At 39.5% G+C, this 72089-nt stretch overlaps 2 protein-coding genes, 1 long non-coding RNA gene and 3 other non-coding genes across 8 annotated transcripts in view; 2 read left to right on the top strand and 4 right to left on the bottom strand.

Moving 5' to 3' along the window:
* Positions 1-25808: 25808 nt before the first annotated feature.
* LOC128604931 (uncharacterized) lies at positions 25809-32682 on the bottom strand. 3 transcript variants are annotated; one of them, XR_008385380.1, is made up of 4 exons: positions 29686-32682; positions 28399-29412; positions 28148-28296; positions 25809-27986 (listed from the first exon to the last, which is right to left on the bottom strand). It is a non-coding gene; the product is annotated as an uncharacterized LOC128604931 (long non-coding RNA). The 3 variants fall into 3 exon arrangements; XR_008385379.1 differs by having other exon boundaries at positions 28399-28517; XR_008385378.1 differs by having other exon boundaries at positions 28399-32682.
* On the top strand, positions 31991-32061 carry trnag-gcc (transfer RNA glycine (anticodon GCC)). Its single transcript has one exon. It is a non-coding gene; the product is annotated as a tRNA-Gly (tRNA).
* A 2223-nt stretch (positions 32683-34905) lies between the features above and the next one.
* Positions 34906-34987, bottom strand: trnal-uag (transfer RNA leucine (anticodon UAG)). Its single transcript has one exon. It is a non-coding gene; the product is annotated as a tRNA-Leu (tRNA).
* Positions 34988-37145: 2158 nt separating this feature from the next.
* Positions 37146-37227, bottom strand: trnas-gcu (transfer RNA serine (anticodon GCU)). Its single transcript has one exon. It is a non-coding gene; the product is annotated as a tRNA-Ser (tRNA).
* A 6978-nt stretch (positions 37228-44205) lies between these two features.
* Positions 44206-60004, top strand: LOC128604904 (ATP-dependent RNA helicase TDRD9-like). The gene is made up of 11 exons (XM_053620016.1): positions 44206-44987; positions 45866-46318; positions 47153-48746; positions 48842-48976; positions 49909-49952; positions 50042-50155; positions 51990-52097; positions 52379-52522; positions 53005-53223; positions 53384-53472; positions 56820-60004. Exons 6-11 carry the CDS (start codon positions 50090-50092, stop codon positions 56926-56928), a joined length of 735 nt encoding a protein of 244 aa, XP_053475991.1. The 5' UTR covers positions 44206-44987; positions 45866-46318; positions 47153-48746; positions 48842-48976; positions 49909-49952; positions 50042-50089; the 3' UTR covers positions 56929-60004.
* Positions 60005-67317: 7313 nt separating this feature from the next.
* LOC128604903 (uncharacterized) overlaps positions 67318-72089 on the bottom strand; it is a 7355-nt gene continuing 2583 nt past the window's right edge. Inside the window, exon 3 of the mRNA XM_053620015.1 lies at positions 67318-72089. This exon is cut by the window's right edge and continues 516 nt beyond it. Within this exon, the coding sequence (XP_053475990.1) occupies positions 71785-72089 (305 nt within the window). The 3' untranslated portion in view covers positions 67318-71784.

Raw genomic sequence — 72089 nt, 5'->3', positions numbered from 1 at the left:
ATTACAGAAAGATGGTTAATACAGGATAGAATAAAGCAGAATAGAATAGAGCGCTCTTAATGAGAGCGCTCTGAAGCGCTTGTACTAAACCACTACTATATATATGAAACTCAGAGCATGACATCATTCTGTGTACCGATAAGAAGCAGTTTGAGGCAGTTCAAACAGGCTTTGTTTCAGGATCTTAGAAGATGTTTAGATGAGCCTAGAACAGAAGAACATGTTTGTGTCTCTGTAAGCAGATAAACATTCTGTACTGATCTCAGTGACATCACATGGCCTTCTGAGTCGTTATCCTCACATGAGAATGAAACAGAACAAGAACAAACTTATTACAAAGTAGAAATGAATAATTTCCCTCACATTCCCCCTTTTATCATTATAAAATATGATAACTAAAATTAACAGAGAAATTACAATGCTGTAAATACATCAGAACTTCAGAATCCTTTCACGGTTCAACTGAATTCATCATGAAACAGACATAATGAAGGCGCTAAGGCTGTTTTTGCTGATATAAAGTATCCTGTCGTCAAGCAAGCTCATTTCAGGGTGAAATGAGAATCGTCCTGGTCAAAGGAAAATTTACAATAGGTGTGAAGTGGAGGTCAATGGGTCGTCATAGTTAGTGTCACTGGCAGAATCTGATTCCCAGTCAGGTTTAAAATACAAGTCAGGTTGGTCATCATAGGGATCGTAATCAGTCTTTGTCAACATCAGCGTTTGGTCATTAGTAGGGATGCACCGAAATGAAAATTCTTGGCCGAAGCCAAAACCGAATATGATGAAAAACTTGGCCGAAGGCCAAACCGATCACGTTTTTTCCATTTATTTTGCCATTTTTTTCACCATTGCATAAATTAAAGTCAAAATGTGCTTTTTACTATTTTGTCTTGCTTTTCAAAGAAAAAAAATCAATTACAAGAACTACAATTTCAAAATATTTATTTAACACTGAACATTTTTTTCATTCCAGCAGGCATAGGCTACCAACAAGGCACAATATAACTTTAAATAAATAAATGAGTAAAATAAAAATAGCCTATGTTAGTCCTATAACTGACTGCTGAAAGAATGGAACACTCTGTAGCCTACAACTAAAAAGTTCTATTGGGTTCTCTAGGGTTGATGATATTGGGGATATATACCGCTCGCGTCCCTGTACACCTCGTGGAGTATTACAGTAGATATAGTATAGTTGGATATGTTGTTAATGTTATGTTCCTTGATAGATTTAGTTAGTTTAAACTATAGATTAGTTCATTTAGTCCCCGCTGGTTTTTCCACTCCCAGTCCATAGTACTAGTTCATGTTTCTTGTTGTGACCCTGTTTTCTGTGACCGTGACTTTGATTCCCTTTGCCTGTCTTGACTACGTTTTTTGGAATACGATTTGGATTTATCTGCCTGCCCTTAAATAAATACGTCTTTACCTGCTTCCGTACTCTACTCCCTTCTGTCTCGCGACGTGACAGAATACTATGGAAAAGAAACAAAAAAGTAAACACCCGAAGAGCACGTAGTTCGTGCATGTGCGCGCCCCCTTATCGAGGTCGTGACATTCGCGCGTCTCACTCTGGTTGCTAGGCTATTTGGTCGCGTATTCAAACATGTCATTATTTGGTCAAATTTATTCGGCATTTTCACCAAAAATGTTTTTTTTTTGCTATTTTCGGCCGAATGATTTCGGTTGCCGAACATTCGGTGCATCCCTAGTCATTAGTGATTTCAACGAGTGTGAGAGACTGCTCCGAATGAGAGAAACAATACAAAGCAAAATGAGCAAGACAAGAAGAATCATTGCACCTATTGATAGTACTCGGGGGATGGGCTCATGGATATTAACTGTCTGTCTGAGTTCAGCCAATCAAACCCCGTCTCGCTAGAATGTGGAGGGTTGCATATCGCAGACCGCATGTGTTCAATGATAGAATAATCATTATGTGTCTGCGTGACGAGGGGACGTGTGACGTTGTGTGGGTAGCACTGTTGGTAATGATTCTTCTGACGAAAGGCGATACAGAACGGTTTACAGAGGCGGCCAATATCCTGCCATACGGGCTTTTAACTACTAATTGTCGTCCAATCTGCAGCAATAGTCTACTAGAGAACTTCATGGGCTCATGTGGGATCTAAAGAAATCGTGTCGCCTTAGGCACTTAGTCCCGTCACCACGATCAGCTAAATACCAAATTTGGGTGAAAGTGTGTGCGTCATGCACTCTTTCTGCTGCAACGATGTGATTGGCGTAATTCATCATTAGGTCTTCCACACAATAATCTTTCCAGCTTAAGGGTCTACCCCCGGACCCGCAGTGTTGTTGGGAACGGTCCCAGTGATGAGTTTATTTCTATGACAGGACTTACTAACAGATAAACATTGGCCCCCAGAGCAAGGTCATCTTTGTATGGCTAGTATCTGAATTGTATAAACATATAAAGTAGGGCTGCAACTAACAATTATTTTTTATAATCGATTAGTTGGCCGATTATTTTTTCGGATTAATCGGATGCGGGGCCAAACTTTCAGTACACCTTTTGTTGTTTATTTAAAATAATATCCACAAACTGAGTGTTACTGTCACGTATCGTGACGGAGCGGAGATAGGACGGATGCAAGTGCAGGATGAACAGTTGTTTATTTGAAAGAGAGACAGGCAGACAAATCCAAAACGTGATCCAAAACGTAATCCACAAACATGCAAGAGGTCAGGCGATTGGCAAACAGGCATACACTGGGCAAGGCTGGAATCTAGGTCGTGGTCACGGAAAACAGGGTCGGTAAACAAAACGAGAAACGAACTATGATGAGGAACTGGAACCGGATAATCCAGCACGAACTAACTCTAAACATGGACCGTGACTATGACTACGATACGAACTAAACTAACTCTATGATAATCTTCCGTGTTGTGTGCTGGGAGGCGCGCGGTATATATGCGGACATGATCAGCGTCTAAACCGCTAGCAGCTGAGAGCAATACAGACCCACGTGAAATCCCAGCCAATGACAGAACAGGGAGGAGACATAACAGAAACATAAACAAAACACACGTGTCCAGATGTCATTACGGTCATCAACGGAAAAGCAGGTGCTCGCGCATTCGCGCTTAGAGCACGCTGCTTCAAGGGGGAATCATGACAGTAACAAATTTAAACTTCAGACTAAAACTAAACTGTTAGTCCAGTTATATAAGACTGAAAAGAATTTCATTATAAATATGTATTATAAATAAAACATACATAATATAAACTACAATAAATAAATAAATAAAATATATAATACATTTAAATATTTAATAAAATAAACAACATATATAATATAAATTAAAGTAAATAAATAATTATATATATATATATATATATATATATATATATATATATAATTACACATTCATACATTTAAATATTTAATAAAATAAATAAAACATAATAAACAAATTATTTAAGTATTTATGAATAATTTTTTATGGATGCACAAAAAGCACTGAATTAAACCACAGTCCTAAATGAATAATAAAAACTCACTTTCACTGCACCTTGTGGTTTCTGTTCCTCACTGCCTTTAGACATTATTTTACTTGTGTTTACTTTTATTCATAATGTTTTAATTAAACATTACAGATCTTACTGTATGGAGCAACGCGGCCTCGTTACTAACACGTCACTTCCATTATAATAAATGACAGAAGTTACACTGTAAGCGCGCTGATACAACATATAATGACAATAAACTTAATTTAAACTAAACCTTTTAAGCAGCGTGCACCAGTTTCCCCTGCCCCTTACACACAGTGGAGTATTCTGGATATAAACATAGTTTGTGCTCGTGCAGCACTGTTTGATCTCCGCGGTGTTTAATATAAAATGCCCCCCTGCCTTAGAGGACTTTCTTCCTCAGTCTCGTGACGATTTCGGCTCTGTCTGATGGAGACTGAGGTCATGTTGGGAATAAAAGGTAACGTTGATAAACAGTAAGCTGAAGAAAGTCAGTGTCGGTGACTCTGGGTATTAGGCTAAAGCTAGCGGCGTCGCATTATGTCCGTATGACATCATGCGCCGTCGACTAAGAAGCGGCTTATACTTTCCGGTTAGTAAAAACCGCTAGTGTTCCATTTGAGATGATATTACCTTTCTAAAATCCACACACTAGAACAGGGGTGCACACACTTTTTCAGCAGGCGAGCTACTTATCTAATGACTAAGTCAATTTGATCTACCTACTATAAAAATGCAAGACATATATTTATTTATAAATACATTGACAATTCTTTATGTGTACAATGTATGCTGGTGTACCTTGAATAACTGCATGAACCCCGTATTGCACAATACAACTGTGTACATTTTTGTCATTAGCCTACCTTACTCTGATGACTTGCACTGAATGGAATCAGTCAGGGATGCATGGTCCAGACAGTAGCTGCTGATAGCCAGCCTCAAGCAAACTTCCAAATGATCATCAGTCATGGTGGAACGGTATTCAGACTTAATGATCTTCACGTGTGAAAAAGCTGACACACATAAATAAGTGGAGCCGAATAATGCAGTCAAATTGCACATTTCCTCATGTTGGGGTACTTTTCCTCTGTGAGTAAGTTCCAGAACTGTCCATGAGCTCTGGACTTCAGCTCAATGTCGGCTTGTGGTGTCAAAATCTCATCCTCCACTCCAGAAGAGTTCAGGTGAAACGGTGTTGCAATTTTTGATGCGAGTGAAACAACTTCAGCATCTTCCCGAAATGGATCGCACATGAATGTAGCGATTGGCTCGATTAAAGCAAAGTCTTGAAAGCGTTTGTGAAACTCTGACAGACAAATGTCAATCTGCTCTATGTAGGTGCACTGTCAAGCTGCACACATGACTTCCCTTGCATCTCCAGCTCTGACACGAGCTTCTGGAAGTTGGCCAAATTATGGCCCTGCAGCTTTGAGGAGAGATGTTGCATTTTTCGTTTGGATGCATTAATTGAGCTGATCATATTGATCACGGTATTTTCTTTTCCTTGCAGCTCTAGATTAAGGTCATTCAACATGTTGGTCAGATCGGTTAAAAATGCCAAATCTAGCAGCCACTGATCGTCATTTAGTTGGTTGTACTCTGCATGTTTAGCTACACGGAAAAACTCCTTTATCTCCGGACAGAGCTCTCGAAATCGTTGCAGGAATTTACCTCAACTAAGCCACCTCACGTCAGTGTGTAATCACAAGTCAGAGTGGTCGCAGTCAGCCTTCTCCAGATGCGCGCGGAATAGCCGTCTTTGAAGAGATCTGGCGCGAATAGAACAGGCGATCTTCGTTGCCGCATCCATTATCTCTTCATGTTTAGCATTTTTGAGCATAACGCTTGTTGGTGTATTATAGAACATAGTTTGATTAACAGCACACGTCATTACATTCCACACCGTCCGACGTCCCTCCAGAATTTCACGTATCGACATACAGTTCGTCTTCATTATGGTACCGTATACAGTTTTGTGTGTTTTTATTTAAAATTTTTATGAACGCTTCAAAAAATTTTTTGGATTGCACGGTGGCTTAGTGGTTATCACGTTCGCCTCACACCTCCAGGGTCGGGGTACGATTCCCACCGTGGCCCTGTGTGTGCAGAGTTTGCATGTTCTCCCCGTGCTGCGGGGGTTTCCTCCGGGTACTCCGGTTTCCTCCCCCAGTCCAAAGACATGCATGGTAGGCTGATTGGCATGTCCAAAGTATCTGTAGTGTATGAATGGGTGTGAGAGTGTGTGTGTGATTGTGCCCTGTAATGGACTGGCACCCTGTCCAGGGTGTACCCTGCCTTGTGCCCGATGCTCCCTGGGATAGGCTCCAGGTTCCCCGTGACCCTGAAGAGGATAAGCAGTATAGAAGATGGATGGATGGACGAACGCTTCAAGGTTAATTATTTGTCATGCTATACGTGCAAATAAACGATGTACTGAGTGATTACGATTACAATAATTTACGGCTGCAACAACTAATCGATAATAATCAATTATGAAAATCGTCATTATCGATTAGTTGGTCTGCTGACGTCACGGGTGGCGTTTACGTATGATGTCGCTTTCATGAAAACACAGGTGCAAAACAGATAACCCGGCGGCAAAAAAAAAGTGTGCGTCCCAAGTCATCTAAGGCATGGGAGCATTTTACATTAAATGCAGCAAAGAAGATGGTAACGTGCATGTTCTTCAAAGTGGAGTTTGTGTGACACGGTAGTACCACAGTGATGCACGAGCACATGAAACGAAAACACGTTGGTGTCATGGACGAAGGTGGAACATCAGCACGGTAAGCAAAAACCTGAGTATATCAACATTATATGAAGATGTGAAATGGTATAGTCTAGTTTAATTCCATGCTATTGTGTAAAAAGCTTTGTTTACTAACTTCGGGACAGTCACACTAGATGTATTTTGTCTCGAGCATCAGGTTGTGCAGCATACTGATGGATTAAAATAGCGTTACCACAGAAACAGGTTAAATTAAACACGGTGTGAACAAAGTCAAGCAGTAAATCTAAAGGCAGGTGATAACAGCAGCAGTAAAAGATTTTTTAGTCACTGTAGTGGTTTTCATCGAATGCTTATGCGTTAGTGTATAATTGTTCCTGTCCTTTTAAACAAGCCTGTTAGCTTGCTGCGTTTCTCTGTGTGTCTGCTACAGTTAACTTTGATCTGTTTTTCAAATGCCGTCTACTGCGGCTCTACTATGTTATATACATTAACAGAATGAATTATATATTTGAGATATTTTTGGTTTATATTGTCACATCTGAAGTACAGCATGTCTGTGTAAAAGAAATTTAACAAAAATGGTTAAAACATGTATTAATTATATATTATTTAGATTTCTTATATTAATCATGGTTGTCATCAGCAATTATCATAAACAATGAAAATATTAATTTACATATAAATTGCTTCTTGCATACTCAATTGCTGTTTTGTTTTATTTATTTATTTCAGAAAGAAACAGCTCTCCATGAGTGAATTTGTTCGGAGGAGAAATCCCCCATGCACTAAAACTAAATTTTTAGCTTTGTTTTTGATTATTTATATTTTGGGTATTATTTAAAGTTTTGCTGCTTAAAACTGGACAAACTGTAGACAAATGACCAACGTTTGAAAGGTTTAAATGTAAAAATTAAAGATTATATTAGTAAAACTGTATGTGCCTTTTGCATTTTTTTTTTTTAAAGTCCACACACAAATACCCTGAGGATATTGGGGGTTTATTTTATTATAATAAACAAAATCTAATTGAAAAAAAGTTTAGTTTAAAAAAAAAAAAAATCAGATTAATCAGAAAAAAATAATCGTCCGATTAATCAATTATCAAAATAATCGTTAGTTGCAGCCCTACAATAATTAAAGAACAATACATCATACTTTTTATGAGCCTGTGAATATAAACCTGCAATTCCCTTCAAGTCATCATTACTGTATGAGTTGATCTTATAGAAAATTAAAGCGCACCCATTATGGCTTTGAAACGTGCCTAATTTTGTTTTAAAGCTCTCGTACAATAGATTTATATGCATCCAAGGTAAAAAAAAAAAAGTAAAAAAAAAAAAAAAAAAAAATTGGGTGAGGGTTTAATGTGCTCATGATTTAAATTGCAACATTACCTTTTTTCCACCCAGTGTCAAAAACGACTCGTTAAATGATCCATTCTAAAAGATTCACTCTAAACTCCTCCTTTCAGAGAGCAGTCTGTTGTGATTGGTCTACCGCTGTCAGCGTGTCGAAAAGGAAACGCCCACTACCATAACGAGTTTCAGCTCAGTCTGTTCCCGAGCAGCCGATGAAGACCAGATCCAGGGATTTTTATTACAAACCTACGTAGGTTAGTACAGGAAGTAAGTCTGGAATTACTAACGACTCGTTTCAGCTCTTGAGAATCGGTTCCTTCTTTTGTGGGTTAATAACTCCGTTTGTCGTTCGCTTTGATTTTTTAAACTTTTAAACATAATAGGTGCACTTTAAAATAAAAAAAGAATCAAGACTTATAAAAAGGTACATCTTACATACTGTACAAACCATATATTCAGCAGAACCTTTTTGTTTCAAAGTAACTGACAGGTGATGAACATTTAGCACATAGCTGGAGGGATATTAGTGATTATGGATCTTCAGGAAACAAACAGGATTTGAACTCGCAGCCGTTCAGGCCACATGCTTGGTCAAACTGCAGATTTGCAGTGTCAGTGTTGCAAAGACTATTGTTACTTGTTACTGGTACTCAGCTGTTGTCAGAAACACTAGACTGGCTCATGCTGGAGTCAAAATTGAAAGAGTAAAGGCTCACAGGGACAAAACCGTTTAACGTCCTTTTAACTGCATGGATATTTAATCTACAAGTTACCAGGCAACTTGACAACATTCTGCAAGGCAACCCAGTTTGAGGAAGGGCATTACTGTTTGCTCAAACCTTTTGTAGCGTTGAACTACATCATAATGACTAAACTGTAAGAAGTGCAGAGAAGCAGAGCTCTAGCACATTTAATTGATGTCACGTCATGCAGAGCTGATGGAATAGTAACTTTGACATTTGAATGTTTCCCGCTCATGTTCACAAAGCTCCAGCCCAGGATCTATGGTTGCCCATAGAGTGTCTCTAAAATGATTGACAGGAGGCACATCCAAACACAAACAAGCTTTACAGACCAGAAGTCCGTTTTTTTTAAGCAGGTTTTCTAAGTGACTTGATGCACTTTTGCTAAGGCCACAACTTAATCCATTATTTTTATCATGTTTTACATATCTCCCAGGTTATTTGTACAAGTGAAAAATAAAAAACTAGATAAAGAGAACCCAATTAAACAAATGCATTATAGTTTTCACATTTATTCACTGAGCACAATTACCCAACATTAAACACCTTTGCTGAAAAAAGTATGTAAACTTTTGATTTCAGTAACCGGTGTGAGACCTTCGAGCAGCAATAACTTGAAGCAAACATTTCCGATGACTCAATCAATCCTGCACAATGGGTTTGAGGAATTTTGGCTCACTCCTCCTGCTTCAACTCAATGATGCTGGCAGGCTTCTTTGCATGAACTGCTCTTTTTAGGTCCTTCCACAACATTTCTATTGGGTTAAGGTCTGACTTGGCCATTCCAAAATGTTCCATTTCTTCTGCTTTAACCATTTCTCTGTAGACGTACTTGTGTGCTTAAGGTCGTTGTCTCTGCTGCAAGGCCCACTTACAGTTAAGCTTGAGTTCACAGACAGATACCCTGACATTCTCCTGGTACAATCTAGGATTCATAGGTCCATCAATAATGGCAAGCTGGTTCGGACCCAAAGCAGCCCCAAACCATAATGCTGCCACCCCCATGCTTCACGGTTGGGATGAAGTTCTAATGTTGGGATGCTATTTTCGGTTTGCATCGAACAATGATTTTCAATTAAAGCAAAAAGTTCTATTCTGGACTCCTCTGTCCACAGAACATTCTTCCAATAGGCTCCTGGCATATCCACATGGATTTGAGCAAACTTCAGACAGGCAGCAGTGTTCTTTTATGGAAAGTAGTGGCCTGTAGGTTCTCAGATGTTACCCTGGGGCTCTTTATGACTTACTGTGATATTATTCACCACACCCTTGGAGTGATCTTTTTTGCTGGAAGCCCACTCCTTGGGAGAGTAACAGTGGTGCTTAATTTCCTCCATCTGTACGTCATTTACCTCACAGTGGATTGGTGGAAGCCAAACTCTTTAGAAATGGCTCTGTAACCCTTTCCAAGCCGGTGAGCATTGACAACTCTCTTTTTCTGAGGTCCTCAGGAATGTCCTTTGATCGAGGCAGGGCACACTTCCATAAACCTGTGTGGTGAAGACCAGACTTTGATGGTGAAGACCCAAGTTAATGTTCTTGAAACATGGGCGGGCCTAATTGCCATTCCCTTGATTGAAACGTCTGACTTCAATCAGCCCCATTTAAATGAACTCGTACTCCTAGACTTCACATACCTTTTCCTACAAAGATATTTAACGCTGGATCATTTTTGCTTAATAAATAACTGTAAAAACGAATGTTTTTTTTTGCATCTGCTGTTAACCGGGTTCTCTTTTACCTAGTTTAAGGACTTGGATGAAGATCTGATCAGGTTTCAAGTCAAATGTATGGAGAAATACAGAAAACTGTAAACGTTAAACTTTCTAGCTGCACAGTAGCTGTAGATCAAATGAGTCATATTTGCTTGCAGTATAAGTAGGTTGCTTATTTGCTTGCAGTCGCTCACGTTTTTGTGGTAGGAAATCGTGTTATTGACACGGGGCTGTTGATGCATGTATGTTTAGACAGGCATGGGCAAACTACGGCCTGAGGGCCATATACGGCCCGTTGGGCTTTTTAATCCGGCTTTAATCCGAACTTGTCCAAATTATATTATTAAACTTCAGTGTGGTGTATTACTCTCTACTTCACTTTTTCGCTTTGCCCTTTGAGCGCTTCTGTAAAAATGAGTGGACCAAAGAAAAGAAAAGTGGACAGTGAGTGCCGAGTGTTTAATAAGGAGTGGACAACAAAATATTTTTTCACTGAAGTCCGATCAACGGTTGTATGCCTGATATGCCAAGAAACTGTTGCGGTTTTCAAAGAATACAATATCAGCCGTCACTTTTCCACGAAGCATGCCAACTACGCTAGCAAGCAGTCAACGCAAGAACGGGCGGCTACGGCTCAGAGGTTGACGGATAATTTACAGACTCAGCAAAAAAAATTTTCAGCGACAAACTGCGATTCAAGAGTCAAGTACCAAGGCAAGTTTTTTGCTGGCATTCAAATTAGCAAAGGCTAGCAAGCCTTTCTCCGAAGGCGAGTTTTTGAAAGAATGCATGGTAGAGACAGCAGGTCTCCTGTGTCCGGAGAGAGCAAAGGCAATTTTGAAAAAATCAGTTCATCACACAGGACTGTGACTCGCCGTGTGGAACTAATTGACGAAGATATCGCCAGCGAATTAAACAAAAAGACGGAGTCCTTTAAGTTATATTCACTAGCACTGGATGAAAGTAACGACATAAAAGACACTGCTCAGCTCCTAATTTTATCCGAGGGATTAACGACAGTTTTGAGATAACGGAGGAGTTTTTGACCATGGAGTCCCTGAAAGGAAAAAGGCGGGGAGAGGACTTGTATAACCAGGTGTCTGCTGTCATCGAGAGAATGAAGATACCTTGGAGTAAACTTGCCAATGTCACCACGGATTTATCGCCAAATTTAACTGGAAAAAACATTGGACTGTTGAAAAGAATCCAGGACAAAGTGAAGGAGGAAAACCCTGAGCAGGATGTTATTTTCCTTCACTGCATCATTCATCAGGAATCTCTGTGTAAGTCTATACTGCAGCTTAATCATGTCGTGAATCCAGTCGTAAAACTTGTTAACTTATACGAGCAAAGGGACTTCAGCATCGTCAGTTTCTTACGTTCCTGGAGGAAACTGATGCGGATCACCAGGACTCCTCTACCACTCTCGGGTCCGCTGGTTAAGTTTGGGCAAAGTGTTTCAACGAGTGTGGGAGCTCAAAGAGGAAATTATCGCATTTTTGGAGTTAATGGGGAAATCCTACGAATTTTCTGAGCTAAGCGACAACAACTGGCTTTGTGACTTTGCGTTTGCTGTGGACATATTTTCACACATGAACGAGCTGAACATCAAGCTACAGGGGAAAGATCAGTTTGTGCACGACATGTACACAAATGTTAGAGCCTTCAAATCCAAGCTGACTTTGTTCTCCAGTTAAATTTCAAACAAATCTCTCTCTCATTTCCCCACACTAGCCATGCAGAAAGAGGCGTCCCGAAACGTGAAGAAATACAGCAAATCACTGGGCGACCTGCACAGAGAATTCTGCCGTCGGTTCAGCTGGTGTCCTGTCCCCTGTCACGAGACCCTGAAACAGCACCACAGGAGCTACAATTGGAACTGATCGATCTTCAGTCTGACTCCGTCTTAAAGGAGAAGTTCAACTCTCTTAAACTGAATGACTATTATGCTTCACTTAATGAAGAGACGTTTCCAAACCTCCGGAGGATGGCACAGAAAATGCTGACGTGGTTTGGCTCGACCTACGTATGTGAGCAGACATTCAGCGTCATGAACATCAACAAAGCCCCTCACAGATCCAGGTTAACTGACCAACACCTCAGATCTATCCTGAGAATTGCCACAACAAAACTAACTACAGAGTTTGATGCACTGGCAAAAAAGGGAGATCAACAACACTGTTCCCACTGAAACTGGACGTGAGTTTCTCTACTGTGTTATCAAATTAATGCATTTGGAAAACAATTGGTACAATGAGCCTTGCATATTCATGCTTTGCTACCTGTTAAAGGCCAAATCCTTTCATGTAATGGCTTTTACATGTCATTTATATTAGTTCACACAAACACTCCAGCCGTCTGTTCCTGGCCCGGCCCCTCTGTCAAATTTTAGAACCCATTGTAGCCTGCGAGTGTCGTGAATAAAATTAGCCTTTTAGCCTAGGTCAAAAACTTCAGAGACAGAGAGTTTAGTAGATGTCAGAAAGTGAATAAACTTTATTGAAAATCAATAAAGTGTGACAGTCTGCAGAGTGTCTGAATTATGCATACACAAACATGTCTTTATATACCTATCTCCACAGCATAGTCTCTGTAGGTGGGGTTTTGCTTTTCCTCGTTGAAAATAGACCAATCTTCTTTTGCCACAATTAAATATTCATGTCTGTGCGTTATCTTAAATTTGTGGAACATGCGCAGTTAGTTGTTTTTATTGAAAAGGTTTCATGAGGACAAGGTTTCTTTTACAAAAAAAAGGTTTCTTTTACACACAGGCTTGTGTGTCTTGACCTTGACTCCCTTCTTAGGCCTCAATGAGCATCTGTCTGTCTCTATTGGTTGTCTGTATTCCTGAAATTAGCAGCTGATATTATTTCATCTCCTTTAACTTATCTTTTTAATCTTTCATTAGACACTGGTGTTATACCAGAAATTTGTGAATTGGCTTTTGTTGTTCCTTTATTAAAAGAGGGAAATCCCACTATATTAGACAATTACAGTCCAATTCCAAAGCTTTGTGTCCTATCAAAATTTTTAGAAATCCTTATCAGTGAACCGTTGACATGTTATCAGATTGCAAAAAAATCTTTTCTAGTAATTAAAGTTTCATAAGAAACATCACCACAACAGTGGTTTTGAAAGTCTTAAACAATATTGCGTAATCTCTAGATAAAGGTGATTACTGCACTTCCCTTTTTATCGATTTATTAAAGGCTTGACACAGTGGATCATGAAATATTGCTGCAGAGATTAAATAATGTTGGTCTATCAAATCATTTAAAAATTATTGAAGTAATCTCTAATTCTCTAATCAAAGGAATAATTCCTCTCATAAAGGGGTCTTCTACTCTCATGTTTAGTTAATCTGTCAAAGAGTTCTAGTCTGTTGTCTGCAAAAATACAACCCCAAATGGCAAAGATTCATTCTTCTCCCTTCCTGAATTCCTTTCTTAATATCCTTCTGGTGAATGAAAAAACAAAATCCTTTAGTCTAGGACTATTTGTGATGTACACTAATCTAACATGTTAATATCCCATCTGTGCTAACGAGTGATAATCCCAATAATACAGAACTAAAATAGAGTAAATGAGGTTGAGATCTAGACATGTATTTACAGTTCTCTAGTCTCTTTTATCCCACTAATTTTAATTCAAAACAACCTATTGAATTTGTTTTTACTGTGTACAACAATAGTGTTTAGTTTAAAGGGTAGACGTGCATGCACCCCTTTGTCCCTTATTAACTTACAACTGTTCCACACTCAAAATATCACTCAGACCCTTCATACATGACATTTAAACTTTGTTCACTTTCTGTAAATATCTCTCATCAGGAGTAATGCGTATGTGTATTTAACTAGTCTAACAAAAATTTATCATCTATGAGCTTAGTTTCAATTTAATACAAATTGTTTCCTTCGCTGAGCGCCATTTGTGAAAGGCGTAAAAAAGTTCCATTATAAATGTATCCATTTCATTTAAACTGTATTTGATCATATTAAGTTGGTGTTAAGTCTATTCATGTCACGAACTACATTTCCCATCCTGCACTGTGGGCCACAAACATCTCTGCCATGTACTGCAGATCCCAGATCACACACCTGCATTAAATTCACAGCACAATCACAGCTACAGTATAAAGACTTTCAATTCACTCACAGATTGTGCAGTATACGCTCCATTCCTCGTGTTTGTGACCATTGCACTGTATTATTTAAATATTGAGACCTGTGTTTCGTATACATTGTATTACATATCCATAGCACACCGTATATAATATATATTTGTATATTCACACATTACTTTATTCTATTCAACAGTCTACGGTTCAGTAAAGAAACAAGTCACTCAAACTACACTGCTGCAAAGAGACTGTAACTGAACTAAACTAACAAACATGTCACTGCAGTGAGACCCACATCAGTACAACAGGTCACATCAACAGCAAAAGAAACCACCACGAAACATGCAACACTGTCTGATCCAGACACATGTAATCCATGCAAATCCTAATTCAACATTAACTATTCATCTTATTCTAATGTGAAGGACTCAACACATCTGTAATAGACAGAAAATATGTTACAAAAAGTTTGAAAATAAGTGTAGACTAATATTACCATCAAATCTTACTAATTATTCATCACTGGACATAGGCAATGTTTAAAGAGAAATATACAGCAAATTATTCATCATTGTGCAACACAAATACCTCACGCCAAAAGAACTTACACTTAGACTGCTCGACTTAGTAAAACAGCAGTTACATTATTATTATTATTATTATTATTATTATTATTATTATTATTATGTATTTATTTATTTATTTTTTGCTTTGAGTTCATTACAATCATGACGCGAGTGACCAGTTGGCATGGCAACATCAGGGCACGTAAAGATTTATACACACATACAGGAATCAAAGATACACAAATTAGTGATGGTTATTCCAGCTCTTTTCAGTGAGTCAGTTCATTTGGCTCAGCAATAAACTCCCAAACGACTCTTCATTCAGTACGACTAATGGCTTTTATAATTCAGCCAAATTTAGCAATATTTGGTGGATGATTAGTATGTGTGCACATATATCACTTAACTTGTTCAGTGTAGGCTAATTATACTAACCTTTAATTGTACATCATTTTGGATTATGTTTCGCATAAAACCTTAAATAATATAAAAACAGACATTATTACCCATGTGTATTAAGTGTTTTATTTAGCTTGATCTATCCAAAACTCAAACCATTCCAAACAAACCACACTCACTACACTGCTGGACTACAGGTAACAGCAGCGCACCCCTCACTCACGTACTCCAGTTTTAATTGAAGGTTCACATTTCAAATTCCTGTTAGAATCTTTCTGACCATGTTCATGTACAGTTTGTATAAGATTTAGTTCCACTTATTCCTACTGATTATTGTGAAATGTTTAACAGAGGTACAGTATATTTTGAGATGTTTACATAACCTTTGAAAATAAATTATTGGTTTTAACTTTGCTTTCTGTTTCTGTTGTAGATTTTTAGCTTATTTATTAAATGATCTGGCAGATAGAAAATGGGAGTGAGAAATTTTTGGTAGGTTTAGTATTGAGCCATAAGTTTAAAAAAAAATAATGTTGCAGTGGCACGAAGCTCAGTAGAATTTTCTGCCATAAGTTTAATTTCCCCAAAGTTCTATGATTTTGCTGTAGCAGTGACATTGATTTGGGACATCCATCCATCCAGCCATCCATTTTCTGTACCGCGTATCCTACACAGGGTCGTGGGGGAGCGTGGAGCCTATCCCAGGGGACTTTGGGCACAAGACAGGGGACAGCCCTGGATAGGGTGCCAACCTGTTGCAGGGCACAATTGCACACACACTCACACACATTCACACACTACGGATCATTTGGAAATGCCAATCATCCTACAACACGTCTTTGAATTGGGGAGGAAACCAGATTACCTGAAGGAAACCCCCGAAGCATGGGGAGAGCATGCAAACTCCATGCATATGATAGTTGTTGTTATTGTTGTTATTGTTGTTGTTATTATTATTATTATTATTATTATTATTATGTGGATCCCGTTGTGTGCTGGAGAGGCTTTTCCAGCCTGTCTCTCTACCACACCTCAAAGCATCTTAACAACACATGACAACAAATGAAAAGAACTATCACGAACACCACAGAGGCTGCTGAGAGAGCTTCAAGAAGGCTCTGGAGGGTGATCAGCAATTTGGACACAGGCCAGGTCCAGGGAGTCTTAGGATTAAAGACCCGAAACACCCAGTGACTCCAGGTCCCATCACTAATGTGTCCAAGAGCACATTGCAAGATGTATGAAAAAAACATGATAATATTAATAATAAAAATTCATTCATTAATTCCATAAAAATCAGAAAAGTTGGCTGGACTAGAAAAAACATGCACAATGACCATCCAAGCTGTTTTTTATTTTATTTTTATTTTATTAATTACATTATTTTTGCAGACCCAGCAGATACAGTCAGGTTCATAAATATTTGGACATTGGCAAAGTTATTATTTTTAAAAATATATATTTTTACCACAGTATATTGGAGTGGAAATAAAATAATATCAATATTCATTCTTTCATTCCAACTCCAATATACTGTGTTCGACAGCTAAAATAATAACTTTGTCAAGTAACGTAGAGGAAACATTAGCACTGTCTGTACACCAAAAAAAAGAGAGAACCTCTATGTTATGTTAGTATCAGGGTACTGGTATTGCACCTCCCCATAGTCCACCTCCTCTGTATTAAAGGTCATTTTAGATAGCAACTATAGAAAATATAGTAGTTTAAAAAAAACAACACCCTACTACACACTCGTCTCCTCATGCTGCAAGTGCACACTGGTTTTGGCCTAGTAGGGCGAGTAAGGGAAATTGAACACAGGTTATTGGGAAAAAATAAAATGTAATGCAAGGCAATGCTCCTAAGCATACCTCCAAAGTTGTAACAAAATGGCTTAAAGACAACAAAGTAAATCTACTCGAGTGGCCATCAAAAACACCCTGACCTGACTCCCAAAGAAAATTTGTGGACTGAAGTGAAAAAGCATGTCTGAGCAATGAGGCCTTCAAAACACTTCTGTCCGGAGGAATGAGCACAAATTACAGCAAATCATGAGAAGCTTGTGGAAGGCTACCCCAAGTTCAATCAATGAACAGGCAATACCACTAAACACTAACAAAGTGTATGTAATTACTGTAAACATTAAGCATAAGGGTTAATAATCTGTCATGTACATATGTTTATAGTTGAATCATTTTCAGACATGGTTTGGTAATTCTAGACAACATGGTTCAGGTTAATTGGGAAAGACTGGAAATACAGTAAGTGAAGAAAGGAAAAGTGAAGGGATTTACAGGAAGAGATGCATGAAACACCTCACACCTATGCTTAAATGATGGGTTGGTGGTTAAATTATGGACTGATGGATTTTATCTGTATTAAATGGTGTTTTTATGAAACATCATAATAAGCAGGGAAATGAGGTAGACTGGGAAATATAGAAGTTGCCTACTACTTATTTGTGGAGGCAGGGTTTGGTTGAACACCAGTTTGTGAATGGAGGGCAGAGCCGGGGAAAAGTGAGTGGTAAGGATCTACACCTGTGCAGGATTTTGTAACAGGTGTTCTGTGTTTCAATGAGCAGGATAAAAGGGGGAGAGAGAGGACAGACACAGGACAGCCATGTCTAGATATGTGCATAGTGAAATAAAATTCCTGAAAAGAGACATAAATAGTGAAGGAAAATAAAGAACTGATTTTTGAGCCTGCCCCCATCTCCTCATTTTCAGTCCACCCGTATGCAGAGATTTTTACTTAGTGTACTGTGTTCACGTAACCATAGAGATTAAAGCTGTTTATTTTTAAATCCACATTCATACACAATCTTTTATAGAATTCACTGTAAACAGATTATGTTAAAACACACACACACAATTAGAAAACATCATTAAAAGGTAAGTAGCATTTACAATTTATTTCTTGCCATACCAGCATACCATAGAATAAAAAAAGTCAAATAAATGAGAAAACAAAACCAGCATGAATTCATAAAATGTATGTACACTAAATAAAACTCTCTGTATATTCAGTATTAGGCCTATTAAGTAATGTTCTATAAACATAACATAACATTTATTAGAAACATAACATTTCTCAGTCCACCTTATTCCACTGCTTCTTACAATGTTTCATAAAAACACACACTGTAATGCACAGAAAATCCATCAGTGCATCATTTAACCATGCAGCCATTATATCCTTTTACTTTTCCTCTCTCCACTTATTGTATTTTATGACTGACAATTAACCTGAGCCATGCTGTCTAGAATAATCAAACCTTCTGGTAATTTCCAAACCAAACTAATGTTCTGCCTCTTTTGTTACAGTAGCACACCTTATACAGTAGCTTGTACTGATATTATAGCTAGAACACCACCATGAGAGAATTACTATTAACTTTATCACCTTAGCAACACTACAGTTCAAAAGTTTGGAGTCACTCAGAAATTGCCTTGCTTTTGAATGAAAATCAGAATTTTTAAAATAACATTGATCAGAAATACAGTCATTATTATAGCTGGATTTTTAAGGGAATATCTACGCAGGCATGGAAAGGCCCATTTTCACCAACCAGCAACTCCTTTGTTCCTGTGGCACATTGTGTTAGCTAATCTGACATTATCATGTTAAAAAGTTCATTCATCATTAGAAAACCCTTGGTGCAATGATGTTAGCACAGCTGAAAACCGTTGTGCTGTTTAAGAAAGCCATACAACTGGTCTTCTTTGGGCTACTTGAGAACCTGGAGCATCAGCATTTGTGGGTTTGATTACAGTCACAAAATGGCCAGAAAGAAAGAGCTTTCTTCAGAAACTCATCAGTCTATTGTTGTTTTGAGAAATGAAGGCTGTTCCATGTCAGAAATAGACAAGAAACTGAATATATCTTACAAAGGTGTGTAGTAATCCCTTCACAGAACATGACATGAATGAAGTTGTTACTTCTATCATGCAGTTCCACTGCAGTGGCTTAGTAGGTGGCTTTGTACTCAACCTATTTGCATTAAAGGAATTAGATATCATTTTATATTAACAATATTTTTTCCCCTTCATATATTGAAGCCATGGATTTCTAATAATTTGACAATTATATGAGTGTACGATATTGACCCATAGAGTAGATACAAGTAAAAAGCAGATGCAGTTTGTCAACTTTGCTCATTTATTTATCATCAGTAACCACTTCATCCTGCTCAGGGTCGAGGAGGATCCAGAGTTTATCCAGGATTAATGGGCAAGAGGCAAGAATATATCTTACATCAGTCCATCACAGGAGACCACGGACACACACACAGACACAGAATCACAGACTCATTCACACCCTGGGGCAAGATAGCATAGGAGATCCACCAACCAGTAGGTCTATGTGTGGTGGGAGAAAACCTGGAGGAATCCTGCACAGACGCAGGGAGAAACTGCAGTTCCACATAAACAGTATCCTGAGCTCAGGATCGAATCAGGGAACATGGAGCTGTGAGGTAAACTGGTCTACATGAACCATACTCATACACAATATATGGTAAATCCACTTGGAGGAAGGAGTGGGGAGGATTCATTCATTAATAATTATTAGGGCTGCAACTAACCATTATTTTCATAATCGATTAGTTGGCCGATTATTTTTTCGATTAATCGGATGGGGCGGGGCAAACTTTCAGTACCATTTCTTCTTATTTGAAATAAAATCCACAAACTGAGTTTTACTTCAGACTAAAAGTTTACACAAGTGTTTGTCCAAAACAGAAAAGAACCCAATACACACACACACACACACACACACACACACACAAACTTAAACACCAGAATATATATTATTAATTAGGACTGTAGTTTAATTCAGTGCTTTTTGTGCAGCCATGAAAATAATGCATAAATACTATAAAATAAATTATATAAAATTTTGTGTTTGAATTAGACATTACAGATCTTACTCACGCTACACTCTGTATCAGCGCGTCTACACCGCGCGTGATCGCAACGCGGCCTCGTTACTAACACATCACTTCCGTTATAATAAACGACAGAATTTACACTGCAAGCGCGCAGATACAGCATATAATGACAATAAACTTAAATTAAACTAAACCTTTTAAGCAGCGTGCACCAGTTTCCTCTGCCCCTTACACACAGTGGATATAAACATAACTTTGTGCTCCGCGGTGTTTAATATAAAATGCTCCCTGCATTTCTGATTTTCTTCCTCAGTCACGTGATGATTTCTCCTCCATCTGATGGAGACTGACGTCATGTTGGGAATAATAGGTAACGCTGACAGAGAGTAAACTGGAGAAAGTCAGTGTCGGTGACTCTGAGTGTCTGCTAATGCTAGCGTGCGTATGACGTCATGCGTCATCGTGACTTATACTACCGGTTAGTAAAAAAATCGCTAGTGATACATTTGAGATGATATCACCTTTCTAAAATCCACACAGTAGAGTATACAGACAGTAGAGTATACAGTGCATAGTGTAAATGTACAGTACTTCATTTGGGACAGAACTTTAGTATTTACTCCCCGAAGCGTGTTTTCTGAACAGAAGTAACGTAATGCACACCGTCTAGTCCATAATGACTTTTTGACTTTTTTTTGACCCAGTGTAAAATGTTAAAGAGCTATCTCTATATCTCTAGATATAACCATGCAGTATGTTAGATGGTGGTATGCTGTGTTCAATAGGACTATGTGAGCACAAACAAACACTGAAATCTAAGAATGTTTTTTTTTTAACAGATAATTAGTAAAAATGTGTCCGCACAGGTCTGTTAGATCTTTAACATATAACAGGTAGTGCAATAATGGAAAAATGGTATAAATGTAAACATAACACACTATGACTGAGTATTCAGCAAATTAGCTTATACCAAATATGATCATAGCAGTTATAGTGATAGCAGCCAGGTAAAGTGTATATAAAGTGAATATAGTGACAATAAATTAGATCCTATGTTTTTTTTATAATACAGTACAGTATAATTCAGTTGTTCTATTAGTGCAATTTCAACCAAATACAGTGAAGTGTAAAAGTTTGTACCCCCTTTTGGTTTCTTTTGGACAGAAGGGTGTTAAATGTCCTAAACACTACAAAATTTGACTGTAAGTAGAAGTTAATTTTATTATCAGACTCAGATATCCATGTTAATATTTTTAATACTGCTCATTACTGTTAAATGACTTGAAAGAGTCAACACATCGGATGGTCATGGCAGGACCTTGATTTTGTGGTCAGTAAACCAATTGTGTGTTGATTTTGATGTATGTTTTGGATCACTGTCCTGCTGGAAGATCCAACCACGGCACATTTTAATCTTTCTGGCAGAGGCAGTCAGATTTTTATTTAATATCTGTTGATATTTGATAGTCCATGATGCCGTGTATCCTAACAATATGTCCAGGTCCTCTGGCAGAAAAACAGCCCCAAAACATTAAAGATCCACCACCATAGTTAACTGTGTACATGAGGTACTTTTCCATATGGTTAGGGTGAAGTCAGCTAACATGGGCCACTTTTTGGTAAATGATTTATAATGCCATCAAATAAGCTATCATGTCTCATCATCTCATCAAATCATGATATCTAATGATATTTTTATAAATTAGCATGGGCCTCTTCAATATAAATTTCTTTTAAAAATGTGAAAAAGTATAATTGTTTTAAAATTATGAGGGTTAGAGTATCGGCATGTACCCTCTTGAGCCACAACACAATGTTCAGGCAAATTGGGCCGGCTGTTCAGTTAAAATGGGCCAATATAAAAAGATAACAGGTAATTTCGACTGAAATCATTTTAATTTTAACAGTAAATTGACACTATTGTGTTGAGTGTGCCATAGCAGCAACATCGTAAATATATTTCATTTAATAGAAAGCACATCTTCTCCACAGCTCTCGTGGTACAATGAGTTGCACTGACAACAGCACACCCTAAATGTTCCCGCTGCATTGAATGCTGAAGGACTGTCGTGGTCTCTCCTTTCTCCCCAGCAGTAACCTCTACACAGGGTTTACCCACCTCCCCAACCACACGAGTAGAGTAAAACTGATCTTGTAGGCCAAATACATCACAATTCCACAGATGTGATGGAACATCTCTGATTGCAAGTTCCTCCAGCAGGTCTTCATACTGTGGAAACCACTTTCCTAACACACTACATTGCTGTATGGTTCAAGCTGCTTGGTTTGTTTCCTGCTCTCCAGGTCCTCCCTGGAGGTAGAGTAGAGGTTGATGGTAAACTAACTGGTTTCTATTCCATTATTATTTGTAGTTCCTTAGCTAAATCTGTGACCATAGGCACTTCTACTGTTTGTTCTACATGTTGTTTTAAGTTCCTTTCTCCCCTTTTTCCTTTAGGGCCAGCCTGTGTTGGGGTTAATGAAAGTCTGGCTTTCCCCTCTCTACCGAACCCCCTATTTTCCCTTACGGTCCCCACATAGGAACCCATAACAGGTTGTGTACTCGGTTTAAGAGGTGGAAACGATTCAGGGTCATTGAAGGATTCAGCCAATGGGGTGAGTGACTTTTTTGGCATTTCTGTTAACATTGATTTCAGGGTCTGTGCTGAACTCGCTGTGAATTTCTTTCTATATCTTGTTTTGCTCCAGGTTACTGCACTGTTGAAAACCTGAATGTCCAATTCCCTTATTTCAGACAAAATGGTTGCTATTACTTCATCGTAGTGTTCTTTTAAGATCTCTATATTATTGTCCATCCACTGTGCTGTGTTTTGTTTGACCTTTTCCAGTGTTGACTGGTTTGGAGAAGGTTTAATGAAAGATGTGAATTTTGTGACCTGTCTGAACACACTTGGTGGATAAGGATTAGCCGGTGTTGTGGCCGCCAGAATTTCTGAACGATGTAGAGCCTGTAACAATTTGAAATATTTTGTCAATGTTAAATCTACAGCAGTTTTTGATTTGAGACACCTTGAATTTGGTTTTCACTTACATTTGCAGGTTCCCTTATCAGTCCAGAGTCAGCCAAGACTTCAAATCTGTTGTGCAATACTACAGACATATTGTTAAAGTAAGTTCACTTTAAAAAGGAAGAAAGATGGAACAGCCTGTGCAAAGGGGAAGAATGAATAGGGGCAGAAAATCCTTTAAGATGAAATAGAATTCAGAAAGGAGAAACAGTCAAGGAAATTATTCAATCAACACAACACCAAATCAGAAACAAAACACATTCCTGTGTATGTATAGGGAAAAATGTAGAAGTGATGCCATCTGGTGGATGAATTAAGGAATCATTCCTTTGATGGACATCTTGGAACATGTGCATAAAATACGCCTTGTCTTTCTTCACAGGACTGCAATTTTGAGGTCTGGGTGAGCTACTGGCATAAAATGGAGGAAGAACATCCCAACAGGAGAACAGGAAAACTTTCTTTGCAAAGTTGTATATATCCTTTTCTCTTCTTTGTTTTCAGTGTGCACACTCTTTGTAGACTTTACATAGAAAAGGATTGTACTTACTCCTTTCAGGGTTTGGTCATCGTTGTTGTTTGAGGTTTAGTAGAGCTCCTTTCCTCTCTGGATCCCATTAAAAAAATTCATTTATTTATTTTATTAAACATATTCCAGGGCTCCAGGCAAAAAACAAAATCTTGGAGCCATTGGTTCCTAAACCCAAAATATTTATGTGCCAAATCAAATTTTCAGGAGCCAAAATAGTGATGTCATATGACATATGATGATATCATTGTTAAATGGCTACCTCACACTGCCTTTTCTTTCCCTTCTGTACTGTCTGCCTTTGTTTACTCTGCCTCCCATAGTTTACACAATGTATTCTTTACATACACTATATGTGCAATGTTCAGTACGTCATATAATAATAATAATAATGAGTCTTTATTGATCACATATACATTACAACACAGTGAAATTCTTTTCTTTGCATATCCCAGGTTGTTAGGAAGTTGGGGTCAGAGCACAGGGTCAGCCATGATACAGCGCCCCTGGAGTAGAGAGGGTTAAGGGCCTTGCTCAAGGGCCCTTCAGTGGCAGTGCTGCCCCCATCTTGAATCATATTACCGTAAATACTTAAATGTGCAGTCATTTGTTTCTTTTTTTTAACTTTTTTATTCATTTCCTGCTTATTCAGGCTCAGAGTCATGTAGGCTGCATTGAATTTTATGTTCAATTCCCTCATCTCTTTTTCAGCGACTTTATCACTAGCACGTTGCACTGCTTTCACGATTGGGGTGGCACGAGGGGCAGACCTAGCAATGACACAATCCCTGGCGTTCTTATGTTTTTTTACTGTCTCCATGCTTCTTTACGGTTTCTTTTTTAAAATGACTCGAACTGGTAATGAACTCTGTTTTACCAGCAATATCTTGTCCTGCTTTAGCACAAAAGGTGCAGTACATTTTCCCTTTGTCATAACGTAACCAGGCGAACTCTTGTAGCCAAGCTGATTTAAACTGTCTTGTCGGGATGAGAGCTGCAGAGACAGGAGAAGACTCAACTCGCTGCGCTTGGCTGTCATCATCTGTAAAAGATTGCACACCGATTGAAACGGGCTGGAATGACTCAAATGTCACTTGAGAACTTTCACTGGTCGAGTTGGTCTCAACATCGTCGGCATCTGATGTAGAGGAGGCAGGGTTTGGACAGGCAGGGAATGAGGAAAAAGTCTGATATTTTTCTTGTCAGCTGACTAACGTTAGTTAACTACGCAGTTAGCTAGCCTACATATAACGGATAAATTCACATTCTAACAAACTAAACCACATCAAACTAAATTAAACACCTTTAATAAAAAGGCTCAGGCAGGGTTAGGTTAGGGGATGACTCAACCCAACACTCATTGGTGTGGGAGGTGGCACAGGCACAAAACCTTGTCCTTCATTCTGTATATATTTCTCTATATGTATTTAACATTCTATGAGAAAATATCAGTTGTATAAAAAAAATGGAAAAGAAATTATATAATTTTTTTAATCTATATATTGTGTTAAAAACGAATTCTGCCACTTTAAAAAAAAAATGAATTTTCATGAATCTCATGAAAATGAATCACATGTAAATGAATCAACGTAAATGAATCACATGAAAATGTGTCACTTGAATATGAATCTCATGAAAATGAATCATACGTAAATGAATCACATGTAAATGAACCATATGAAAATGAATAAATAAATTAAAGACTTTAAAGAAAATCTGTCTAAATGTAAGACGTTTTAGGTGAGGTTAACTATTGGGGGTTGGAGGATCAGTTTAGAGAACATATTATTTGTTTCTGATGGTTAAGTTCAGGGTTAGGGTTGGCCCCTAAGTTTCAACATTGGAAAAAGGAGTTTTTATTGGTTAAAAATTAGGTGATTAGAGTTTATTGTTTGGGTAAGCCCCTAGATTTCAAGATAAAAAATGGTTTTAATGGTTGGAATAGAAGTTCTAATTGGGTTTAAGGGTACTGGGTCTATGTTCCCCATCCCTATTGTCCAACTTGTACAGATGAAATTTAATCTGGCCCAAATTTAGGGCCGAACCAGGAAAAAGTTCCATTAATTTTGTCCATGTTCCCTCTCAGATCTTCTTCCTATTGATTACTCCCCCCCCCCCCCCGAGAAGAAATGCCTTTCTCTCTATTAATATATACCCCCACACACATTTTATATATAATATTATATTATATTTATATTTTTGTGTCACGATATGGAGGTTGAGATGGATGCAAGTGCAGATTTTTCAAGTTTAATAAAGAACTAAACAAAATACAAAAGACACTGACATTGGGGCAAATCACTGTGGCAAAGACTAAACATAAACCAAAGAAAAAAACACAGCACCAGGGACAAAGGTAAAGAAAGACAAACGTGAGACAAAGAGTGCAGTGAAAACTGGCTAAATACACAAGTGCTTACCAGGAATGTGATCCAGGTGCAGGTGGTCATGTGACTGTGATGCAGTGGCTGCTGGGAACTGTAGTTCAGATTTCCTTCTCTGATTACATGACATAATGGTGTATGGTGTAATATGTAATATTACTCTGTGCGTGTGTGTGTGTTTATACAGAGGCTGAATGTGTTGGCCACTCTTGGGTAACTTACCCAAAATACATCAGAGCATCATCACAGCTCTCATTACTGTGGATGTCCACGCCAGAGACATCGTCACGGAGCTCGTCAATGAAAGGGTACAGACAGCTACACACCTTCTCTTCAGAGCGAAGGGAATCATGGGTGTGGTCAGATCTGATTGGTCAGAAGCTGTTAATAAATCTTTTAAAAATAACTGCAGCTCTGACAGCAGTGCATATGCAAATCAGTTCCCAGGTTTATACAGTATGAACGCACTCATTATAAACTATCCACGCTATATCCTCAGCGAGAATACCCAATTCGTATACAATGAGATTGTATATATATCACATGTCTTTGTGTATGTGTTCACGTAGGTGGACTCGAGCAGTAACTTTGAGTGGCAGAGGCAGCTGTGCTAATACTGGGACGTGGATCTGGATAACTGCGTGGCCAGAATGGCTCTGTATCAGTACGTCTACGGATATGAGTACCTGGGAGCCTGCCTCCGTCTGGTCATCATCCCGCTCACAGTAAAGACGTGTTAACAATACGTTAAGAATTCATAATGCATAATGTAGTGTAGTGCATGTTATTATAATAATATTTATTTAAATACTATGCACAATGAATTACGGAGGCTTTATAACATGCTTCGAATGCGTTTATCGCTCGTTATAGGCATGTGAAAGAGTGAAGTCTTAAAGATACGTTTGTGTGTGACCTTTCCATCAGGAACGCGTTTAATGTAAAAAAAAAAATCTTCTTGGAAATGACATGCTTGTGCTTGTTTGTGATGGTTTTTAGGACCGATGCTACCTGTGTCTGATGGGTAACACCTCGAATAACATGTGTGTAGAAGGTGTGAGCTTGATCCTTTCACCGTTAGCCAGACAGAGCGTCTTGTTGTTGTCCAACACGGAGGTAATTTTCTCAATCCACAGGCACGTCCACAGGTACGTCACTCACCACCCACTTGTGCGTGTCGGCGATGTCACTGCCGAGAGACGGTTTGATGGTACTCCACTCCCGTGTGAGAGGGTCGTCTTCACCATACAGCTCGTCCATGCTCACTGACTGCGGGTTGAGCACGTCGGTCTCGATGGGCTTGTATAAGAGATTCACCTCGCAGCCCTCTGTCTCGTGGAGGGTGCGCAGTGCGTCAGTGAGGGCACGGTCCGCTGTGGTTTTACCGCCTCTTGTAGGGCCCACCAGCAAGACGCCCTGGTGCACCAGCATGGTCTCGTACAGCTGGATCACCTTGGCGGTCAGGCTGGAGACGGGCTGCAGGGAGCGGGAGCATAGAGCTGCCTCGATGTTCGACTGAAGCATGCCGTAGTCATGCTCGGGGACGCCCACGCCAGGAAAGAGGTCCGACAGAATACCGCTAAACGCACACAAGAAGGATTGGATTGACTCGATTGACACTAGGTTCAAGATTTTCAGATTATGGATGTTCAGATGTTCCAGGATTCTTTACTTTTCATCTGGTATAACATTACAAGGTGCTAATGTTATATACTTTAAATGCTTTAAAAAAAAGTTATATAGTATATAATTACAGCTTTTTAGTTGCAAAGAATTTGCAAATGTCAGTTAATTGTATTTCCTAATTTGTCCTGGAATTTCCTCCTAGTGCCTGATTCCAGTGATCCTGTGATAATGACCTTTGATACTCCATATGTAAGCTTTGGCGTTCTTTACTATTTATCAATTTATTTTATTTTAAGTTCTGCGTCATCCTTGAGTAACTTGGGCAGGTTGGAGTATCGTAGCGCTCTAATCAACACCACGTTCTCACTCAGGTGTGGGTTCTCTCGCATCAGAGACCTGGAACACACACACACACACACACACACACACACTCGATTTATTCCAGCAAGACATCTGTTACATTTATAGATAGTTTTAATTAACAATTTAGAAAAAACAACGGATGAATCTAATCTAATCTAATCTAATATGTTCACCCTGTTCGTAGACGGACATACCCGGCCATGACGATAACAGAGTTGACGACTCTCATGCTGAAGTCGTAGTGGTCCTGCCGGGAAAGCTGCTTGCTGCACAGCTTATACAGCTGAATCATCTTCTTCGCCAGAGTCTCACTGGACTTGAAGCCCTCAGCTCACAAGTCCACCTACAGCAAAAAAGACAACATGAAACAGTTCTGTAACACGCCAGAATACATCCATTATTGCGTTCATTACATAATGTAATGAATGACGGCACCCGAGCACACCTCTGCGATGACGGCGTGGTCGGGCACAATCATGGAGACGGATCTGAAGCGGCCTCCAGGTTGTCCCGGAGCTTGGTCCTGCCTGCGTAGCCTGGGTTCATCGTGATTAAGGCAGCTTCCTACAAATGGAAGCAAGGGAAATGATAACGATTCAAACCCTTGCTAATATTCTGAAATCGATTGCAACACTGAGTGAGTCTGTTCCAAGAATCGATTCAGCACAAATCTCGAATTAAAGGTTAGGGGAACAACCCACAGTATTAAGTACATAGGATCATTATCATGATTAACAGGGCGATTCCTAATACCTGGTGTCAATTCGTAGATACCAGGTAATGGGAATAGAGTCGATTCAAAGGAATCAAGCTTTGGAGTCGACTCTATAGTCATTGTGAATATGGAATCAACTCCAAAGCTTGATTGTGGGGGAAGCATGACTGAAGAACCTTGATTTCTCGGTTTGGGAACAATCCCAAAGAAATAGTCGGGAGACGCAGAGCGTTTGGCATCGTTGTGACAAACGCTGAATCTCACAGCCTTTTTTTTAGTTTTTAATTACTCAACAACTAAGACACAAACCCCTCGTTTATTCCTTCACTTTCATCTTTCACTACTTTTTTTATTTTACATTTTGTTCTGATTCTTTCCCCCTGAATGTCTGGCTAGAACTTTCTAGAACTGGGAGCTAATGCTAAATTTAATGTTCTGTTAGAAAAGACAGCTTGATGTGTGGTTTCATTAAATTCATTCAATTTAAATATCTTGTCTTTCTAAGAAAAACTGCTGATTAAGCAATGCACTATACCATATTCATGAGAAAGTAGAATGTTGTATTTGTTATTTGACGTTTGTGTAAATTCAATACGTCGTTTTCAGCTAGTGATTAAAGAATTGGTTCATGAGTCATCTTTGTCAGATATGCTGGTGGCGCTTTCTGATTTTAGTCATTTAACCATTCAAAAGACTTATTTGTGTGTGGAACAGTGTTGCATTGCACCCACGAATACCTGCAACCTGGAATGGAAAATAAGATTTATTTTGTTCCAACACTTTTGTTGTTGTTGCTCCAAAACTGAAAAGTGTTACAATGGAAGCAGAAGTAAGTGTAGCTTCTTAAATTGTGTAGTGTAACGCAGTGTTTTTCAATCTTTTTTGAGCCATGGCACATTTTTTACATTGGAAAAATCTTGCGGCACACCACCAACCAAAAATGTTACAGAATGACACTCTGTAGCCTAATACAGTATATATAATTACAATATAGTTTCTCAATTCATTTATACTCACTCAGTGTGAAACCTGGGCCTGTTTAGATGAACACAAAGCCGATATCCTGGCAGGAATTGAAGAAAGGCATACACGAAGCTCTTCTTCAACAGCTTTCAGTCTCTCTCTGTTTTTAGTTTTTATAGCAGTTAGGCTTGAAAAGCTCAGCTCACACACATATGTTGTGGAAAATGGGAGCAATGTCAAAACTTTGTTGGCCGGAATGGGGAATTCCTTGGCAGCAGTCAACCAAAAACTGTCCAAAGGAAGTTCAGCAAATCTTAGCTTTAAACCACGATCTTGTTTCAGTTCAGTTAGTTCCTCCTGCTCCTGTAAAGTCATGTCCTTTCCAACAGCAGTCAAGGCATTCAGTGGAGGCTGAAGAGAAATAAAATGACAACTTCTCCTCAAGAGTTTTCAGATGTTTAACTATTACCTCGCACAGTGCAGCAGGGTGATCTTGCCGTTCCTCTGTGAGTGGGAACATCTCAAGGTTGGCACTTTGCACATGTTGTTGCCAGAGGTGCACCTTTAAATGGAATCCATTTATTTTATCCATGCTTGTAAGCAGGTTCTCATTTCGGCCTTGCATCCGTGTGTTCGGTTCATTCAGATGATGAAATATATCTGCCAGGTATGCCAGCTTTGCACACCACTCATCACTTTCAAACAGATTTGAGTAATCAGACCTCTCATTTGTCAGAAACACTTTAAGTTCCTCCCGCAGCTCATACACACGGGCCAGCAACTTGTCACGCTACAACCATCGGACCTCCGTATGGAGCAATAAGGCTTTATGCTCCGCTCACATTTCCTCACGCAAAGATGCAAATATACCTTTTCAAAGGTCGTGTCTTTACAAAGTTCCCTATGCGCACAAAATCATCCAACACAGGAACTAGTTCTGCTGGTAAAGTCTTTGCAACGAAGGCCTCACGGTGCAGAAAACAGTGTGTAACAATAAGATCTGGGTTTCTTTCCTTCACTCTGCTAACGAAGCCTTAGGTGTGCCCGACCATGGCTGCAGCTCCATCAGTGCAAACACTTGTGCAATTTTCCCACGTAAGTCCTCCCTGGTCAAGATATTCCGATTTGACCCAAAAAATTTCCTCTCCTGTTGTTTTTTCTGGCAGTGCCTTACAAAATAGGAAGTTTTCTCTAATGGCATCTCCATCCACAAAACGCACATTGGCCAAGAGCTGAGAATATCCGTAGACTCATCAAGTTGCAACGCAAATTTCCTACTGATGCGTATCTTTTCCAAAACATGGCTTTCGATGTCTGTAGACATGTCATCAATACGTCTGGCGATTGTGTTATCTGAGAGCGGGAGTTTAGATATGTCTTTAACCGCGTCAGGGCCGAGCATCTCGTTGACAGTGTCTTTGCGGGCAGGTAGTATTAACGTCTCTGTCACAGTGTGGGGCTTTTTTCATTTAGCTACAAGTTCAGCAACTAGCTTTGAGGGCTTTCTAATTTACCTTTGTGGTTTTTCTCATTAATGTTGCCTGTTTCGGTGTTTTCACGCAAACAAAATAGTCCATCGGTTTGTTTTGAAGCGACGGGTGTTTCGCTTGGAGATAGCGTTTAAGCTTGCTCGGCACCATGGCGCTACTGGACTGCTTCTCGCCACACACCAAGCATAATGGAGTCGGGGTCATCTCATCGCTGGTGAAAGTAAATCCTAACGAAAGATAGCTTTCGCTGTATTGCCTCGAGCTCACCGTCTTTGCTTTCTTTTTACCACCACTCATACTAGGCCCTTCACCTGGGTCACAATCTTGTCCAGGGCCCAGTTCGGAGTTTGCATTTTTCCTTTTTAAAAACTTCTCCATCACTGCCACCACGACCTGTCGCATGCGTCACTAATTCTCTTGTCTCTAAGAAGGTAGGAGGCAATTACCTGCTGCCACCCGGACGAATATTACATTGCTCTGCCAGTCACTATATTACAGCACAGACACGCAACAATGGCTTATTATTTGCAGATAATAATGAATAAATTTTAATAAAAAAGAATTTTAAGACTAAGTGAAATTGGACAATTTCTCAAGGCACGCCTGACGATCTCTCACGACACACTAGTGTGCCACGGCACAGTGGTTGAAAAACACTGCTCTACGGTATGTAGACTGTATTACATGCGTGTTGAGCAGAGAGGAGATATTATAATATTATACAGTATCTGGAAATATAGTGTGTGACTGCTGCTGAAATAAGGAAGAGACTTAGGATTCTCCTTTTCAAATCTGAAACCAAACTGCTGAAGCGGCACAATACTTACCTGAACAGCTTACTCTGTGAAGTCTTTAGTTATTTAAACTAAGCATTGGTGGTTCAGTGGTAGAATTCTCGCCTGCCACGCGGGAGGCCCGGGTTCAATTCCCGGCCAATGCAGAAGTGACTTTTGAAAGTTAAGCCTTCACCAAAAGAACATTACAAGCCTTATCATTTCTGCCCAAACTAGACCAACTCCATGCTGCTGAAATATACAAGAGACTTAGGATGCTCCTTTTCTATTTTGAAACCAAACTGTTTAATCAGAACAATACTTAATGAAAAGCACACTCTGCGTTGTCCTTAAACCTTTAAGATAAGCATTGGTGGTTCAGTGGTCAAATTCTGACCTACCACGCGTGAGGCCGGGGTTCGATTCCCGGCCACTCATGACCGACTTTTGAATATTGAGCCTTCACCCAAAGAACTCTGCAAGCCTTATCACTTCTGTCCAAAAAAAGGGTAGCAGACACAGTCCATGTTGCTCAAATATACAAGAGCCTTAGGATGCTCCTTGTCAATTTTGAAACCAAATTGCTGAGTCAGCACAATACTTACCTGGAAAGCGCCCTCTGTGAAGTCCGGGTTAGATTCCAGGCCAATGCACAACTGAGTTTTGGAGACGTTTGTGTTGCTTGAGCCTTCACCCAAAGCACTTAACAAGCCTTATCAATTCCGCCCAAAACTAGGGTAATGGACAAACTCCATGCTGCTGAAATATGGAAGAGATTCTCCTTTAGAATTTTAAACCAAATTGCTGAAGCAGCACAGTACTCAGCTTTAAATCGCACTCTGCGAAGTCCATGGATTTTTAAGATAAGCATTGGTGGTTCAGTGGTAGAATTCTCACCTGCCACGCGGGGGCCAGTCACACGTAGGTGTAGAGCGCTGACTAGCCAATAGAAAGCGAGGATAATCCAGGAGGAGGGTCGGACGAACCTAACGTAAAAACATCCGTTCAAATATTTATATTATATTATCTGTTACATATTGTATCTATGTAATTTTTTAAAAGCGGCATTGTCAACATTTACTATTCCGATACTCTTTCAGTGTGTAAAATTAACTGTTAAAGAAGAATGTGAAATTAACAGTTTGTCAAAATTAAAATAACTATCTAAATAATATATGCAGGGTGTGTTATAGTAAGTTATTGAAAATGTATTCCAAATAAGGACTAAGATTTTAAAACATTTACAAATACAAGCTAGATAAAACATATTTACAAATACACAGGACAATTTTGTTTTGTTTTTTTAAATACAATGTTGTCTATACACAATTCCACAATGGTAGAGAGAGAGAGAGAGAGAGCACAGAAAACATAGAATGAGATTCATGGACAACAGTATTACACAGGATTTGTAACTGTTTACCAAAATCCAACCTTGTGCTTGGCTTGCAATCAGACATGCCATGCACAGACCTTAAATACTGTGTTTCACAACAAAGTTATTTTCTCTTTTCAACAATCCACCTCTGCCTCTCAGCCTCATAGAATGAGGACTGCTGAAACTCTGCCCATGTCGTCTCTGCATTCATTCCCTGTGCCTGATACAGGGAGAGCACTTTAGAAGGACAGTAAATGTATTTGCCTGCCACTCCAGGGAAACCAGTGTGGATATGAGGGCTATTGGGTCCTTGTTTTAGTGGCTGGTGGCAGAACCTGCACAGATGACCAGAAGGCCCTCTGCAGAGTATGCCTCAAAGACTTTCCTGGAGCAGTAGAAGTATTTAACATCACCAGCCTGCTAAAAGAAATGTACAGAGGAGCCATCACCCATGTAACGAGAATTTGGCTGACCACAAGCTAAACAGGATCTAATTTGTTTTTTTGGTGTCTTCTCAACTGCTGCCTGTGTCAGAGGTACGTCTTCAGGAATACCACTAGCAGGTGGATTGAACGGAGCGGGAGGCTGTATTGTTCCTGACCACATCTTCTCTTTGAGGTGTTGACTTCTCTTGCAAAGAAGGATTGTCTTTAATGCTTCTTGCCTCTTCAGATGAGCCCCGAAGTAAATCACCTGATGGGCCTCTCCTGAAGGACACGTTGATTCTCCCAGGGATTTTTTTTTTTCTTCATGCTGATGGCCTGAATAGTACCCATAGATATGAACAATTAACATAAATAAATATATAAAAAGAATTTACTTAGTTATGCATTATGTTTTGTAAAGTAAAATTATGGTCACTGATTCTTTTAAAATAACTTGATAGGTTTCATATTAGACCAACAGATCAATGACCCAAAATTTAATTATACAACTATTGAAAAGATACACATCTACTCTAATATATTCTAACTTAATCTAACATAACTGTGTGATCTGCTCACTTGTTACCAAAAGACTTTATTTTAAGTGTGTGTTTGACTACTGAACAAACAACAGACACTGAACAGTAGACAATAGAAATTTCACTCGGCATACAAACGTATAATGATATTCCTGAATTGACACTACATATATAGTTTAAACCATTCAAATGATATTCATAATATACCGATGTTTCTTTTGAGTAAATAAGCAATTTTGTTATTTATAAGTCGCTTTGGTTAAAAGCGTCTGCTAAATGAATAAATGTAAATGTAAGTGTACAGTTCACTTTACCTGCCGCCTAAGAGCGCTTTTTTTTCCTCAGGTAAAACGATGAATGTTAATCGCTGTCTGGGGAAAAAAGAAATAAACAAAAATAGATGAAAGCCGAAAAAATAAAGCCAATAAAGTATTAACTGGTTTACGCGGTAGCGGAGGCAATTCAAAGTGTAGATCTTCAAAAAAAAAAAAAAACAAACAAAAAAAGAAAACACCAAGCTTCGGAACAGCGCCATGGAATCAACATGTGGCGAAAAATATATTGCATCCGTAGTGATAAGGACTACCACTGAGAATTAACTGGAGAAGTTAAGCATAACTACTTTCCGTTCCGGGAAAGTTAAGCAGAACTACTTTCAGCTAACCACCCTGGCAGCAGTGGGATTTGAACCCACGTCCCCAAAGAGACTGGAGTCTAAATTCAGCGCCTTGGACCACTCGGCCACACTACCCCAGGCTGACGTGGTGGTAAACCCGTTCGTGGTAAGAAGGTGACCGGGTCATTCTGCCGGACAACAAGAAATCTGGCATGGGCGCGACAAATGGGCTGTTGTGAGACTCAAGTGCCTTTCGCTTAACCAGCTCTGCCGGAGACATCTAACCATTTCCAGCTAAAGACAGAGCTAAGGCGTGGTCTTTTGGACGCGATTCGTCTAGGCTTAAGACCCCATGGTCCACGGTCACATCGGTAGTGTTTGCGGAAGAGCTCTTCTGCTATGACCTTACATCCCACTTACAGTGGTGCTTGAAGGTTTGTGAACCCTTTAGAACTTTCTATACATCTTCATTACCAGGACCTAAAACATCATAAGATTTTCACACAAGTATTAAAAGTAGATAAAGAGAACCTAATTAAAGAAACCAGACAAAAATATTACACATGGTCATTTATTTATTGATGAAAATGATCCAATATTGCATACCTGTGAGTGGCAAAAGTATGTGAACCTTTGCTTTCAGTATCTGGTGTGACCTCGGTGTGCAGCAACAACTGCAAACAAACGTTTCCGGTAACTGTTGATCAGTCCTGCACGTCAGCTTGGAGGAATTTTAGCCCATCCCTCATTATAGTACAGTTTCATCTCTAGGATGTGGGTGAGTTTCCTCACATGAGCTGCTTGCTTCAGGTCCTTCCACAGCATTTCTATTGGATTAAGGTGAGGACCTTGACTTGGCCATTCCAAAACATTGACTTTATTCTTCTTTAACCATTCTTTGGTAGAACGGCTTGTGTGCTTAGGGTTGCTGTCTTGCTGCACGGCCCACTTTCTCTTGAGATCCAGTTTACGGACAGATGTCCTGACATTTTCTTTTAGAATTTGCTGGTATTATTCAGAATTCATTGTTCCATCAATGATGGCAAGCCGTCCTGGCCCAGATGCAGCGAAACAGGCCCAAACTGTAATGCTACCACCACCATTTTTCAGAAATGGGATACGGGTCTTATGCTGGAATGCAGTGTTTTCCTTCCCCCAAACATAACCCTTCTCATTTAAACCAAAAAGTTCTAGTTTGGTCTCACCTGTCCACAAAACGTTTTTTCGAGTAGCCTTGTGTCTTGTCCATGTGATCTTTAGCAAACTGCATGCAGGAAGCAATGTTCTTTATGGAAAGCAGTGGCTTTCTCCTTGCAATCCTGCCATGCACACCATTGTTGTTCAGTGTACTCATTATGGTGGACTCATGAACATTAACATTTGCTGATGCGAGAGAGGCCTTTAGTTGCTTAGAAGTTACCCTGGGATCCGTTGTGACCTCGTGGACAATTACATGTCTTGCTCTTGGAGTGATCTTTGTTGGTTGACCACGCCTGGGGAGGGTAACCATGCTCGTGAATTTCCTTCATTTGTACACAATCTGTCTGACTGTGGATTGGTGGAGTCCAAACACTTTAGAGATGGGTTTTTTTTTTTTTTTGAACTTTTCCAGCCTGATGAGCATCAACTACTCTTTTTCTGAGATCCTCACAAATTTCCTTTTTTCATACCATGATACACTTCCACAAACATGTGTTGTGAAGATCAGACTTTGATAGATCCCTGTTCTTCAAATAAGACAGGGTGCTCACTCACACCTGATTGTCATCCCGTTGATTGAAAACACCTGACCCTAATTTCCCCTTCAGACTAACTGCTCATGCAGACGCCAACAATGTCTGCACCATGCACGCTTCCTTTACAGAATGCGCTTAAGCAAGGTCTTTACAAGAAAAATAGGATCCAAACCCACATGGGCTGTGCACAGCGGATTGGCAGTTCATCACCTTAACCTCTTGCTGACATAGCTCACGCATATGAAATTACATCCCGGTGTGTGGAGCAATAAAGAGGTTTCAGTGCAGGTTCTTTGCCCCTGTCGTCTGGACTGCGGAATGCGTTCTGCGTTGATGGACCTCCAGAGACGCAAGAGCCTTACAGCAGCTGTGGCCAAAAAGCATTGAAATACAGCTCACAGTTGCGAAACACGTAACCACAGTGCTAGCTTTTCACATTTCTCCACCCTCTCTAGTGCTAGTTCAGGGACCTGTACAAAGCTTCCTGTTTGTAGGTGTGAGACAGACTGCAACAAAGCCAGATATTGCTGGAAAGAGGAGGCAAAGTAACAAGTTTGCGACGAGGATGGGATTCGAACCCACGCGTGCAGAGCACAATGGATTAGCAGTCCATCGCCTTAACCTCTCGGCCACCTCGTCCGAGGCCCGCCGCTTTTAACGAAAACTATGCAAATGAGGGTTTAATGTTCGCTGACTAGATGACTGCTTCTCAAATAGATTTTATTCAAGTCTTGAGGTATGAGCTGTGCCGTCATATAAACTGAAGGGTGACGATGCGGCGAGACGGCCCAAAGGTCTCACAGAACGGGACAATTCCATAGTTGAGCCGTCGCAATGCAATCCAATCCTTGGGCGGCTAGGTACCGACTACCTATGGACTGCCCATCTCAGCGAGTTAAATTTCTTTGGAAAATGTAACTTTTACCCATGACCTGAGAAGGATTACGAGGTATAGAAGATGGATGGATGGAAATGTAACTTTTATCCTTACCTGGATATAAACAACAACTGTGGAAAAGGGGGCATGAATTGGGACGTTCGTGAGGCAGCATGCTGTGGCCAAAAAGCGTTGAAATACAGCTCATGGCTGCGAAACACGTAGCCACAGTGCTAGCTTTTCACATTTCTCCATCTCTCTCAAGGATATTCAGCTGGCCTGCCGTATTCGCGGAGAATGCGCTTAAACGACAACTCCGTCTAATATACACAAAGGCTCTTTTAAGAGTCACTTCATCGTCTCAGAAAACAGCTAATTTTATTTCTTGGGCTGTTTGAATATTTAGATAATATTTACAAAGAGAAGGGGACACATATTTATATATATATATATATATATATATATATATATATATATATATATATATATATATATATATATATACTGCTATGTATATTACATAATGTTTGTTTGTTTTATAGATGATGATGAACAGTGCAGAAGAGCCGTGTATTGTCCTTATGTAAAAACTAGACAATGCACAGTAATAACGCCGATGAGCTGTGTCTGTGTACAGTAGCCCAAATCTGCCTTCTGTTCCAGGAGGCGTTGTGTCTTGTGCTGGATGGAGCTTGACTGCCCTCGTGTGTCCAGTTTAAATATTAGAACGTGGTATGGAGAGAAAAGGATATATATATATATATATATATATATATATATATATATATATATATATATATATATATATATATATATATATATATATCTGTGTGTGTAAATGATGTAAAAGGCTTTCTATCAACATTAGAAAAAGGTTAGTTATTAATTTTGTATTTTTATGATAAATATAGTGCTATGAATATTACATAATGTTTGTTTTTATAGAAGAGCCGTTAATTGTGGTTATGTCCGAACAATACAATGCACAGTAATGAGCTGTATCTGTAAAATAGCCCAAACCTACCTTCTGCTTCAGGTGGCGTTGTGTGTTGTGCTGGATGGAGCTTGACTGCCCTCCTGTGCCCAACCTCGGGAACGGCAATTTCCCAGCAGCGGTATTCTGTCATAAGAGTACATTTGTAGTTAGGCCCGAGTTGGGTAAGAAATATTACATGGTTTATATTACTGTGTCCCCTTTTTAACCCGTTCATGATCATTATTGTATACATTACAAAGATAAAGGTAATGTTCTTCCCTATTTGTGGATATTCTCGAAGTGAAATAGATGAGGCCACCTAGGGAACACTAAGTTATCTAGGAGCAGTGATGAGAATGACATGTCTAGTAACATTAGAAATACATTAATAATGTTATTATAATAGAAATCAAGGTGTGCACTTTAACATTATAAAATATACATACACAGCAAAATCCACAGAAACAAATCCACTCTATTGGAGTTCATTTCAACACTTTTAAAGTGTCCGGAGGGGTCCACACTCCACACTGTCATTTTAACACTTTAATAGATTTCACATCAACTCTTTGTATAGTTGAAATTGAACACTACTCAAGTGTTAGTTTCTCAACACCAGTGTGTAGTGTTAGAAATTAATTCTCATAGGAGTAATTCATTAAATCTCATAGTGTTAATTGCATACTATTAAATGAGTTGCCTCTAACACTATAAAGTGTTAATATGCTACTGCACAATTAAAATAACATTTAAATGATTACAAATCTAAAAGGCAAATAAAGAAAAAAACCAAGTTGGTTGCTTTATAATAGTTTTCTTTTTTCAAGGGCGTTAACATTACTGACCCCTCAGGTCAAGTCTTTCTAAATATAACAATTGGGCACTATGTACTCTCTTTGATTAATCTCATTAGAGCACTGCTGGTCAAATGGCCTAAAGTGTGTCAGTTCATTCACAGAGATGACAGAAAACTCATCCATTTGGTTATCTTCTATACAGTATGCATTGAAGTGGTCATCATAGTACATCGTTTTTACATTGCAGGAAATAATGAAAGCACTCTCTTCATATATTATTATATCACAGATCTTTTTGAACACAGGGAGATCATAGGTACATCCAGTGCATATGAACACACCAACCTGATACTCAGTACCATAATGTCTGACCCACTTTGTACTTGTAACACTCAAACAGGCTTCACTTTCTATTTTATGTCCGCTCTGTCATCACACTGAAGCGTGATAGTTATGTCCGTATTATTCATATCTCACAGACCTTCCTTTCACCTTGCTAATATATGGAAGCACTGAATAAACAGTCAATTTGTCATGTTTTTGTATGAAGGTGTTAAAATGTTGAGTTGTACGGCCTTTCCTGCCTCGTGGACTTTTCACCGGTATCGTTTGAATAAATCAAACTGGTAATGAAGTGTCGTTACTGATAGGGAAGCAAAACAGAGACAAAGTGTGAAAATCCATTGAATTTGGAAATGAAATTTCGACACCATTGAATTAATAGAATCCGTGTATCATATCATTCGTTCTTTTCGTATTCAATTATCCAATTATCCGAAAATGGAAAAATGGCTTATTTTATTATTCATTTACAGATCCAAAATGAAACAGAGGAAAAAAAAAAAAAAACAAGTCATTTTCCATTCTTTCAATGTCACACTCAAGTTAAAAATAAGCGATTAGAAAACGGGTCAAATGTCCAGGTTTCATTTGAACATTTTTTTTTTTCGATTGACTATGACCCAGAAGTTACTGGTTTCTTCACGTGTTGTGCTGGATAAAGGTGTTTTTATTTTGGTTTATTTGTTTAGTTTTTTGCTGAAGAGCATGGGGAGATTCGTACTGTTTAAGGGAGCCAAATGTGTAACCCTCAAAGAAGACTGCAAAAATATTAACTCCAGTTAAACCAGTCAATAATTCTTTATAATCCTATAAACGTTTTTGCATTTACGCTTTTACATTTTAGAAAATGGGCAAAATCAAGTTTAAAGAGAGGCTGTAATAAAAATACAGTTTTTGGAGTATCAGGGTCGGCGCAGTGGCTTTGTAGTTAGCTTCTTTGCTTCACACCCCCAGGTTGTACTCTGGTTTCCTCCCCTAGTCCAAAGACATGCGTTGTAAATTGTCCGTAGTGTGTGAACAGGTGTATGATGGGCTTACACCTCGTCCACGGTGGCCCCCGCCTTGTGCCCCGAGTCCCCTGAGATAGACTCCAGGGTGACCCTGTGTAAGATCGATGGAATATCTGATTTAATGAACACTGAAAAACTTTTCATTTCTTTTTTTTGAAAGCATGTAACATCAGCACGACGTTTGGGGTTCACCGAAATGGGACTATTGAAGACTCGAATAACCGGCTCTTTTTCCAGTCTGTGTAGCCTCACATTCCTGTTATTGGGTGACACGGGTGGAATCCAATGAGGTTTTCTACTGTTCTCAAGGTTTGGCATGCTGTACATCCTGAGATGCTTTTCCGCTCACCATGTATGTAAAGAGAGGTGATTTGATGTTACCATGGCCGTCCTATTAACTTGACCCAGTCTAGCCATTCTCCTTTCGTCAACAAGGTGTTTCCACCCCGAGAACTGCCACTTACCGGATGTTTTTCATACAAGTATGTGTGTGTGGAAATCCTAGGAGAGCCGCAGTTTCTGGAATACTCAAACCAGACCATTTACAACCATGCCACGGATAAAATCACTGGATTACATTCTGGTGTTTGATGTGAATATTGACTGAAGCTCTTCATCTGATCCTGCTTGATGTTGTACATTGTGGTGTTGCCATATGATTGGCTGATTGGATAATTGTATGAATGAGCACATGTACAAGTGATCAGTGAGCACATCTATCTACCATAGAGGTATTTTGGGGCAATACTTGACAATGTACCTGACTTTGTTAGATTTGTGGCCAAGTTGAAGAAGCTTTTGACATCCCAATGGAAAAAAATTAATAAAACAATCCAAGACAAATTCACTTTCAGTCTTGTTTTTTGTTTTGTTTTTTTCCCCCTTCATGTTAATCTCTTTCTACAGAACTCGTCCAAACTTCATACGTCAATGCAGTGAGCAAGATAAACTGTCTACAGCTAAAGTATCTAAGCATGCATCTGTTTTCACCCTTATAGAAAAAGTTTTGCAGTTCCTATCCAAAAGACACCAAGAGCCCAGATGTCCTTAGAAACTAAATGTAACCTCCAACTCGTGGCCTTTTCAGTAACTCGATTCCCAGACGTCGCCACACTGATCACAGTGCATCCTTCAAATCCACCGTGCAGCGGAAATGGACCAGTCGATTTAAACGGATTGTTGAAAATGTACGTTGTTCAAGGCATTTGTGAATTTGAAATTTCGCTACAAACCGAGTCTGAACAGTCGCCAGAATCTGAGGCAAAAACACACGAAGGAACGAGATCACGTCGTCATTGCCTTGTCTTTGGTGTTCTACATTTTTGACAAAAGTAACAACAGAGATGCTGCGTTAAAGTGGTCAAGAAAATTACACCAGAGTAAAAAAATCCCATTGGGTTAGATGATAAACATCGACTGAAACTCTCGATAGGACGTGACATTGTTGGAGAGTTGCATACGAGCGGACATTCAACAATATTTAGTAGAAGCCTTGTGGATGTTTTCGTCTGTGTTTGTCTGTAATATACTGGACTGTCCTACCAAGAGTTCGACCACGTACACATTCAACTGAAGCTCATACAGTCAGCATACTGAACTCTCCTTTTTGCCATAGTGCGGCCGCTTAACAGGATAAGGCCTCAGAAGTCAAGCACCAGCAGCTTGTGGCTAAAAAGCTGCAGCAGAATTGAGCTCGGCTAGGAGGTGATGGGTGACGGAAAAAAGCTGGGGAACCTCGGAAAGGAAAACAGGGCTGTGTTCCAAATCTTTTATTGCCTCCTCTTCAAACTCCAAAAACCTCTGGGCCCTACAGCTAAATCCAAAGCTGAGGAAAACAACCATTCAACTAAGAAGGCCTTCTCAAACACAATGTTTGAGCGAAGGGAGGAAATGATCAAACACAGATCAATTGGAACACAGCCCATACAGCAAAACCGTAAAAAGTTGCCATAGAGTGTAAATGATTCAAAAAGACACAAATCTAAGCCCAAACACTTCATATGACCATTGATATGACTGCTAACGAAATCTATTGTACTGTAGCTACACTGCTACAAGTGTACATAAAGATACACCGATACAACCAGTTGAACATGAATAACACGCAAAGCACATTTCACAAGCACGATATCTTTCAAAAATGTCCAAAAGCACAAATTCCCTAATAAAGGAAAAAGACATGTTTGTGCTAACATGTAAGACTTGAGTTTCTACATCTTCCAAACAAGTACACTTGAGCGTCTTCGTTACTGTAAGCTCGGCTCTGAAAATCTGCTACCACTGTTGTACCAGTAAACACACACACAGACAGAGCAAGTTAGCAAAGATTGGTCAACAAGGTTTCTTCAACACAACCACCTTTTGATACACGTACGCTCACTTCATATTGTCAGTCCCTTTTTAAAAATGAATTAAACCATGAGCAGCTGTCTTCTCAAAAGTCCTGTTCAATTTCAGAGCACAAAAAAACTGCCTATATACACAACAATTCAGTCCCACGGCTCTGAAAGAAATGCAGAGCACAAATGTACAAATCACTGTAATTTCTATTTTTCTTAAATGAGAAAAGGATGCTTGTAAAAAGATGATAAATCTTCACTGGGAATTACTTTAAGGTGATCATCAACAATTAATTTATAAATCAGGGGAGCCTGGCTCTGGTCCTGAATTCCTGTGATCATGCACAGTGTGATGATTTCTCATCTAACACTCCTACCTAATGACCCGAGGACTTAAATCGGGTGTGATTCAGGAAAATTCCCAAACTGTACTGGACTGTAATCTTACAGGACCACAGTAAGGCTTCCCCGCTCTAAAGCGTTTCCTATAGAAATATTTATTTGAACATGATGTGGATAATCTAATCACAGACTCTGGATTAATGGTGCACACAGCGATGCTTTCACACAAAAGTGTGATGGACACTAAAAAGCTGGAGCAGCACTAATGCATGAATAGTTTGTCTCAGAGTTTGTACTTTCAATTAGAAACACATTAAACCTCTGCACAGTTTCCAACTTCATATGAATAATATTGTAAACAGTCGTATTCGTGAGAATGAGGACAAACGGTTAAATATTCACAGAAAGTTTGACTTGGTCACAAAGCAGATGTCCCTCCCCTCCCCCCACTGAGAGCATGTATGCGTTGAGCAGTGCTCCCTCTTCAGGCTGGGAGATGTATCACAGGTTACACCACGTTGTCTTCTGTGGGCGGCTCAGCGTTGGGGGGCTGGAGGAGAGTTTGTTGAACTGTAAAATGACATTTTCACTTAGGGGTGTACTCACTTTTGTTGCCAGCGGTTTAGACATTAATGGCTGTGTGTTGAGTTATTTTGAGGGGACAGCAAATTTACTCTGTTACACAAGCTGTACACTCACTACTTTACATTGTAGCAAAGTGTCATTTCTTCAGTGTTGTCACATGAAAAGATATAATCAAATATTTACAAAAATGTGAGGGGTGTTCTCACTTTTTTGTGAAATACTGTGCATCTTTTTATTTACTTTAATTTTTATTCATAGTGTGTATATATATATATATATATATATATATATATATATATATATATATATATATATATATATTAATTAGTGTATATATGTTTATTTCATTAGAAAAAGTGCAGTACATTTTCATGGTACGGTCAGTACTGTTTATTTTTGTAATAAAGTGAACTTAACTTTTCCACTGAGTGTTATATTTTCATTCAGTAGTAATCGGTTATTAGTAGGTGCTACCCGACTTGGTTATCGGCGTCTGTAAGATCCACTATCGGTCAGCCTTTAAAATAGATTAATGTGTATGACATGTTCTTCTTTAATTAATAAAGAAATGCACTTGTTGACAACTTGCTGTGGTATAAGGGGAATAAAACACTTCAGAATGTGCAGTTCTACCTTAGGGTGGTAACGGTCACTCCACTTCATTGGATTGTTGACTACTTTCCTATAACCGCATGTTTATTCCTTACATAAATTAAACACAAATCATGTAGGGGTTCTACATGCATGTAATATTTGCACAATCAATAACCTATTAGAGTAATACATTGTGGTATATAAACTGAACTTTGTGTTTGATGTGTCTGTAGTGTCCAAAGCCCGTGGTGGTGGCAGTGCATGGCGTGTGTGTGGGAGCAGGTCTGTTGGGAGTGTTAAGTACCATCTCATACACTCAGCAAACAATATGGATGGAACTTTCCAGAGTTGTGGTGTCACTTTCCTGCAAAGCTTTAACCATCAGAGAGTTATCTTTTACTGGGGCTTTTAGCTGCAGGAGACTGAATTACTAACAGTTTTTTTTTTGTGGATCTGATTTCTTCTTTCGCAGGAGTGGATCTAATCACAGCCTGTGATATTCGTCTGTGCACACAGGATGCCTGGTTTCAGGTGAAGGTATGAGGAACATTAACTTGCCATACATTGCTTGCTTACATGTTTACACCAAGATCTGTAAACAAGTTAATTTTGTCCATATGATCATATATAGAGACAGTAAGTGATGAGAAGATAAGAATGGGCTGATTGTTCTGACTTGTACAAGCCCCTATGAAAGAGTTGACCACAAGGGGGCACACTCTGAACAATTATTTACATTTGCAGTTTGTTGAAGATTAAATAAACCACAGTGAGCATCAGATGTCTGGTTTTAATACAAAGTGGACTATTTTATGATATTACCATCTTGTCATTTATCAAAGAAGAGCTACAAAACCTGAAATTTGTTCATTTTTAGACAGAAAAATTCTGCAGTGTAGCTGTTCTAGTGGGCTTTCACACTGGAAGTTTAGTCCAAAACAGAGCAGTTTGCATGAACAGTTGGTAATGTGACCGTCGTAATGTGGACTGGGAAATGCACTGCGGTACCGAACCCGAGACTACCTGTAGAAGGTGGTCGAGTTCGGTTACACTGGAACTGTGAATGTGAATTGTCCCATGAATGTGAACATAACTTGTATCCGGGTCCGCACTTGTTCAGGAAGTAGAGTAACCTGTGCTGAAGGCCTGTTGTGGTGATGATGTGTCATGACATGTTTTGGCCCAAATCTGCAGTAACTTTGAAAAAGTGGAGGCTCCTCTGAATATTGTGGAGTTTCTTGATTTTGTGTTAATTTCTGTGATCACAAAATGGTGAAATTCTGGACTGACACATGGAAGATATGGAATGATAACAGAAGAATGTGACTTTGGGTTGTACCGTGTATTTTTTTCATGTAGCTTCATTATTTAGTATAAATGAAGGCAAGTGTGTGTTCTGTTCTTCATCTCTGCAGTCGTGTGTTGCCTGATAGTCAATGATTGCTGGAGCTCTGGAAATAGCAGGTGAGATTGCAGGCCGGAGTCCCGTCGCTGTCCAGGGAACCAAAATCAACCTCCTCTACTCCTGAGACCACAGTGTAACTGAGAGCCTAGACTACATGGTAAGAATCTGCTTAAGACATGAATAGCATTTTTAGCCTCAAGGTAGACCCATGCACACACAGTATGGCCACAAACACAAAGTAGAGCGGTCGAAATCTGAGATTTCTCCTCTGCGTCTCCAGGCTACTTGGAACATGAACATGTTGCAGACACAGGATCTTATGAAGTCAGCGCAGGCAGCCCTGGAAAAGAAGAGTCTGAAAGACGTGCCCTTCTCCAAGCTTTAAAGGAGAAGATCCAGGGATGTTGAAGCTGTGGTGGAACTGAGACTTCATCATCCACATATTTTTAGTTCTTCTTGCTAAGTCTGAGTTTCTTTTTAGTCTTTTTATTTTTAGACTGGTCAAAAGACTGATTAGTGGAAGTGAAATGATAGATGAACTTTTAATTACTTGCTTTATTATTTGCAGGTGCCTTGTACAGTAAGACAGGGTAACTAATACTCAAAAGCATGTTTTGTGTGTTAACATGTACAGTAGATGTACATATTTTTTCTGGTGCTGTGTGACTGCAGAATGTAGTGCAGTTAGCACATTAAATTTCCTTGGATGCTCACTTTTAACTCGAGGAGGTCACAGTTTGCCCAGACATCTTTTTTTAAATCCGTCAATCCGTCACCCACGTCATTCTGGGGGAAGAAGAGGAGGAAGCTGGACAGATAAATTTATTTATTTATTTATCATTGCTGTGGTTCCTCAATCGAGTGCAGAAAGAAGAAAAACAACACAACTGATTTAAAATAAAAATATAGAAAACAATCTAATGTAAGGTTCTGATCCGGTTTGCTTTCAGCAGGAAGGCTGTCCTCTTTCCTGTTGCTCTTTCCCTTCTATTAGTCCATTTGTCCAGTCTGAATCGGTTTGATTTGTTTCGAGACGATTCGGAGTCAAATAATTTTCTAGTGAGAGTCGCACACTTCCAAACGAACTAGACTGAGATGAGTATTTGATTCTCACTAGAAAGTGATTCGACTCTGAATCAACTCGAAATGAATCAGTCAAACTGATTCAGACTCTATAAAAGGACTATGAGATGTGATTAAGATATATAGTCCAATGTTTTGCTTTACAATTCCACTGTGTGTGTTTGTGTGTGTGTGTGTGTGTGTGTGTGTGTGTGCGCGCACGTGTGTTTTTCAGGAGAACGAGAAACTCTGACACAACAGTACATCCTGACCATTGGTACTGTGTACACATCAACATACACACACGTCTCCATGCTGGACATCTCAGGAGCTTTCACACACAGTGCTAGGAATATCCCGGGACAGAGAAACGCACCTCCTAAGTGAGCGAGTTTAGCGTCAACCGGTGAAATTTGCTGTAGCGTGAACACTTCGCCTCTGTGAGCTTCACTCTCCGTCAGGTTCACTGTAATTAGACATAAAATGTACATAATGTTTATTTTTCATACATTTAGGATTTAATGGGTTTTTTTTACTCTTCGAGGAGCAGAAATGATCTTTTGAGGCAGCTTCTTCATCACTACCTGCTCCGTTTGTCTCAAAAATGTAACGACCGGTTTCAAAAAGTCACGATGTCTTCAGTTCATGTGATTTTACTGTTGAATTTAAACAGGAAATGTGAAATATTTTTTTCCTTTGTTTCCTCTACTGTCTTTTTGCTGTGATCTTGAACACAGTTGTATTTTTTTTTAAATAATAAATAAATGATCATTCTAGTTCTCTCACTTTCCTTGTCCTAATTGTCCTGTATCTGTTAAATCCGTTTCATCTCTGGTCTTTCTGTCTGTATTAACATTTGTAGAAATGACTTGTAGTCCATATTTTTAAATGATTCATGATTTTGAATTTAAATAAAGATATTCTTTAATTCTGTATTTTGTCGTTTAATTATCATTAGAAATCAGAAGATCAGATTAAAGCCACGGCTTCTTTACCTGCCGAAGCTGTAAAACTTTCAATAAACCAGTCAATAGATCAGCTGGATAAATGTAGATTTTTATTTACTGATTAGATGTATTGATGGTGTTGATAGATTATTTGAAGATTTTTATTGATCTTGAACAATCATTCAGTTAAATATTTTTTTAAAAAACTTGATAAATAGTTGATTAAATAAATGTAGTGTAATGTACTGAGTCAAATATGAAAACTACAAATAAATAAAATATATTTATATCTGTGTATAATTAAAAACCTCACTTAATACAAGAAATTCATATCCTAAATGTTGCAAGTGATTAATCTGATCATTTTATTCACCTGTTTAATTATTACTTTCTAAATAATAAACAAATGAATGTTCTGGATTCATGAGGAATGTTTACATTTTGTGTCCAAACTCAAAAGTTTAAACAAAGTGTATATTTATGATAATAAAGCACAAAGAACGTGAAACCTCAACACGTCTACAATCATCGATGAATTAAATATTAATTAAAAAAATTAAATTAAACAAGAGTAAGATGAAGTATATTTTTAATTAAAATGTAATTAGAAAGGAGCACTTTTAAAGTGGATTTGATTTAAAATAATGATAAAGCTGTTTTTTTTATGTATTTGTATATCTTATCCTCTATCGTGTTTAAGAAGAAGAGAATAAAGAAGCTTTTTATGAAATAATATTTGGGTTTATTTTATTTTCTCCTCACAGATTCAAATTTACGTCAACATCCGTTACGTTGGTGACGTCACCGCGAGCGCGAGAAGTCGAAGTGAGGAGCAGAAAGCGTTGTTAGTGTTAGTTCTGGCCCGTTTGGACCCAAACTAAAGTGAGTTTATTCGGTTCTGTGTAACCGAACCTGTTCTGTTTTGTGCTGTATTGTGTGTATGTGTGTAGTTAACGGTGTTAACACCTGTGTTTCAGGTGTATCAGTATGAAGCAGGCGGTGACGGCGCACTGATTCACTCTCGGAGCTCGGTTCACTAATGACCGAATCACCGAGGAACTGACCAAAGATAACTCACACCCGCACGGAGAAGAAGAACAAGAGGAGGAGAAGTGAGAAATAACATTTTAAAACTTTTTTTATTCACTCCTCTGGTTCAATGTTAATGTTAATATTATACAAATATGCTAGCGGTGCTAGCTTTTGAGGAGGCAGTCCAGTCCACGCATGCGCAGTGTAATTAATGAGCAAGCTAATCGAAATGTGATTAGCAAATAGGTCGATGTTATTTTTTATTCTATTTAAAACGATGAATTCACTTTGTCAATAACTGCCCAGTCTGAGAATATTGCATGATTTACTTTTATAAGTGGACGTGGCTGAACGACATTTAGCTTCACTGGCTAATTAGAGCTCTTTTACTAGTTTAATGGTTGAGTCATCCGGCTTCGCGCATGCGCAGTGTGGGTTTAGGTGCTATAGTCTTCTTCTTTTGAATTATTATTATTATTATTATTATTATTATTATTATTGAGACCATTTGGGGTGAATTTGGAGCATGTGGGGGGTTTGAGTGACCCCAGAATGACCTATAAATATTCTTTTAATATCTCCAGAACTGAAGCAGCACAAATGAAAATTTTTACGGCACAAACCAGCACAAACTATTCTGCCGATGTTTTGTGTTGGTGGGGGGGCCAACTTCACGCAGGGTGTGTGTGTGTGTGTGTGTGTGTGTGTGTTTGTTTGTGTTTGTTTGTTTGTTTGTTTGTTTGTATGCTCTTCAAATATCCAGGTGTTAGATGGTCAAGTGTGTAGTGTACAGATAGAGTGCACAATTTAAGAAATAGGAACCAGTCAGAGAGAGGACATCATAATAAGAACAGGAAGCACTGACCAAATAAGGAAATAGATTAAACCGGTACACGGCGTATGGGAGGCAGGAGATCGTGACCGTTATGTTGAATTATAATGTGTTGGATTATAGAAATAAATAAAGTGGTACTGATGTGTGTGTGTGTGTGTGTGTGTGTGTGTGTTTTAGGATGAGCTGGAGTGGGGCAAAGAGAACTGCATTCAGATCAAACGGTTACGACTCTCACTCACTCGCACACATCTATACACACACTTCTTGACACAGATCCCTAACTATCATTTCTGGTGTGTGTGTGTTACAGGTGGCTGAGTCGTTTGAGGATCTGAAGAATTGAGTGTCACAATTCAACATGCACATCAGCGAAACTTCTCCCTCTGACTACACCGGCGCGCGCACACAGAAATTCATAGTGCAGGTAACACACACACACACACACACACACGAGTAGAACAGGTGTAGTTTAACAGCATATGTGTATAAAGAGGCTTTTTTCTTCAGGTCAAAATATATACAGCAGCGGTGCCCAATATGTCGATCGCGATCGACTGGTCGATCGCAAAGGAAGTGCGGGTAGATCGCCATTAAAAAAAAAGATGTTAGTTGACATACAGGGCAGCCAGTCTGAGATCTCGTCTTTTCTCTCACCACGCGTGTGCGATCAAGCGTGCCAGTGCTAAAGGCTAGGGAGCGAAATCGCGGGGAGAGGACATTTTTCAGTCTTTTAAAGACTTCATTGACAAAACCCAGCTCCCAGTGTGCAAATTGATATCAGTCAATGGTTGAGCAGCGCAAATGGATTCATTGCCAAGTGCAGGGAGGACGATGCTTTCCCTGACTTCCTTAACTACCACTGCATAATACACCAAGCCTTATGTGCAAGAATGCTAAACATGAAAGAGATCATGGATGTGGCAACAAAGATCGCCTGTTCTATACGTGCTAGATCACTTCAAAGACAGCTGTTCCGTGCGCATCTGGAGAAGGCACACTGCGACCAATCAGCTCCTGCTACACACTGACGTGAGATGGCTTAGTAGGGGTAAATTCCTGCAGAGATTTCGAGAGCTCTGTCCGGAGATAAGCGAGTTTCTTTTTGCTGTTAAACATGCAGAATACACCCAACTCAATGATGATCAGTGGTTGCTGGACTTTTTTTAACCGAGCATTTTTAACCGATCTGACCAACTTAATTTGGAGCTGCAAGGAAAAGACAAAAATTAAAGGCAGTTAATGCCTTTAAACGGAAAATGCAACTTCTGTTCTCAAAGCTGCAGCGCCATGTTTTTGGGAACTTCCAAAACCTCGCGTCAGAGCTGGAGACGCAGCGGAAGGCTTGTGCGCAGTTTAACATTGCACGCTACACGGAGCAGATTGACAGCTGTCGGTCAGAGTTTGACAGACGCTTTCAAGACTTTGCTTTACTGGAGCCATTCGCCACATTCATGTGCTACCCGTTTAGGGACAATGTTGAGGTTGATTCACTCGCATCGAAAATTGCAACGCTGTTCACCTGAACTCGTCTGAAGTGGAGGATGAGATTTTGAAACTACAGACTGACATTCAGCTGAAGTCCAGGGCTCATGGACAGTTTTGGAACTTACTCACAGGGGAAAAGTACCCAAACATGAGGAAATGTGCCACCTCCTTGACTGCATTATTTGGCTCTACTTATTTATGTGAGTCAGCCTTTTCCCACATGAAGATCATTAAGTCCAAATACCGTTCCACAATGACTGATCATCATTTGGAGGCCTGCTTGAGGCTGGCTACCAGCAGCTACTGTCCGGACTATGCAACCCTGGCTGATTCTATTCAGTGCACGTCGTCAGAGTAAGGTAATGACCAAAAATGTACTGAATTGTAGCGTCCCATAAGGGTTCATTCAGTTATGCAAGGTACATGAACATATAGTGTGTGTGTGTGTGTGTGTGTGTGTGTGTGTATATATATATATAAGTATACGCAGTGTATATATAAATATGTTTCGCATTTTTTGTGTAGGTAGATCTCTTTGACTGGTCATGTTAAAAGTAGCTCGCAAGTCAAAAAAGTGTGGGCACCCCTGATATACAGTAAATATAAATATTAGTCATAATTCGCAGCCTTAGAAGCACAAGCATCCAAAGTAAAATTGCAAATGCAGAGTTTAAAATTTTCACCATGATGACAAAGTCCAAGAAGTGTAACTTACTCCTGCAGAAAATAAATAATAATAATAATTAAGTATCAGTGATGTTTCCATTGTTCAGGTGGCGATTGCAGGCGCATTTTATCCGAACTGCTTCCTCCAGGGAACTGTGGACGAGGAGCTCGCCTCCAAGGAGCTCTATGGAAATGACCCCAGGACCACCGTAGTGGTATTCAGTCAGCTTCCATTTAACTAGGGGATTAATATTATTATTATTATTAATAATATTTCTCTCTCTCCCTCCCTCTCTCTCTCTCAGGTGTGTAATCTCCCTCCATTTGCATTCCTCTACTATAAACAGCTCCAGTCTCTCTTCAGACACTGTGGTTAAGTCAAATCCATCTCCTTTGACAGCTCCAGGTGTGTGTGTGTGTGTGTGTGTGTGTGTGTGTGTGTGTGTGTTTAATTGTGATTTTCTATAAATATGTATTGTGGGTCTGTGTGTATCAGGGCCTATGTAGAGTTCTACCGCTCGTCAATGAGAGGTTCTGGCGTTCTCCCAGAGGTCTCTCTGTCTCTCCTCCTCGCGCAGCAGAGACTTCCTCTCCATCTCAACGTTTAACCCGCTGGAGAGGTGGAGACTTGGGCAGGGGGGTAGTGTATCTCACACCTCAGATATACACGGTACACACACACACACACACACACACACACTGCAGCGAGCATCATCAGATGAGTCATAGTTACATTTTAAGTGAGAGTAGTCATGTGACCACATCCCCTAGACAGTGTGATGTTTAGATGATGTTCTGTACATTAGTGCTGTTCTGTTACAGGTCTCTCTCTCTGTGTCTCTCTCACTCACTGTGTGTGTGTGTGTGTGTCTCTCTCTCAGGGTGAATGTGGATTTTCAGAATCAGTCAGTGAGCCCTGTCGGGGTTCTGAGCAGCTCCATTGAGTTGGAGAATCTTCCGTCTAACCCTGTCTTTATCGTCAATATCACCGAGGTGTCTGTTCCGCCTCTTTCACTCTCAGTGCACAAATAAAAAAAAAAAGCAGTGGCTCCTGTGTGTGTCTCTGTGTGTGTGTGTGTGTGCACTACCAGGATTTGTGTGTGTGTGTGTGTGTGTGTGTAGGTCATCGAAGTGGGGCATTTCTGGGGTTTCCAGGCTCACGAGGCAAGTCTGGAGAAACAGAGGTGGCTGACAGTGGCCGTTAATACACGGGCGCTCCGCCCACTTCCTGTCTCACTTTATCCAAATCTTCTGTGTCTCGCCCCTTTCTCTGAAACTCACACCAAACCTGGGAACTACTACAGAGCCAAAATACTGCATGTCATGGGGAGTAATGTGGAGGTAACATCTGTACACACACACACACACACACACACACACACACACGTACACCTACTAAAGCGCCTCCGTGATGGAGCATGGAGTGGTTACAGGAAAACTGCACATTGAGTGTACACGTGTGTGTGTGTGTGTGTGTGTGTGTGTGTGTGTGTGTGTACAGGTGTTCTTTGTGGACTTTGGAAACACTTCCAAGGTGCCATGTAACTCTCTCTGGAACTTCCTGCTGACCGGCAAGCTCTGCCCTTTCAGGTATTGTCTCCATGGCAACAATTTAGGCTGTAAACATTAAACACTTAATCTCCAACAACACGTAGTTAATCCAAAATAGTGTGTACCAGAAGTGTATATACTGAGGGGAGTGTGTTTGTGTTCGTTCAGGCTCAGGAGTTCAGCGTGACGTGTTTGGCATCGTCGGCACAGTCAGTCAAGAAGTCAGTGTTACAGAGTAAAAGTCTTTTAATTCATTCAGTACAACAATTTCAAGAAACACAATCAAACATCACAAGCTCATCACACAACTTGGTGACGTCTTCCACGTCCTTCATCTGAAAACACACAGACGAAATAGAAATCACACACTGTTTATTAATTTGCATAATTTTCTGCGGCTGGTTCATGTAAATAACTCGTACAGTCAGGCAGGTGTTGGTTGTTTAAGGAAACTTTTATTTAACAAAAAAAAAATTCAGCTCATCACAAAGCTTTTGGTGACGTCTTCCACCTCCTTCTGAAAAGACACAGACGAAATAGAAATCACACACTGCAAGGACACAGCCAGGTTCTGTTTTACACACACCTGAGAGGAGATAAACCAGCTGAACTTTCTAATCTTACATTAAACATCCAACAAGCAGCTTTCGGGTCACAGTGACTACGTTTACATGGACAGCAGTAATCTAATTATTGACCTTACTCTGAGTAAGATCATAATGTGATTAAGGTGTTTACATGCGTCGCGTTTAGAATATTCCTTTCATGTTCCTGTTTTACATGTTTTAGAACATAATTAGATTAACAGCCCGCATCATTACGTCACCGCGCCACGCTGTCCGACGTCCCTCCAGAATTTCACGTATCAACATGCAGTTCGTCTTCGTTATGGAACCGTATACAGTTTTGCATGTTTTTATTTAATTTTTTTACGAACGCTTCAAGTGCAGTTAATTGTCATGCCATACATGCTAATACACAACTGCTTGAAGCCGTGGGCTGCGTCCCAAATCGCGTAGTTACCGTCTATATAGTAGCCGAGATACATGTATTTTTCCCCATTACAGGCCTATAGTAGGAAAGTATGCGATTTGGGACACAGCCGAGCTCTCTTGTTCGCCGTAAAACTGCCGTGTGTGATCGTGTCCTGTCGCAAAATGCGGTGAAAACTCTCACACGACGTTCATAGTGTGATTAAGGTGTTTACATGTGTGTAATACACGTCCATAATGCGACTAAAACAGGAATACTCCACCTGTCTTAATTAGATTAGTGCTTACTTCGATTATGACCTTAATTAGATTAAGGTAAAAAATTGCTGTTTACATGGTAGTTTCTTAATTAGAGTATGGTCTTAATCGGATCAAGAGTGGATTATTGTTGTCCATGTAAACGCAGCTAGTGAGAGATTAATGACAAGTTCCTGTAACGCTTCTTCTGCTTTAAACTCGAACCTGAGGGTTACGACGCCATCTCAAACTAAAACAACATCTATTTACAAAGCTACAGTGCAGAAGAGTTACTCTGACCGGGGCAGGGGCTGGTAAGGTGTGAAAGCAGCTTGAAGTATTTCAGTGTAGTACATTCTGCTCAAGATTCACTTTGGCTCCCTCCGCTCTAATCTTGGCCAGCTGCTGGATCTGCTGGAGCATTCAGCGCAGCTAAGCGTGCTTGAGTTAGTTGTCTTACTGTTTGTGCTGCGCTGCACGTTAAACACAGTCAGTCAAACAGGTGCGTAATGAACGCGCAGAGAGAGACAGAGAATAAGAGTGAATAAGTTCAGACGTTACCCTAACAAAACAGTGGCGTTATTGAGGAGTTGCTTGATCGGGTCCTGCGCAGGTGGTTCTTGCGGAGGCGGTCCTTGCGCACGGGATCTGGATCTGGACCGACGTCCGGACATGGTCCAGTTAATTTTTTTTTCCACAAAACTATAAGTGAACACAAAAGTATATCTATGAATATATATACACTAAAATAACAACAATGAATGCAAACTTGTCCCAATTTGTGAAGGTCAAACATAAGCACGCACCACACAGCGCTGACTGCCTCGTGCAGTGACGGTTAGCGCTTTTTCTTGTTAACAAAAACGTGTCGATTAAATAGTTTTGTTTTTTTTTTGCATAAAGAAGAGTTAAGCTCGTCTTGGGAATACATTAAGAAGATTGAATACAAATTTTGTGTGTCTTAAGACAAAAAAAAAACGTTATGTGGAACCGTCATGCTAAGCATGGTGGGGGGCAAAAAAACGAGGCGTTTACGACCAAAAGAGTTTTTCTTTATGTAATTAATAGAATTTCCATACTCAAAGCACTTTTAATTCTTTTTTCATGTACAAAACTTGTTGAACAATTCGATTATTATAATTTAGATAAGGCTAATTATCTGACTAAAACCGGCTGGCATTTGCTCGTTACTTATTACAAACTATTTAACTAGCATTAGTTTAAAAACAAGAACACAATTCTAAACAGAACTATAAAAATAAATATCAAATTTTGCTTAAACATCCTTACTGTGACTGTATACTCCTGAGGAAAGCGCAGTTTGAAAAAACCTCCCTCGCGCTGTATCAACCCGCGCACACGTTTATTTTAAAATGTAAATTATATATATTATTTCATATTATATGGACTGATATTTAAAAAACAAAAGTCAAATAAAAGTACAATAAAAATTTTCAACATAAGACACGGTACTATTTTCAGTGGAAGAATACTAGTTCAGTTTGGGTAGTGAGATGAACATCGGCGCTACATTTTCCTCTTTGACAATTAGAAGATGGCATGAGTTTCAATTCAAAATGGCATCTGTCCTCCAGATGGCGCTCAAACACAGACAAATACAGTAACCTACAGACGTTTAAAAGCTGATAGTTTCCTAAAACTCCCTTGTGGGGAGGAAAGACTGGTAATTACACCGTTTTTTTAGTTATTACGAATGTTATACGACTTAAAATTAGTAATTTTTCCTGGTTTAAAAGGCTGTATTCTACTGGAGAAAATCTAAATGGAGCAACGGAATTTTAAAATGATTGTCAACTCAACAACTTGTGTTCATAATTATGGTAAATAACACTTAAATTCCTTTTAAATAATGTGAAATAAAAGTGTGTGTGTGTGTTGAGCTATCCTGTTTGACATTAATCTTGGTTCGCTATTTCCTTAGAAAGCTGTTAGCCTTTTTCCTAATATGATCATGTTTGTGTTAGTCTACTTTTAATTAGGACTCCTTATTGTTTAAGATATTTAAAAATAAATATTTTATGCTGTTTATTTATCAATTAACCAACAGTATTTCTCATTGCTATTATTTTATTTCAGTTAACAGTGACCATGAGCAGAGAGATAACATTTAACTGTTTATGACCTCCTGATTTAAAGCTTAAACAAGAAAAGATTGGTATCTGGATCGGTATCATCTGTAAAAATCCTGATCGGAGCATCCCTAATGAACACCATTAAACTAAAGCGCTTTGCATCTGACGGGTAAATGAACTCACCCAATCACATCCTATATGAGATTATTCAGATATCTACACAATACACACAGAGCGGTTCGAGAACTGACTCCAGCCCAGAACCATGACAGTGGAAATGTCTAATAGTGCAGCTTTAAATATATTTAAGAGGAGCAGACTTCAAACACTGAACATTGAGGTTTATTGTATTTGTTTACAAGGTAAACAGGTTAACGGTTGTTTTGTGCATACAGTCTGTAAAATGAACTGAAAATATTAGATTTAGTTTATCAGAAGGTAAATTAATGTGTCATGGCTCACACGATGTTCCTAAATTCTGTCATAATTGACCAGCTCAAGTTTTCTCATGCCTACTTATATTTACTTATATTGTGGCACATTAATGTTACCATCTCTAAAATAAAAAAAAGAAAAGAAAAAATGTTTAAAAAACAAAAAAAACCCTAAACTTCAACTGTGCTCCTAAATTCTTGTAATTAGGAGCACAAGTGCTCCTAAAAGAAATTGTCTTGCGTCTCTCCTCCTGTAAACACTGTTAAAGATTTGTAAATGATCAGGAATGTAGCACAACATGGAGGTGAAAGCAGTGGTCTGTTCATTTAAATGTGAAAGTGCAATAAAAATATGTTGTCCCTAAAATCAATGAATAATCGAGATCTCAGTATTGATCAAAATAATCGTGATTATCATTTTGGCCATAATCGTGCAGCCTACCTGCATTATTAGATAAAAATCTTAAAAATTCATGTGACATGGACGTTAAAGTCATTTGCTTATGTCATGTTTCATGTAGGTTATTTTTGCAGGAATGATGCCGTTTGTCAAGTCATGTCGGATTTCCCATGTTAAATCATAGCACTTTTTCTCTGTCGGCACCACATACGTGTTTGGGACGTATTTTCTCAGAGGCTTTGGCTGTAAATAATTAAATTACACACACAAAACGTCATTTTTATAAAAATGCATGCGATTTAAAAAAAAAAAAAAAAACTCCTTCATACAAATATGAATCATCTGGATGTAACTTACAGGCGGAGGCTAGTATGCAAATTTTTCGTGAAGATTGAAAAAACAAGTGTATTAGTCACATGACACTCTAAGAAACAAAAAGAGTAACGGTACCTGGGTGGACGAGTGTAGCTTTTTACGTTTCCCTCCAGGGAAATGAAACCTCCCCCACTCCTTCTGGTAGAAGAAATACCTGAGTGAGAGGAAAAGGACTTTTTAAAGATATGACCAATATATGGTCAAAACACTTACAGACATGAGCATATTGGTGGCGTTTGTCCAAAAAGCTTACCTTCCAACACGATCTGTTTTTTTCAGTTCACTTTTGTTTGGACGATCGTAGCGCTTCTTCTCTGTTGGCAACACACACCTCTTTAGGATGTATTTTCTTGGAGGCTTTGGCTGTAAATAATTAAATTACACACACAACGTAATTTTTTTTTATAAAAAAAATCCTTATATAGGATTTCCCCCCGTATAATCTCAACGCAAAAGTTGATGATTTCCGTCATGAGATCGTGTTTGTTCTTCACGAACAGTACAATGTCTCTAAAGTACAGGGAAAATACGTTTTCTATTTAAAGTAATTATTTAAACAGAGTGAATTTGGAAGTGTCATGCTTAAAAACAAGCTTATTTATTTATTTATTTATTTATTTATTTATTTATTAATGAAAGGCAAAGCTGTTTTAAGAACATAATCCTAAAATCCACTAAAAAGTGGGCAAAGTGGAGTGTACTCTGAATGTTTTTTTGGGACAGAAATGTATGGTACAGTTATAGTAGACTACATACACACTAAGTACTAATACTTATGTTCAGTAGTATGTGAACAGTTTATGTAATTATAAACGTACAAATGATAGTTTATTGACATTTTAAATGAGTCGGTGGACATAAGTATCCACTAGGTGGCAGCAGTGCAGCTGTTATATCGCCTCACTGAGCAGTCTAGTGCTGTCTGAAACCTCTCCCTAGATCTTTTCACATTATCAATAGGTGATGTGTGTATGCTATAAGGCTGGTCTGTTTCATCTCCTTTAACTAGAATGACTATTGTCCCATGGCCTGTAGGGGGGTTGTGGAATATATCCTTACAATTACAGGGGTCTCTGGCTAGAAGAAGCACTTTTCAGCCCTCAGAATGTCATGGAAACAATCTTTCCAGCCTAAGTTAAAATAAAACTTCAGAGACAGAGGGTTTGTAGATGCCAGAGATGGAGGTCGAGGGGACCATGAAGAGGTGGCTCCAGCTGGCATCAGATCGAGAGTGTGGGCGCAAGAGCAGACTTTTGATAAAGGAGGGTATTTACAGTGTTTTAACTGGTGTGTTTTTTGCGCTATTATTAATTTGTTAAAATGTTCATATTATAGTCTATTTTTAATTGTTTATAAAAGTCCTTGCTTTTTTCAAGTGGCTGAATTAGTGCGCGTGTGTGTGTGTGTGCGCATGTGTGTGTGTGTGCGCATTGGTAGCTGGGTGGGTATATAGTTGTGGTCGGATGTTGACATACCCCTTGCAGGAAAAAGAGACCCTGTGTAATCTGTTTAACAACCGTTTTTTTCTCGACTTTTACGCATGTTTTGCAGAGAGATCATTTTCACCTTGCTGTTTGGGTCTCTGTCCCACACTGTTACAATGCAGTATTGAGAGAGCGCGAGGGAGATCGATTTTCTATCAGAAACAGTAACTATATAAAATGGACGTCAACACGCACCACTCTGTGAGGTCATTTCTCGCTCTCAACAGAGTAGTTGTGATTGTTTAGTGTTTACGACAGGGCCAAAACATTCAAGGCCATGGTGTATTTTGACTGTTCCTGTAGCATAATCTCACCAAACTGTGTGTACATGAGTCCACAGACACTGAGTCTATTCACAGTTCCATGCTGTATAGATGTTCTGCTCATCCTCACTGTACCGTAAAGGTCAGAACCTCACATCTGTAACCTTGTAGCTTTCCTTAATAAACACGACTGCAACCAAGCTTGTGTATCACTACTATTTTTAGATCTCCGTCTCTCAAAAGTATTGGCGCCCTACGCGTCCGGCTCTCAAATCTATTGGCGCCCTACGCGTCCGGCTCTCAAATCTATCGGCGCCCTACGCGTCCGGCTCTCAAATCTATCGGCGCCCGATCCGAATTTTGCCACAGCAAGCACCACTCACATTTTCTTCAGGAAATGTCCCTTAAAATAATAAAAAGTCTGTCACTAGGCCGTGTGTCAAGATAAACGTAAAAACATCTTGAGCTTGTGTTCACCACAGACCTTATTTTTCGGCATTTAACCCAAAACCCCATTGACGGAAGTGCTAATACGCTGACTCGTTTCTGGGTTTCACGACTCATTCCTGCAGCACTCTGTAAGACGGGCTGTTATCATCAAACCATCGAAGTAGGATAAGCAGCTTTGGTAATGATTCTTTAAATGAACCGATTCAGAATCCTCTTCTTGAATCGTTTGAGTCGTTCTCACTCGGCCAGTGTTGCACGTGTTGGTTGGTTGTTCTGGACGTGTAATCAGCACGTGTTCACAGACCGTAAATCCCGACCTCGTTGTAGACACGCGACAGAAATTTCATACTAAAGTAAGTATTTTATATTTTCTGGGTCTAAACAGAGCAGAAGTATTGCTAATGTGTTGTACAGATTCTATTGGACTGGTGAACTGTGTGGATTTGTATATTTAACCCAGTTTAATATGGCCTGCTTTGTTCAGTCAGAGACAAGTAAAACTGTTCTAATGTTCATTTATTTTCCATAGATAAAACAAATGTTTGCTTACACATGACTACATACTTTATGCCTTCAGAATGGTGGAGATTTGTCTCTTAACTATGGGAGGTGGGGGGTACTATAAAATGCACAGTTCTGAGACACTATATACCTATACTGTGAAATCAGTACATGTGTGTGTTTAGAATGGTTATAGCTTTTGGAAAAAAAAACTATTCTTGAATCTATTAGTCCTTGTTCTGATGCACCTGTAACGTCTCCCTGAGGGCAGCAGATTAAACAGATCAGAGCCAGGGTGAGAGCTGTCCTTAATGATGGTTTTTCCTCTGCTGAGGCAACGGGAGGTGTAAATATCCATCAGGGAGGGGAGAGGTAATAAATACACTTATAAATGTGATTACTTGATGACCGTAGACAAAACTCTATACATGTGAAATGTTTTGTTGAAGTTCAGATGAATCTCTGATGTACAGAATCTTCAACAGAGTTCTGCAGAAAGATTTTGAATGCCTGTCATTCACCAGAACAAATTTGCAGTTGATCAGTCTGTCTAAAAGAAAAAATCTAAACACACAATATAAAATTCCTGCAGTGTGAATAAAGCCTTTGTATTGCTTTTAGCAAACATGTCTAGTACTCTCGGTTCAATGTACACAATTTACCCCATTTAAATGCATTTTGGAAATTGTTCCACATGGCCTTAAAGTGTGAATATTCACTGTATGCCAAATAAGTAATCAAAGAATGGAATGGATTTTTTTCTTCTCTAATGGACCATTAATCACAATTATAAAAGATGATGCATCAGGTACAAAGTATCAGAGGTCCCCCCCACCACACACTCCTCCCCCCCCACAATGGTTGCATGACTTTTGCTACACCATTTCCACTGTGTGTGTTACAAATCACTTTGAGGTATATATATATATATATATATATATAAAATCTCTCTCTCTGACACACTCCCGCTCGCTCTCTCGGACACACTCACTCTCTCTCTCTCTCTCTCTCTCACTTCCCCGAGTAAAGAGTGTGAGACATCACATCGAGAATGCAATTCCAAATCTGTAACGTGTAATTTTACACTATCAGAAGGAGGGACACGTTCAATCTCAGTCTTTAAAAAGATGTCTGGCAACGAAGGGGTGTGTGTGTGTAAAACAATAACATGCATGATGTATATTATGATCAGATCGTATACGTGATTATAAGCAGATTATTCCTCTAATCTTATAAGTGATTAAAAATGGAAACCGAGCTTCGGCACATCAGTAATAATAATAATAAGTGGTATGACGTGATCAGTGGATCGATGAGGCTCTCTCTGAGTCACCAGATCTCACTCTGAGAGATCTGGTGGAAAGTCAGAGTTATAGAGTTATAGTGCTGAGAAAAGTTTGTAAAGAAAAAATAAAAGTGTTTTTATAAGGTTTTCATTTCTTTGATTCACCCTCGTATATTAATGCACTTGTTCTTACATGTTATCGTTCCTATAGTAGCTGATAATCAAGGATGGGGTTGTGTGATGCGTTACCATGACCACCTGCTATTGTTATGCGTGTGTACATAATACGGGAACGCTTTAAGTGACCATTCCCATAATAGTTTATGATTTCTGAGGCCCTCATTGTATCTGCATTATTATAACGTATTGCACTGGGGAGCTGTTTACCAAACAGTCAGTAAACCCTGCTGGAAGTGTTTTTTTATTTATTTTATTTTTATTAAAAAAAAATTTTTTTTTTGCCCCCTATCACTTTCTGTGCGAGGGTGGAGTGAGTGTTCTCAGTCCCGTCTCGGGCTGAACCATCACAGCTCTATTAAAATTGTCATCAAGTCTGAACATTAGAACCCAGCTTCCTTTTTTTTCAAGAACACACTATATGGCCAAAAGTTTGTGGACACCTGACCGTCACACCCGTACAGTATACTCTTGTTGAACATCCCCTTCCAGATGTATTTCCCCTTTGCTGTTACAATAGAGTCCACTCTTCTGGCCAGTAAAGTTCTTCTGCATCAACCTTAACACACTGTGTCTTCATGGAGCTGGGTTTGTGTACAGGGGCGTTGTGATGCTGGAACCGGTTTGGGTCTATTAGTTCCAGTGAAGGGAAATTGTAACGCTACAGCGTACAGAGACGTTCTATACAGCTGTGTGGCAACAGTTCAGGGAAGAAGCACATGTGGGTGTTATGGTCAGGTGTCCATATACTTTTGGTTACATGGTATATCATGTTTATGCTGTAATGAAGATTCAGTGAACTGCAGGCTGGTGACTGATTTCAGCACCAAGGACAGCACCAGCTGAGGCCTGAGTCACTATGAGAGGCCGAGAGAAACAAGTCTCTCTCTCCATTTCTTTATCTCTTTCTGTCTGACTGATTGTCTTTCCATCTCTCTCTTGATCGGTCTCTGTCTCACACTCTGTGTATGTGTGTCTCACTGTTGTCTCTATCTCGGTCTCTCACTTTGTCATTCTCTCTCACTTTCTTTCTGTCTGACTGCCTTTCTGTCTCTATTGATCTCTCTCTCTCTCTCTCTCTCTCTCTCTGGGAGTGCGTGCGTGGGGAGGACAGAGTGCGGTTCTGAGACAAAATCTTTTCAAAATGTTTGGTAAACAGAGCAAATGATGTACTGCACACAATCATACACAAAGACCAATCATACTGTATAAGACAGATCTATTACAGAGAATCTGCATCTAGTAAGGGACTTGTATGACCATGCGTATGACTACAAGATTGAAATGGGGTTTTTACCATTAGATCAGGAGAAAGCTTTTGACCGGGTCGAACATGTTTTTCTTTTTAACACCCTAAAGGCTTTTGGTTTTGGTGAAAATTGTATCTCAATGATGAGGCTATTATACTCTGAAGCTACATTTATGATAAAAGTGGCCGGTAGCTTAAGTACTGCTGTGAAGGCTCAGAGGGGTATCAGGCAGGGCTGCCCCCTGTCGGGCCGACTTTACAGCATAATTATTTAACCCCTGCTATATAAGCTTAGGAAAGAATTGACGGGTCTACAAATCGACACTCTAAACGGTCAACAACCCACCAAATTATCTGCATATGCGGATGATATCACAGTCATATTGTGGTGTTTGTCTTTTAGATGCTGGTGAGACAGAGACTGTGGAGGACTCTCCTCCTCCTGAGAGTTTCAGGCTGGACCACACACTAGTGTAAGCATACCCACGGTTTCCTTTCACAACTGCATATCTGAGCGTGTCTTTAACACTGATCTGTGATGTGTTTTGATAGCACCCCTTATTCAAGCTCCATAAGGGAGATGCTGATGACATTTGGGACCGCCACTTATAAAGTTGGCCTTAAGGTGCACCCTAATGAGCAGGACCCCCGTGTGCCTATCATGTGCTGGGGCAGCTGTTCTTACACCACCCAGTCTATAGGTCAGTCTGCACCCATTTCTTACAGACTAAGAATTCATGTATAAGATTTACAGTATTCACTGACCTGTGTTAAGGGGTAGTTAGTAAAAATGTTGTTCTTTTTGGTAAAGAACTTTATGATATGCATTTGTTGTTTTTCTGTGCTTGTATTTTGTACAGAGAGATTATTGGTAGATGAGGAGAAGCCTTGTTTGGAAGTTTACCCTGTAGACAGGTATGACAACCCAACTTATTGTCATATCTCAGCCCAGCCAGGACTCGGTTTCCCGAGAAGCAACACCCACTTCTAACATGGCCGCTGAGGACTACACTTCCCACACACGCATGCGCTCACCTCCCCGGAGTTCTGATCTCACACACCTGCAGCCAATCACCTTGTCCACTCACCACGGCTTATTAAGAGACTTTGGATACAGAGACACTTTGTGAAGTAAATGTTCAGCAGACTAGTTTCTCTGTCGTTCTCCAAGCGTTACCTGCTGTGTTTATTCCATAAGTGACTTTGACCTTTGCTTACGTCCCCGACCACGATTTCTGCCTTGCCCCGTTTGTTTTGTTTGCATGATCGCCTGACCCTCGCTTGCTTCTTGACTACGGACTGTGTTCACCCCTCTGGATTATTCTGCCTGAACCTGCCGCCCGCTTCTGCTTCTGTATTCCCCACGGTACGTGACACTTATCAAGCCAGAATGAATTCTTCTTTCGAGGGATGTGTGATGATGTAATAAATTCTGTATCAGAGGTATTGTTAGTGCTGTTAAAATACTCGACTAAGCACTGTTTGCTTGCAGGATGTAGTAGTTAATTGTACACTAGAATAAATTCTTCTGATGATTTGATTTGCTTTTCACTTGTAATTCTAAATATAAAAGCATATATATAACTGTGTATATATAAATGAAAATAGACTGCATCTGTCAAATCATTACTCAAGCTTCTGAGCATCATTCGCACTCTAAAGATATCTAGAAGATTGCTCAATTATGTGTTCGGGGTTCATTTTGGTAGCATTACTAAATATTCTGAATCACAAATATCTGCAGGTATTATGCTATCCTCCCTCAGTTCTAATTCCTTCTATATCCTGTGATATTTATCCATATTTTGTATCCTAAATAATAAAAAATAGAAGTGTCATGAAACGTGCCCTTGTTTAGGAGACTATTTGAGTTCCCTGGCTCAGTTTGGCTCTGCATGCTGAGTCTCCTCTCACTCCTCTGTGCAAAATCACTTCATACGACTGTTGGCAGGTATATTTATTTCATTATTTATTTTTCTCTCACTTGTAGTTTTTTAGTTCTTTAACTGTGCTCATGCAGCACTTGTTCTTGCTCCCCAGGTGGAAAGTTCCCCCTGCATTCTGGATGTGGACATGTTCCACTTAGTGGTGAGCTGAAAAGCTTGTTAAATGATACTTTAGGCACTATTAAATGTATATTAGCATCAGATTAGAGTAACATTGTCGTCCAGAATCTAAACCTGTCTATCTAACAGGTAATTGTCTGTGGTTTCTTTGGCTGTAGTCTCTGCATCATGTTTTGTGTTTGTATGTCAGGGGAGTCTGGTGCTGTAATATTCAGCATTGTACTGCTTAGACCCTTCAGGGCTTAGTGCGGATACTGCACACCTGCATCTCTTCCACTTGGTCATTGTGGCTCACCTGGTCCAGATCCTCCTCACCTCTGTGCCAGGTTAGAGCATATTCTACTTGGAGCACGTACAACTTAACAATAGATGGTGATCTGTGTTATGCTGTCATTTGTGTGTTTATTAACCCTCGTTCTTACAAATGAGTAATAACGTGTTTGCTGTCAAAGTAATTCACTGCAGCCAACAGCGTTAGATTTGTGTAGGGTTTTATTTTTGGGGAGGGTGAACACAATTTTTAAAGTGTTTAAATTTAATCCTAAAGAAATGTTTCTATACATGCTGCAGTCCACGTGTTTATTTACTATTTGTTTTTTTTATACTGTTTCAGTATTTAGTAGACTGTTCTGTGAACAGCAATGGTTTTGCGTCTGAGTTGTTAATTTTGTTTTGAGTTTTGCCAAAACTTACTGCTTATTAGAGATGCCGAGCATCCAACCAGGAACATGATTTTGGTTCAGAAATATTCATTAATGGTGTCCAAAAAGTTGCCCCAAACCTGTAGATCATTATTATTATTATTATTATTATTATTAACACATTAATTGGACAGCCCTCGTTAACATTGGTGGTGTGTCCACAGAGGAGCTGACCATGGAGCAGGAGCGTGAAGGAGAGGAGTGGGAGCAGGAAGAGAGTGTCTGTCTTCTCTATAACACATTGAGGACTCATGTAGGCTGGTGAGACAGCAAAATTATTATTATTCATAATAGTAGTAATCAATCCCATGAGCTCTTTCACACCCATTCATCAAAAACTCCTTTGTGAGCCTGGGAAACTTATTGTTTTGACTTCAGTCACAGAGCTTTCATTTACAGTGCTGTAGAAATGATCTTAACACGTGCATGTGTGTGTTAATAGCCTGCGTGAGACTAGCTCGGGTTGGCATCTCTGGCGTTGTGTAAAGGCAGGCATCCTGCCCTTCCTCAGAGGAGCCGCACTGTTCTTGCACCATCTCAATGGAGTTCCCATTCCGCCTGAGCTCAACGGTAAGTGCTTCATTTTCCCCACCCTTCCCTCCCCATCACAAACTCACTTAGCTACATTTGACCCATGGGTTCCACCACATGTTATCTGATTGAAAGTTGACCTGACCGTACACCTCTACAACTGACGTTAATTTAAATGAAGAGATTTACCATTTAATTTGTGAGGTGATTTATCAGATTGGCCACAAAGCTGGGTTGTCTCATCTAACCTGTTAAATGATTGAAACACAGTTCTGCCAAAACATGGAAACCTTGATCACTTGAACTTCACATGTACAGTGCATCCGGAAAGTAGTGACAGCGCTTCACTTTTTCCACATTTTGTTACAGCCTTATTCCAAAATGGATTAAATTCATTATTTTCCTCAAAATTCTATACAATACCCCATAAACACAACGTGAAAAGTTTGTTTGAAATTAGGGCTGCACCATTATGGCCAAAATGATAATCCCGATTATTTTGATCGATATTGAGATCTCGATTATTTACCACAATTATTAATTGATTTTAGTGACAGCATATTTTTTATTGCACTTTCACATTTAAGTTTTCTCATGCCACAATATAACACAAGTAGGCATGAGAACTTGAGCTGGTCAATTATGACAGAATTTAGGAACATCGTGTGAGCCATGACACATTAATTTACCTTCTGATAAACTAAATGTAATATTTTCAGTTCATTTTACAGACTGTATGCACAAAACAACCGTGAGCCTGTTTACCTCGTAAACAAATACAATAAACCTCAATGTTCAGTGTTTGAAGTCTGCTCCTCTTAAATATATTTAAAGCTACACTATTAGACATTTCCACTGTCATGGTTCTGGGCTGGAGTCAGTTCTCGAACCGCTCTGTGTGTATTGTGTAGATATCTGAATAATCTCATATAGGATGTGATTGGGTGAGTTCATTTACCCGTCGGATGCACAGCGCTTTAGTTTAATGGTGTTCATTACTGACGCTCCGATCAGGATTTTTACTGATGATACGATCCAGATACCTGTCACGAGTTCCCCTTTAAGCAGCGTGCTGTGGAGCATGTGAGCACGCGAGCACCTGCTTTTCCCTTGTGGACAATCGTGACATTTCGACACATGCATTTGTTTATGTTTCTGTCATGTCTCCTCCCTGTTCTGTCGTTGGCTGTAGTTTCACGTGTGTCTGAATTGCCCTCAGCCGTCAGCCATTACAATGCTGATTATCTCCGCATATATACTGCGTGCCTCCCAGCACACGGCGCGGAATATTGAATGAGTTATAGTAGATTAGTTTAGAGTCCTTACAATAGATACCCACAGTCGGTCCATAGTTTCATGTTTAGGTTCGTTTGTTAAGTTCACGCTGGTTTCTCCGCTACCAGTCCCTCGCTGTTGTTTGTTTCATGTTTGGTATATCGACCCTGTATCCCGTGACCACGACTTTGATTCCTGCCTTGCATGTTACTGGATTACGTTTTTGGATCACGTTCTGGATTTACCTGCCTGTGTGTCTCTCAATAAAACTGTTCACACTGCGCTTGCATCCTACCTTATCTCTGTTACAGCACGATACGTGACTAGACCAATCTTTTTTTATTTCAATTCAATTTTACTTGTATAGCGCTTTTTACAATAGACATTGTCTCAAAGCAGTTTTACAGAAATATCAACATGGTATACAGATATTAAAGGTGTGAATTTATCCCAACTGAGCAAGCCCCTGAGTGGCGACGGTGGCAAGGAAAAACTCCCTAAGATGTTTTAAGAGGAAGAAACCCGACTCAGAAGGGAACCCATCCTCATCTGGGTAACAACAGTTAGTGTGAAAAATTTCATTATGGATTTATATGAAGTCTGTATGGCCTTAGGAGCAGCCGTAGTCCCAGCAGTCTGGAATTAGAGAAGATTTGAGCTCCATCCAGAGGCAGAAAGGATCCGGATCTCTAGTATCTCCATAAATTCGTGGGGGGTTCGGCGAAAGGAGAGAGGGAGAAAAAAGATTATGACTGCGAAGTAGTAGAACAGGGTAGTCAGGGTAGGCTTGAGTAAACAAATACGTTTTAAGCCTAGACTTAAACACTGAGACTGTGTCTGAGTCCCGAACACTAATAGGAAGACTGTTCCATAACTGTGGGGCTCTATAAGAGAAAGCTCTTCCCCCTGCTGTAGCCTTCACTATTCGAGGTACCGTCAAATAGCCTGCATCTTTTGATCCAAGTAGGCGTGGCGGATCATAGAAAACCAAAAGGTCGCTTAGATATTGTGGCGCGAGACCATTTAGTGCTTTATAGGTTAATAAAAGTATCTTATAGTTAATGCAAGATTTTACTGGGAGCCAATGCAGTACTGATAATATTGGTGTGATATGGTCGTATCTTCTAGTTCTAGTTAGGACTCTAGCAGCTGCATTCTGGACTAACTGGAGCTTATTTATATTCCTACTGGAACATCCAGACAGTAAGGCATTACAGTAATCTAATCTAGAGGTGACGAATGCATGCAACTAGTATTTCTGCATCATGTAGTGACAATGTTTCTTATCTTAGAAATATTTCTGAGATGAAAGAAGACTATCCTAGTAATATTATCTACATGAGCATCAAATGATAGGCCGGAGTCAATAATCACTCCAAGGTCTTTTACTGCTGCACATGATGAAACAGAAAGACCATCCAGAGTAACCATGTGATCAGAAAGATTACTTCTAGCTACACGTGGGCCTAATAAAAGTATTTCTGTTTATCAGAATTAAGTAAAAGGAAGTTACTTAACATCCAATGTCTAATGTCCTTTACACAATCCTCAACTTTACTAAGCTTCTGTCTGTCCTCTGGCTTCGCTGAAACATACAACTGTGTATCATCAGCATAACAGTGGAAGATAATTCCATGTTTATGAATAATTTGTCCTAAGGGTAGCATATATAAAGTAAAGAGCAGTGGGCCTAAAACAGAACCCTGTGGAACTCCAAAAGTAACCTCAGTATGCACGGAGAAATCACCATTTACATCTACGAACTGATAACGATCGGTCAGATAAGACCTGAGCCAGGAGAGGACTGTTCCCTTAATACCAACAACATTTTCTAATCTATCAAGGAGAATAGTGTGATCTATAGTATCAAAAGCTGCACTAAGGTCGAGTAACACAAGCAGTGAGACACAACCCTGATCAGAGGTCAGTAGTAGGTCATTTACTACTTTAACTAATGCTGTCTCTGTGCTATGATGAGGTCTAAATCCTGACTGATACATTTCATGAATGTTATTCCTATCTAAGTACGAGCAGAGCTGCTGTGTACAACCTTTTCTAAGATCTTAGAGATGAAGGGGAGATTTGATATTGGTCTATAGCTGGACAGTTGAGAGGGGTCAAGGTCAGGTTTTTTAATCAAAGGTTTAATAACTGCTAATTTAAGTGATTTAGGTACATAGCCAGTGCTTAGGGAAGAATTGATTATATTTAGAAGTGGTTCAATTACTCCTGGACAAATCTGTTTAAACAAACATGTAGGCACAGGATCTAGTATGCAAGTTGATGAATTGGCTGAAGAGATTAATGTAGCTAGTTCGGTCTCTCTAAGCGGAGCAAAATACTCTAAACATTGATCTGATATTGCTACATTGTCATGTAATGGGTTTGTTACAGTACTGTCCGGTTTTAATTTAATGGCCTGTATTTCACGTCTAATATTTTCAGCCTTATCAATGAAAAATTCCATGAAATCTTCACTGCTATGTAATGATTGAGTGTTTCTCTCTGTAGTGGTTTCATTCCTAGTTAATTTTGCTACTGTGTTGAAAAGGAATCTAGAATTGTTTTTGTTGTCTCCTATTAAGGTGGAGAAATAGATTTTTCTAGCATCGCCAAGAGATTTCCTATATTTCAGTAGGCTCTCCTTCCACGCTGTTTGAAATATCACCAGTTTGGTTTGACGCCGTTTACGTTCTAATTGTCGAGTTGTCTGTTTTAAGGTTCGCGTTTGATCGTTATACCAGGGTGCTAGTTTTTTTCTCTAATTATTTTTCTTTTGAGTGGAGCCACTCTATCTAGCGTGCAGCGGAGTGTTGACTCTAAGCTTTCAGTTGCCTGATCGAGTTCTATGTGATCTGACGGTGATCCAAATCTAACTGATGTTTCTGCGAGGTTATTGATGAAGCTCGGTGCAGTAGCTGATGTGAAAGTACGTTTTACGCGGTAGCGAGGCGAGGTGGAAATATGATCCATACGTATTATGAACGACATAAGAATGATCGGAGACAACTTCAGACTGTGGAAGTGTTACAATATTTCCTATACATTGTCCGTATGTTAGTATGAGGTCAAGAGTGTGACCACCATTATGAGTAGGTCCGATTACGTTCTGATTGACCTCTACTGAATCTAAGATGGACACAACCGCTGTTCTCAGAGGGTCTTCTGGGTTATCAAAGTGAATATTAAAGTCTCCGACGATTAATGCTTTATCTACAGACACAACCAGGTTTGAGACAAAGTCTGCAGATTCACTAAGAAATTCAGTATATGGCCCTGGGGGCCTGTAAATAAGAGAGGAATTTACTTATGTAGCCACAAAAAATAACTTTATACTGGTATAAAGAATTTCAGAAGAATTAAATTTATGCTTAGGTTTTTTCTATGGATGAGACCAACACCTCCTCCTCTACCAGTTGAACGAGGCTGATGTACATAACTGTATCCAGGAGGACTGGCTTCATTTAATGCTATGTACTCGTTTGGTTTAATCCAAGTTTCTGTTAAACACATTAAATTACATTCCTGATCAGTAATGATGTCGTTAACAATAAGAGCCTTAGACGCAAGAGATCTAATGTTTAATAGTCCTAGCTTCAGATTAAAGGTGCTGGATGTGCATTCAGTATGATCTAATTTTAGGTTAATTAGGTTACGAAGACAGACTTTCCGAGATTGTCTATATATTTGTATAGCTCGGGGAACAGACACAGTCTCTATAGTATGTATTACCGGGCCCGGATTATTAATTGAACATTGATTATACTGAATGTCGTTATTGTCAGAAGATGTACTTACGGTAGACAGTCACTTGGAGTGTAGCGCCTTGGAGATGTTGTCAGACAGCAGTTCCGCTCCGAGGCTGCAGGCCATCAGGATGAAACAACCTAGGACGCTCCCAGAACAGATTCCAGTTATTGACAAACACCAAATTCTGCTCATTACACCAAGAGACTAACCAATCATTTAAAGCTAGAAGTCTACTGAACTTTTCTGCTCCACGTCTGTATGTGGGAAGAGGTCCAGAGACGATGATCTTCGCGGCGGGTGATCTGCCTCGTACCGTCTCGATCAGGCTGGACAAGTGCCTCTTCAGAACCTCCGTCTGCCGCAGCCTGGTGTCGTTCGTCCCAGCGTGCAGCA

Source organism: Ictalurus furcatus, unplaced genomic scaffold (assembly GCF_023375685.1).
Source record: "Ictalurus furcatus strain D&B unplaced genomic scaffold, Billie_1.0 scf5, whole genome shotgun sequence".
Taxonomy (NCBI): Eukaryota; Metazoa; Chordata; class Actinopteri; order Siluriformes; family Ictaluridae; genus Ictalurus; species Ictalurus furcatus.
The sequence above is the reverse complement of the archived record's forward strand: the minus strand, read 5'-3'. Positions and strand labels throughout refer to the sequence as shown.

What these genes read in the sequence shown, in the direction of transcription:
- LOC128604904 (XM_053620016.1), top strand. Translation starts at nt 50,090, where the DNA reads ATGCACATCAGCGAAACTTCTCCCTCTGACTACACCGGCGCGCGCACA. An exon ending in ACCCCAGGACCACCGTAGTG is followed by an intron (nt 52,098 to 52,378) that starts GTATTCAGTCAG and finishes TGTGTGTATCAG; the next exon opens with GGCCTATGTAGAGTTCTACC. An exon ending in GGCAAGCTCTGCCCTTTCAG is followed by an intron (nt 53,473 to 56,819) that starts GTATTGTCTCCA and finishes CCTGATTTAAAG; the next exon opens with CTTAAACAAGAAAAGATTGG.